At 37.5% G+C, this 72,089-nt stretch overlaps 5 protein-coding genes and 1 long non-coding RNA gene across 9 annotated transcripts in view; 4 read left to right on the plus strand and 2 right to left on the minus strand.

Annotated features, from left to right (window-relative positions):
• Positions 1-1,370: 1,370 nt before the first annotated feature.
• On the plus strand, positions 1,371-6,320 carry LOC127654258 (tubulin beta chain-like). The gene is made up of 4 exons (XM_052141374.1): positions 1,371-1,476; positions 2,799-2,907; positions 3,814-3,924; positions 4,395-6,320. Exons 1-4 carry the CDS (start codon positions 1,420-1,422, stop codon positions 5,522-5,524), a joined length of 1,407 nt encoding a protein of 468 aa, XP_051997334.1. The 5' UTR covers positions 1,371-1,419; the 3' UTR covers positions 5,525-6,320.
• Positions 6,321-6,470: 150 nt separating this feature from the next.
• On the minus strand, positions 6,471-7,326 carry LOC127654260 (ATP synthase subunit epsilon, mitochondrial-like). Its single transcript, XM_052141375.1, has 3 exons — positions 7,176-7,326; positions 6,812-6,936; positions 6,471-6,631 (listed from the first exon to the last, which is right to left on the minus strand). Exons 1-2 carry the CDS (start codon positions 7,205-7,207, stop codon positions 6,813-6,815), a joined length of 156 nt encoding a protein of 51 aa, XP_051997335.1. The 5' UTR covers positions 7,208-7,326; the 3' UTR covers positions 6,471-6,631; position 6,812.
• Positions 7,327-8,160: 834 nt separating this feature from the next.
• LOC127654213 (charged multivesicular body protein 4b-like) lies at positions 8,161-20,684 on the plus strand. 4 transcript variants are annotated; one of them, XM_052141304.1, is made up of 6 exons: positions 8,419-8,535; positions 12,616-12,847; positions 16,865-17,042; positions 17,677-17,791; positions 17,871-17,997; positions 18,490-20,684. In XM_052141304.1, the coding sequence occupies exons 2-6, from the start codon at positions 12,703-12,705 to the stop codon at positions 18,552-18,554; spliced, it is 630 nt and encodes a 209-aa protein (XP_051997264.1). In that variant the 5' UTR covers positions 8,419-8,535; positions 12,616-12,702; the 3' UTR covers positions 18,555-20,684. The 4 variants fall into 4 exon arrangements, with proteins under 4 accessions (XP_051997262.1, XP_051997264.1, XP_051997265.1 ...); XM_052141305.1 differs by having other exon boundaries at positions 8,458-8,535; positions 12,697-12,847; XM_052141302.1 differs by lacking the exon at positions 12,616-12,847 and having other exon boundaries at positions 8,161-8,535; positions 18,490-20,683.
• A 1,820-nt stretch (positions 20,685-22,504) lies between these two features.
• Positions 22,505-43,562, plus strand: LOC127654295 (adenosylhomocysteinase B). Its single transcript, XM_052141418.1, has 10 exons — positions 22,505-22,647; positions 24,438-24,628; positions 29,566-29,641; positions 32,251-32,403; positions 36,920-37,032; positions 37,173-37,380; positions 37,547-37,634; positions 41,555-41,672; positions 42,452-42,646; positions 42,922-43,562. Exons 1-10 carry the CDS (start codon positions 22,620-22,622, stop codon positions 43,051-43,053), a joined length of 1,302 nt encoding a protein of 433 aa, XP_051997378.1. The 5' UTR covers positions 22,505-22,619; the 3' UTR covers positions 43,054-43,562.
• An 11,131-nt stretch (positions 43,563-54,693) lies between these two features.
• Positions 54,694-56,634, minus strand: LOC127653510 (uncharacterized). The gene is made up of 3 exons (XR_007971821.1): positions 56,438-56,634; positions 55,237-55,289; positions 54,694-54,779 (listed from the first exon to the last, which is right to left on the minus strand). It is a non-coding gene; the product is annotated as an uncharacterized LOC127653510 (long non-coding RNA).
• Positions 56,635-64,392: 7,758 nt separating this feature from the next.
• LOC127653929 (eukaryotic translation initiation factor 2 subunit 2-like) overlaps positions 64,393-72,089 on the plus strand; it is an 11,662-nt gene continuing 3,965 nt past the window's right edge. Inside the window, exons 1-6 of the mRNA XM_052140794.1 lie at positions 64,393-64,527; positions 69,412-69,586; positions 70,612-70,718; positions 70,934-71,063; positions 71,155-71,255; positions 71,982-72,089. The exon at positions 71,982-72,089 is cut by the window's right edge and continues 41 nt beyond it. Of these exons, the coding sequence (XP_051996754.1) occupies positions 64,513-64,527; positions 69,412-69,586; positions 70,612-70,718; positions 70,934-71,063; positions 71,155-71,255; positions 71,982-72,089 (636 nt within the window). The 5' untranslated portion in view covers positions 64,393-64,512. The remainder of the gene's footprint in view (positions 64,528-69,411; positions 69,587-70,611; positions 70,719-70,933; positions 71,064-71,154; positions 71,256-71,981) is intronic.

Raw genomic sequence — 72,089 nt, forward strand, 5'->3', positions numbered from 1 at the left:
TATATAATTCCTCAAGTCTTATTTTTAAGGTGGTGTTATACTGGGAATCAAAAGGCTTGAAAGAGGTCACAAGGAAGAAGGACTATTGAATGATAGAGAGATTTAATAAAACTTCAATAAATAGACAGAAAGTGACACCCTTGCCCTTTATCTTACTCTCTTTCTGGCTCTTTCTCCATTTGATTCTCCTCAATAAAAGGACCTGATATTATGAAAGACCTCATTGTAACTGCAGATCTGACACAGTCTGTAAAAAAAACAGCACTTTGATAAATATATTACATATCTCCTGTTTCTTGGAAGGTTGAATAACTCGCACAACAGCTTGCCTTCTGTTCTTAATCTGTTCTGTAATAAGCCTCATTGCGTTGACATTATCTACGACAGTTCCACCCCAGTGTCGGCACCACGGTGGGGCACCAGGGGGCAGTGCCCCCTCAGTTACACCACTGTGCCCCCTCTGTCAAAATGTTGTATTTGAACCAGTTTTTACAATTTAGTTATTATCTTTGAAATGTGTTTCACTTATTTGCAAGCCTTAAAATAAATAATGTAAATTTGTATTGAGTAATTTAACATTTCAGGTGGAAGGTGGGGACAGGGTGCTGTCCGGCCAATTGACTGCTCTCTTCTTAACTCATTTTTTTTCTTCTGCCATGTAATTCAGATGCCCAAAGGCTAAAAGAAGGAAATGGATATAAGAAAATGATTTGACCTATGATAAGGCTGAATGAATGATGTAGTTAAAAAATGAAACATAGTGGAGAGAGGATTTCATTGATTTTCAAATCCTTGTCAAACTAAATAAAATACAAATTGTAATCTATATTATTAGTATTGTCCAGCAAGCTAAGTCTTTAGACACCTATGGGCACAACAGTGGGATCTGTCGGTAAAATGTAAAACAGCATAGATCTCGGCCTTCAAATTAAAGTGTATACAGAGGAATGTGTATACTGTATATAATAGTGTATACTGTTGCAGGAAACACTCGCATGCCCAAACAGACAAGGAGTGCATGTACTGTCTGTCTTTCTGATGGTCTGTGTCACTGAAGTGCGACAGATGGGGCCTGTCAGAGCCTTATCATACAAACCAGAGAGACGGTCATACTGATATAGACTTTGAATCCTGCAATGCAAACATTTTTTAAATATATAAACAAGCCTTAATGACTTCATAAATTAAAATAATTTGGCAATTTTTATGGAGTACTATATTTTACATTAAAACACCATTGTTTCAGCATACTGAAATTACTAGTCTGTAGCCTACTACTAAGTTACTCTGACTGGTACGTAATGTGGCATAAGGATTACTCCCTCTTATGATGTCAGCACTGGTATTACACCCACACTGGGCAATTCATATGTATGGTCAAGGTTATTCCTTCTCTTTCTAAGTGCCAACTTTGCCATCATGCGAGAGATTGTTCATCTACAGATCGGACAGTGTGGAAATCAGATCGGCTCAAAGGTGAGAAATTAGTATGCTCAGAATATGGTTTTTTTAATGTGTATTGTTATCTTAAACTCATCTTGGTGTAAGTAACGGAATCTTGATGAAAAACAGCAGTCTTTTTTTTTCTTTATTGTTATGTCAGTTTATTTATTTCATTTTTAAACGAAACCCCAGGATTTATTTGGGGGGACCACAATGGGCCCATAAAGGTTCTGCAGGGGGTCTATGGACAGATATACAGATATATATCTGGATATTTATATACAAATATATGTATCAAAAAATATTTCTAAAAGTGGTACATTCATTATCTGTTAATAATTAGAAGGTTTAAGTTTCTTAATTTGATCTTTACATTGCGGGCCCCTAGTTTAGCAGAGAGTCTGGATTGGGGGTCCCAGGGTCTAGCTATAAAGATGAAAAGCCTTAGTAACGTAAACATATTAATTCAAAAATTATATAAAATATTAATACGCTGAGAATTGTCATTATATTAAATATGTTTTTTTGTATTTATGTATTGTATTTTTGAACAACATCCAGCAAGATAATGCTAAATAGTGAAATGCACTTTTTTTGTTAACAGTGGACAAAAATTACTTTGTTTACTTCTACAATTAAATCAACACTAGTTTTAAATGGGGAAAAAAGCATTTGTAATTATGATACATGTGGTCATAGGGTGTTCCCCTACTGCAGTCTACTGTAAGATAAGAGAGCACAGTGGAGGGTGGCAGGGTGGGTCTTGTTTATCATCAAATGAGCGCAGCGCTCTGTATATTTCAGAGATGCAGCGTATAATAGTAGTAAAAATGGAACGGCATTCAGAGGAACAAGCAAGCTAACAATTTTATGTTTCACAAATGTTTCCCTTAGTGCCCATTAGGTTGTGAAAACTTTATTTGAAAGCTCTGATAATGTTCCAAATGTCCAGTTTTTAAATGCATTTAGAACAGTTTTTCTTGGTAATAGGAATGTTCTGGATAATGTTCGAAGTAATTTTTAAAGAACATTCCACTAACTATGTACAGTATGAATGATGTTTTCATGCTTACATTTTCATAACTTTCTATTAACGTTACTGCTAGAATGTAACTTTGACTGAAAATGATGATTTGCTTGAAAGTAATTGTCTCTGGCTTTTATTCAACACTGCATTTGTTCATATTTGGTGGTGGGAAATACTGTTCAGTAACATATTTGGGTCAAAATTAGGAAAAATACAGTAACTTATTTAGGTACAATTGCAGAGAAATACAGTTACTTTGGTCAAAATGGGGTAAAATAGGATGTCTAATGTTCTTTGAGATCAATTAAAAATATTTGTTTGTTTGCAGTTCTGGGAGGTGATCACTGATGAACATGGCATTAACAAAGTGGGAGCATATGAGGGTGACATGGACCTTCAGTTAGAGAGGGTCAACGTTTACTTCAATGAAGCACATGGTAAATCTGATATACGATAGTCCCCTGCATATTACAATCCAATCACATTAAAGTTTTCTTTTAGTGCTATACAGTGGCTCCAAATGGTATTTGGAATATGTAGTAAACGTAGTCACGTTCATGCATGTATCCTAGCAACTACAGGTATAGTTCATCAATCTAACTATAGACACTTTACTTACACTAAGTTTTACAACCAGAATGTGTCCACTTTTGATCTTCATTTTGAACTGTATAAATATTATATACAATTTTAAACCCTAAATCTGAAGTGTGTCATTTCTGCGTCACCAAACAGAATTGAAAAAATACAGTAAAAATTGTTTCCAAACAGCTTTTTCGAACACACCCAGTCTGTGTTGATCAAACAAAGAGTTCCACCCTAAACCACAAGCCAATGTTGTTGTGTCAGGCTGGAGGTGTTGCTCAAATCAAGCAGTTTTTATAGCACCACAGAGACACAGTGTTTACAGATTTCATGGAAATCAGCTAATGAGTGGCTTACTTGGTTATCTCTGCATAAAAAGCTAGAATAGGCGAAAGTATTTTAACGTTGCACACTTCAACTTTAACAAACTTCTTTTTGCGAAATGTGTTGCTTGAAAAGTGTTTGTGTCATCTCTGTTTAAAATAAATGCTGCTTCAAAATAGTTGTAAGTTCTTCATAGTATCTAATGCAATAAGATACTATAAGTTTGGCTACATTTTTAAGCTTGGCTTAAGTGTCCAAATACATTTTGGGGACACTCTATGTAATATTTAGTCTTGTTTTGGGTTTCATTTTTGACTGTGTATTCATCAAATCTTTGTTATTATTGTAAATTGGGAATTTAATTAGTTATATGTCAATGTCATTAATTCCTGTGACAAATGTTTCTGTGATTGAGATGCTTCTTTACATCTCAGGTGGGAAATATGTTCCAAGAGCCTTGTTAGTGGACCTCGAGCCAGGCACTCTGGACAATGTGAGGGGCAGTCACACAGGACGACTCTTCAGACCAGACAATTTTATACACGGTGAACCAACATTACTATTTTTACTTTGAAACAGCACTCTAGCATGGGCATGTAAAGATGAATTGATGAAAACTAGGCAGTAAGCTTTGAAGCAGGGGCAGCCATTATTTTTTACAACATGGAATCTTGTTATCATGATATCTCAGACATGATGTGAAAACACATCATAAGCCTAACCTAACAAACACTGAAATCTGATTGGTTGATAGGAATTGTGATGCAGAACCAACAAGGATGTTGGTCAAGAAACATGTCGAACTTGGTGAAATTAAACTCATAGGCCATAAACTCATCACTGATGCAAGGCTGTAACCATGTCTTGAACATTGGGGGTACCAAACCATTTTGGGGGGGGGGTCACAGGTGTTGAGGTCACGAATACAAAGCTGTTGTGTGGCCCCAGAAAGCTTGGAATATAGTGCACTTATCACATGGACTATATGTCATATGCTGTCCCTATTAATGTACAGGGAATTCTGGAGCTGGCAATAACTGGGCCAAAGGGCATTATACAGAAGGTGCAGAACTTGTGGAGCAAGTTGTGGATCGCATCCGTAACGAAGTTGAGAGCTGCGACTGCATGCAGGGCTTTCAGTTTGTCCATTCATTGGGTGGTGGCACCGGTTCCGGAATGGGTACTCTCATCATCAACAAGATTCAAGAGGAGTATCCCGACCGCATGATGAATAGTTTTAGCATAATGCCCTCACCAAAGGTCTCAGATACAGTAGTGGAGCCATACAACGCAACACTATCAGTTCACCAACTAATTGAAAATACAGATGAGACGTATTGTATCGATAATGAAGCGCTGTATGACATCTGCTTCCGCACGCTCAAGCTCACAATGCCAACCTATGGAGATCTCAACCACCTGGTATCCTTAACCATGAGCGGGGTCACGACCTCCCTTCGCTTCCCAGGTCAACTGAACGCTGACCTTCGCAAGCTGGCTGTCAATATGGTGCCCTTCCCACGTCTCCATTTCTTCATGCCTGGTTTTGCTCCTCTTACGGCACGTGGGAGCCAGAAATATCGTGCCCTTACAGTGCCCGAACTCACCCAGCAGATGTTTGATGCCCGTAACATGATGACCGCATGTGACCCCCGTCGAGGTCGCTACCTGACCGTGGCGAGCATTTTCCGTGGTCGCATGTCTCCCAAAGAGATTGATGAACAAATGCTTGCAATTCAGCAGAAGAATAGCAACTGCTTCGTGGACTGGATCCCGCAAAACGTCAAAGTGGCTGTTTGCGATATTCCACCACGTGGCCTCAAAATGTCCTCTACTTTTATTGGAAATAACACCACAATCCAGGAGATATTTAAGCGTATAGGGGAGCAGTTCACGTTGATGTTCAGACGCAAGGCCTTCCTGCACTGGTACACGGGGGAGGGAATGGATGAGCTGGAGTTCACGGAGGCAGAGAACAACATGAATGATCTGGTTTCAGAGTACCAGCAATATCAGGATGCCACAGCTGATCTGGATTGGGAAGAAGATGAAGTGGCAGAAGAAGAGGGTCTGTCATCAACAGCAATTAGCACCAGAGTAGAGATAAAGTCTGAGGTGGTCACTGAAACTTCTATCAATGAATGAGGTGCAGGCTTTGCTGAATATGTTAAACTGAGTGGGAATCTTTTACAACGAAAAGTGATATATTTCTTACCTCCAGGAGATAAATCATTAACATTTTATTAATTAAATTCCAAAAATATTTTCAAGCAGATGTATACATGTGTATAGACTTTGTCATATATTCTGCAGTTAACAAAGTGCATGCCAATATCTCTGGAGTACAAAAAAAAAAAAAAGCTACACCTGTTTGTTCTGTAATTATGCAAAATTAAAGAAACAGTCTGAAAAAAATTTGAAACAATTGACATATTCAATAAGATCCCCCCCCCCCCATGTGTGACATAAGTATACAGGCAGTTTTAAACACTTCTGTCATTGTTTTTTTGTTGATGGAAAAGATGAGCTTCACATCTTTGTGTATTGCCTGGTTTTTGTATTATCATTTGATGGACACATAAATTATATTTTAGATTAGCAATTTTCTAACTTCAATGTCAATCATTTAGACCATGTAATAAGTAAACAAAATTAGTCACTAAAAACTATTATTTCAGTGCATTATATTTTTGATGCAAGTGCTTTGTATTAGATTATTCATATTTTTGTTGACTTTCAATTTTATGTTTATATTCTCGAAGAAAATGCATGAAGGGACGTTTTGCATTTTGATATTTAGGGTGGCCGATAGGTTGTCTTTTCATTGGACTGGTAAGAGGGTGTACAAAGGGGGGCTGCTGTATTGCCGAATTTTTAAAGGTAGGTGTAGGGATGGGCTTTAGGGATAGGGGCCAACACGTAGTGGGGAGTCAGAATCTAGCCGGCAGTCAGATTTCGGCATAAAAAACAAACAAATATGATCAGACAACATAGGAGTTTGAGCTTTTAACTACACAAACAGTTGCATATTACTCACTACCTATGGTCTAGAGCGAACTCTCTGGACCAAGAACATAACAAATGGAGGCTGTTTTAGTTTGAGGCTCTTCATAATTTATTATCAACTGAACAGATCTATTTTCATTCATCAGGTCATCAGAATTGCAGATATTATTTCAGCCACAAATGATGAAATCTGTAGTAGGAAAATCTATTTGGAGGAATGGGATCGCAGGGTTTAAATTACAGCTCCTACAAAAAAAAAAAAAAACAGAACAGATAATTTATCATTTTTGACATTATAAAATATATCATAATCTTCGTATAAAAAGCTGTCTAAGTGCTATACGTGTCTGAGCAGTACAGTTCAGATGAGCAGTACAGTTCAGATAAACACCACTTAAAATCTTTAAAAAGGTTTGATGAACTCACATTATGCAGTCTTCATTTTAGTGACCTTTACATTGGATTCTGCGTTTTTAATCGCCTCTACTTTGAACTCTGGCTTCAGGGCTGCCCGCACGACCCTTGCGCAGATAGCCGAGTACCTGATGTAACTGAAAATACACAAATGTTAGTTACTACACAATACACACAAATATGAAACATTGCCTGTGCGAAAACGTCCGAATTCATCCAGAAACCTTACTAAAACGCAGGTAAGAAGTGACTAGCATAGCTTTACAGAACAAGGCCAAAGCAGTGTTGCAACTTCAAAGAAAACCGAGCGTGCTACCAGTTAAATAGAATTGTCAAATCTTTCAATATTTGCTAATGTTAATTGTCATTATTTTACCTCAGCCCTGCTTGTCTCCAGTAAGCAACCATTTTCGAAACAAATGTGTACCTCCGGTCCACCAAGTGCCACAGTACAGTACGTGCAGATCAAGGACGAGGACACGGCCTATTTGTAACCGGAAGATCCGTCACAGATGGCATTGCCGCTCATTGGCGGAACAACATGTCAATCATTTAACGGCCGTATGAAACGTAACCAAAGTCTTGACGTAATCAATTGGCGCACATTAGTAATAAACGCCACAACATAATATTTAATATTGTTACATAATTTAATCAAACCATAATTTATTGTGTAAGCACACTATTTTAATCGTCTGATTATACTTGCATTATTTTTAATTTAATATATTAGATGAATGAGAGAGCTTTATTTTGTAAGAACACATGAGGAATGGTTTATTGATTCTATAATGCATTTCATAAAACCCATATTCTCTCTCTCTCACACACACACACACACACACACACACACACACACACACACACACACACACACACACACACACACACACACGTATACTTTTTATTTGTATTATTATTATTATTTGTCTATGATTCTTTTGCGTGGGACATTTCATATAACCCATATATAGATTTGTTTTTCATGCAGTTTTTTTTATTTTGTAGTTTTTTTGCGAGTACTGAGCGTAGGACATTTTATACAACCCATATTTAGATTTATTTTTCATTAATGTATATTGTGATTCGTCTGTGTGGGACATTGAATATAATCTATATTTATATATTTTCATTTATTTATTTATTTATACACTTGACATAAATAAATTAATATAAACAATTTTTTTTTATTCTGTCATCATTCTCTGACCCCAGCTTAGATGGGATATGTGAAAAAAAATATTTCACTGTATATATGCAAAAATGCAAATAAAATAAAAATGTATGTATGTATAATGTGTGACCAAAAGCAGCTTCTTACCATGACAGAACTCGTCCGCTCGATGAGTCATGCACCGCGTGTTCTTATGACGTCATGAATCCTGGGCTTGTGAAGGGGAAGCCGAGAAAACAACAACAGTCCAGTTGGGCCAATGACAGGCAGAAATTAAACTGACATTAACGAGGATTTATTGTTCAGAGCAAATTTAAACTACTAGCCACAATATCAATATCAATCTCAATCAATCCTTGCTGTCGTCCAGAAGGCAAGATGTCTTTGTTCGGAAAGTTGTTTGGTAGCAGTGGAAAAGGGGGTAAAGCTGCAAGCCCACAAGAGGCGATCCAGCGACTCCGAGAAACTGAGGAGATGTTGACCAAGAAACAGGAATTTCTGGAGAAAAAGATCGACCAGGAGCTTGTAACGGCAAAGAGAAACGGCACAAAGAACAAAAGAGGTGAGAGAATAGGTTTACCTGAGAGCAAGAAGGAATTCACTAGCCTGGGTAGTTAGCTGGTTAACTCAGGTTTGGTTAGCACTGTAAAAATTAAATGTTTATTATTGTTGTCTAGTTTAGCCTGTCAAACTGTTTAATTTTCAACTTAACCTAAACAAGTAGTAGTCAACTTGATTATTTAAAGTATATCTGATCGTGAGTAAGACTACCCTCATCCAAACAATTCATGCACTAACTAACAAGATCTAGACAAAATGTGATATAACACATACAAGATTAAAGGATATCTTTAGAGGCTTTTAAGCTGTAAAAGCTTGAATCTGTAATTCTCTATGAGGATTTTGGGTCAACAACATCTTTTAATTTAACTAATTGATTTAGGATGCTTTGCAGATGTTCCCCTTTTTAAAACTGTGCTGTAAGCTTAACAAGCAATTTAAAACTGGTAGATAATTAAATTCTTGCCTTGTCATGATGTCCTTAAGCTGCACTTTCAAGCAGTGAAAATGTAATTCATGATCATTCATGTCACCAAAACTAACACAGCTTATTTATTTGCGGCTCTTTTTTCTATTTCAAAGCCCTGATATTATTAGAGATGTAAAAGTCCATAATTTATTTGAGAGGCCACTTTGTGACCCCTGTAATAGAACTCCATGAGATTACAGATAATAATTAAAGTCGGCATGAAACAGAAGTTGTGACCGACTTTACTTCCGTATTGTGACGTATTTGCGAGTGAAACAGCTTAAAAAAAAATGTAGGATGGGATTTGAGTTTATCCATTGGTTGTTGATTGGATTGTGAAACTATGGGCACTGCATAGCGGAACGGAGGCTGATCTGAATGTGAGTTTGTAGTGGACACACACACACCCCCTACCACTGTGGTGCTCGAGGCAGCTGATTATCAGTGAAACTGAGCATCGATCTCAACACATTTATGATCAAACTGAAACATAAACGCTCAGTTACATTGTGGTATTTGCTTACAAATAGGCTAAAGCCATTGAAAAGCGAATGAGAAAAAGATAACTTTATTTAATGTTTTGAATCACAATACACTAAATTTAAAGGGGGGGACACTTACTCGTGCTGTGCATCCCAAGATAACTGCATTCAAATATATCAAGTCCAGAGGCATCAGAAGCATTGTATTCATTAGTGATCACCTCAGCAATACAGGTGTGAAATGCAAAGGCTTTATAGCTAGTCAGTTCACTGTCGGCCATATTTGGAACACCCTTGGGAGGCTATTTCCAGTCATGCCAGTGCAGCTCCTGTCTACTTGAATGGAGAAAGACAGATTACGATCAAAGAACATATTTCAAATCAGCAATAAAATCGGACAAAACCGGTATTACTAATTGTGATTCTTAACCTCATATTACGATAAAAAACAAAAAAATTTCCGGCTTGTATAGTAATTGCATGCATGTTCTAGAGTTGATTGACAGGTGACGTCTGTATCTAAAAGGTGATTGGACTTACTTTCTACATCTGTTGAACGCTGGGCAATCAGAGCTCCTTGGTTGGGGGTTCCAGTTTCTCCCATTCATTTTAATTGAAGTGGCGCATGTCTGCTAAATGATCTCTGGTGAATTGTCTACAACACAACTGCGAATTTGCCATTATTCCTCCTCATTCGAAAAGTAAATTCAAGCCAGCTGACCTGTAGCCAAGGAAGTTTGGGTTAAGGAACGATAGTTTTGAAGGAAAATATTTGTAAGCCCGTTTATCGGTCCAATGGCGGTCTCCAATAATACGGGTGAAGGTCTCTGCGCGTTACTGTCTTTCTTGTTACGCAACACAACAATATTAAATGAAATACATTTTCTCTTATGTATATTATCTCGTTATTTCATCTGACTCCATAAATGAAAAGGTTTTTAATGATATCTGAGTATCATTAAAAGTGAGCGAATGTTTGATTATTCCTTTAACTCTTTAATTATACTTTACCCGTTTAGATTAAGAAACTATGTCGCTTTGAGGTCCTCGCTTGTTTTCTCTACACCGCGGGTCTCACGATCACAAGCGGCCAGTATTGGATCATCAAACAGAGGTAATTGCTATATACCTGAGATCGGTTACGTTCACGTATACACAATCAAAGATACTTCAGTATAGCCCCCATGGAATTGCACACACTTGAATGTAACTTAACGTTTTCTTCAGTAGATGTCACGGCCACTATTACAGATGTAAGTTGACCAACATAACTTCTCTTATAATAGCTTTGGATTGGCCATGCGTGGTTTCCCACGTACACTTATCTGGAGAAACATCAAATTAAAACAGAGGTTAGACACCCGAATTTAGATTGGTCAAGCAGCGTTCGCTGTTCTAAACGGAAATTCCCTTTTTGTCTTTGCAAACCAAGTACACTTGAATCGATGCCAAATATTAGTCGTCACTAATCTGACGCAGACTTGCGGTAACATACTGAATCGTTTAATCTGTTTGGGAAACACAATGTCAGAGTCAGTCAGAATAAAATCAAATGTTGACAATTTATTGATCAGGTAACATAATCAATTCATCAATTCCAATTAGACATTGATAAGTCAAAGTTAGACATTTTATCAAAACATAAGAAATTCGAATTGCAATCACCTGAAATAAACTACAAACAGTAAACTGTTTGGGATCGCTCTGATTACAGAGAGCCCTGAGCAATGTGTCGCCTTTCCTTAAATACCCAACCATGGACAAAGGGGATTTTGGGAGTGGTTAGGTTTGGAAGTCCTGGGGACATACTTCATTAACATACAAGCAGGGATGGAGACAGACCTCCAGAATTATAAAGCATTTGGCAAAGACCTTATAACTTTGCTGTCATTAAGTTTACAAACCTGGGAATAAGAGCACTATACCAGACGCACTGAGACATTTTAAATGATTCCAAACATGTTACACTAGTTACATTATTTGTATACATCAGATATAGACTTTTGTTACATACAGATCTTAGGTGATTCTGAGCTGAATGGGGGAGAGAGGAGAGAATGGGACAGATGTGGGAGGGCGACAATGAGGTGTGAATTTGCAGTCTCCGCTCAGTGGGGTGTGGTGCCTCAGGAAGAGATGCTAATTGTGAGAAAGTTAGTTTGGTGATTTTCTCAAAGATCATACATTTGCTCTTTGCCTTTGAATGCAAACACATTGGCACCCTGCCTTACACATTTGACAAAACACCTTGCCATTCTCACCAACATGCGATTGATGCTTCGTACAACTCTATGTAAGGTTGTGTTATTTATAAGAAAGGGGCAGGGTTTAAGCATACTAAATGATTGGAGAAGTCCTGCATATGTCACCAGTCATTTCACAAGAAGATCGTGTTATGACATTTTGATGAAAGTTTACGAGGTAAAAAATAACTAAAAACATATGCATGGATGAATCACAGTTCACAATAAAATCAATAACATGCATTTAGAAAATGGATAGGGTAAATTTTCTTTTCATGCCGATTTTAATATGATAATCTCATGACGCCAGTTTGAACACAGTACAGGGATCTGGCCTGATATAGACCTTATTCATGCTAGCACCATCTTTGAATTTGAATTGGAATGACAACAAGGCTGTGAGGGATAGACCTACCATCTCGTCAATGGTACAACCGTATAAAGCTCCTTGATCACATCTGATTTTCTACAACTCATGTTGTCTAGAGTTCTTTGTATACTGAATGTTCTTGGACAGATATTTTACCAATGTTTTGTCTACGGAACGATCCAAAAACACTTTAAACTGCGGTACAGCCAATTGAAGAGATGGTAAGTCTATCCCTCACAGCGTCATTGTCATTCACATTAAAAATGAAAGATAGCGCTAACGTGAATAAGGTCTATGACCAAGGCGACTGAATGATTGCTAAAGGGTGTGGGATGTTGTCATAGGGGATAATATAAAAAGTGTTTGAAGTGACAGGTCATAGAGCAAATACCTTTCTGTTTGATGATGTCTTTGAAATGCCCCCTTTTGAATGTGCACCTGACATAACATCATTTGTTAAGAGTTTTATTGTACTGTAAAGTAGAGGTCGACCGATATATCGGTTTTCTGATAACAGATTTCTGGAACTATCGTTATTGGCAAAAGTCCACACTGTTAGTTTTTCTCCATTGTGTCCGGTGCTGGTGCGGCTGGGAAGGGTCTGATGTCGTTATACAGTATGAAAGCAGCCTCCAGAGGCGAAATAAAAACTATCACTTCACTGATGGTGTTTGTTTTGACACGTGAGACTACTCTCTGCATGGAGCGGAACACTTCAGATGTGGAATTAAAACCTCAACAACGAAAAGGTATGTATACAGTACACTACAGTACACATTGTCATATCATTATATTAACAAATTATAATTTGTTGACTAGATGTTGCAATAGTAGAGAACAGCAGTATGTTTGATGGCAAGGCTGAGAGGACGCTTACATTAAAGCTAACCTCAAGCGGTTAGAACAATGTGGCAAAAATACAGGCAAGTCCTACCCAAATGATTAAATGTCACGATTGTTACCATCTATTAACATCTATTTGCATTAGTTTATATCCAGCTGGTCATGCTTATGCATTCGTTAGCCAGCTAAGTTGCATATTTAAAGCTAGGGACATGAGAAAGCAAATTACTATCTTCATGCAGACGAGAGAAAATGATAAACAAATCAGAAATGCATCTGATTTCAATTCAGTTTTCAATTCTCACTGTAAAATGATGACTTGAGATCGATCACATCCTTGCACTAAAAAAGGCTAGACACAGTGCAACAAATACAATTTAACAGAAAGCAGTTGTCTCAATATGTTTTTAAAGTTCTTTTTAATTAGACACATCATCTAAAAAAAAGTACTCCTTCATGAGATGCTGAATAAACAAAAACAAAGGGAAACAAAGACATTCGACTAGCATTTACATAGAAAAACAAATGGATGGTTGCAAAAGCGTACTGTGTGAACAGCCACTTTCAGTTGGTGGAGGTTTTTGGCCATTACGTCTTGCTCTCTTATAAGCATTTCTCAGATTAAGCAATGAGTTGTTTAAATGCTTTGTCAGAAAATATGTTCAACTTGGAAATGTGTGTCTCGAGATCCTCGTGTTTGGTTCCAGTCTGTTGTGTTCCGTCTGTTTGAACAGCCCCTTGCCTTTGCTCATAATCTGAGCCACTTCACCACCGAGTTCAGCCGAATACCACTGCTATCTGTGAATATTGCTACTCTACATACAACTGTACAGAATAAAAAACAATGTGGTATTTCGCTGTTGTTATGAAGCTTGAGTCCGGTGTTGTAGGAATCTGTGCAAGTGTAACACAATGTGAAAATGGGACAGAATCAAATTTGTATTTATTTATTTTATGCGCATTAGTTGAAAATGAAATGCTCTTTTTTTTTTTTTTTTTTTTACCAGCCATGATAGGAATGTTCTATGCATTAATAATGGTGCTATATGGTTTATGGATTTATTGCATCCTCTTATGAACCAAGGAAACAATGACAATTTAAAAATCTGCTGTCTTTAAAATGTGAATATTAGTTTATATATATTAATATTTATATTTATTTCATTAAAAAAGTACAATGCATTTTCATAGTTCAGTCAGTACTGTTTATTTTTGTAATAAAGTTCATCACTATTTTTCTTTGAGTGTTATTTTTTTTTCATTCAATATTAGTTTTAAAACATATTGGTTGATATATGGGTTATCGGCAGGTACAGCCCAACTTAGTTATCGGTATAGGTAAAATCCACTATTGGTCGACCTCTACTGTAAAGTCCCCTTTCACGGGCTTATTTTTATAGCACAACATTGTTTTGATATACAGGCAATTTATTTAATGATTGGATGATTGAAATAATAATATTTGTACATAGTATTTGTTGTATTGTTGTAATTTGTATTAAGTTATTTCAGTTTTAATGATAAAAATAAAACCATTCTGTCCAGAGAGGATGATTTACAGTAATGAGAATCTATTGAGACTCGTCATCAATGAAATTTGAAAATTATGAGAATTACAAAAAAGTTCAAATGTGAAACATCCAGATGCATTATAGTAATGAGAATTGGAAGGGGGAAACAAATTGGTTTACAGTGAGGTACTTACAATGGAAGTGAATGGGGCCAATCCGTAAATGTTAAAACACACTGTTTCAAAGTATAGCCATATTGTTGATACAAAATGCATGTAAAGGACATCAAACTACACAATGATGTCCCTTAAGACATCATAGATATTGCAGTTTATCTTCTGTTAATGTCTGATCTTATGTAAAGCTGTTTTGAAACAATGTGTGTTGTGAAAGGCACTATACAAATAAAAATGACTTGACATGTTAACATGATCTTAGTGTGATAAAATCGCTTAACCTTTTCTGTGTAAAGTTTAGCAAATTTTACAACTTTGTTGCCATGATGATGTAACAAATCCTATGAAAGTAAAATTGATGATTTAAACAACTTCAAAAGCTCAAATAATACATGAGTTTTAACAGAAGAATTAGTTTTATAATAAGTGCTAAATTTATAAGCTTTGCATTTCTGCCTTTAAATCCTCCAAAAATTCCAGCCAGGTCTCCTTAGCAAACAAATCACATGGGATAACTTTGTGGTCATTATAATGTGGTTTTCACTCTCGGTTGGGTGCATCGTGAGATGTGCATGGATGCTGCAGAGAATAGTGTGAAGCCTCCACATGCGCTATGTCTCCGAGGTAACGCGCTCAACAAGCCACGTGATAAAATGTGCGGATTGACGGTTTCGGACACGGAGGCAACTGAGATTCGTCCTCTGCCACCCAGAGTCACTACGCCACCACAAGGACTTAGAGCGCATTGGGAATTGGGCATTCCAAATTGGGGAGAAAAAAATAAATACATTAAATTCTCCAAAAAGTGGCACCATTTACTTCCATTGTAGGTGCTTCACTGTAACATCAATTTTGATGGAATTTTGTTATGAAACTGAAATGTGTACATTTAGAAAATTGGCTGAAATATTTTTTTGTGTAAAATGTGTTTTTCTTTTGGGTTTTGGGGTCTAATATGATCCAGACATGTTTTTGTAAGAAAAACAAGTCTGAACTGATTTGCTAGTCATTAATGCATCATTAGGCTGTCAACTACAATCGCCATGGAAAGCAACAGGCTTTGTTTTGTCTTTTTTACAGCTCACTTCCCTGATTAAGTTTAGTGAGTGTGCCTCATTTACCTGCGCATGTGCAGACTGAGTCCCTTCCTCCGCATCACTGCTTCCCCAAGAAAAAACATCTTTATGGTGTTTTAATCTAAACTATTTTGGGGATAAGACAATTCATAATTTGGATTTAGGATTTGGATCATTGTGCAGTGGGGCTTAAACCTTATATTTACTCTGTCATTATTTTCAAACTCTTTCTTACCAAAGCAACCTTTTTAATATAATGCACAGATCACATTACTGAGTAATACCAGGACTGGCAGCAGAGAATACATGATTCTTGCTAAGCTAGGCCTAAATTGCACAGAAGCAACTTCTAACAAGATCAAATTATAATTACATACTGCTCTTAATGCATCGCTTTAAAATCATTTTGAGTTGTATGCTGGGAAATAGAGTACAACCGTGCATGCCCAATTTTCAGCCGTCCTGGTTTCGGAATAATTAATTTTTTCTATAGAGATTTCATAAAATCCTTCATTAAAGAGTTTTAAGCCATGCACCAAACCAACCAGATTTGAAGCAAAGAAGTATTTGAAAATCAGTCAACTGGACAAAGTTACAAGGCTTTACTGTACTACACATTTTTAATGAGGGAAAGAACTGCAATCCCATGAAGCATTGCGAATGACGTAATTGAATTTAAAACAATGGAACTAAATTGATTTAAAGTTATTGATTATAAATATAGGAACAATATATTTAATTATAAACAAACTGTATTTGTAGTTTGAGAGGGAGGCTGACTTGGTTGCGTCATTCACAGTGTGTCATGGGAGTGGGTGGTCGCTGCTGGACTCTTGATGTGCTTTGCTGCAATTCTCTGATTGGTGGATTGTTTCTCTTCAGGATCATGGGTAGTGTAGTTCTTCACCAGAAATTCCATAATTAAACAAAAAATTAAGTTGAAATAACATGGACTGATGGCTTCAGCAGAATCATACTATTGATTAACAACCTCAGGGCTCACGATAGGTCTGTCTTTAAAGGTGTATTAGTTATTGTAAAAAATTAATTTGTCTATGGAAAATGAATGGGATTTTACTTCCGGGACCAGACTGTTCCGTAGTATTGTCTGTTTTTTGTATTTTATTAATGCCAGTTGCCTTTCTTTCTTTTCCAAACAGCTGCATTACAGGCATTGAAGCGTAAGAAGCGCTACGAGAAGCAGTTAGCTCAGATTGACGGCACACTTTCTACCATCGAGTTCCAGAGGGAGGCGCTAGAGAATGCCCACACCAATACAGAGGTTATCAAGAATATGGGCTTTGCTGCCAAGGCCATGAAGGCTGCCCATGACAACATGTGAGGAGTTTCTCATCTGTTATCAGTGTTTTTCTTCTCTCCCACTATCTCACTCTCACAAAGTTCTGGGTGTGAAGCTATGAGAATCTTAATTTTTTCTTTTTTTTTTGCTAGTGGAAGTGGTATTTGGAGATTGGATTTAGCTAAAGTAAATATAAGCATACTAGTAAGGGATAATGTACAGGCAGTGTACTTTTGGGTTCTAATCACCCTGTTGGGGTTTATTTTGCAATAAATGTTCAGCTGTGCTGTACATTATCCCACTTAATACATGACTGCTTAGAAAAAAAGTTAATAAAATGGATGTGAAATATTTAGTTGAGTTGAAATGGTTTTATTATGTGAGAAGAAAGAGACCATGGAGTGATTTGAGGGACATGAAACTAGCATAGCTGTGTAGAATATTGGTTGTGGGACATCTGTAAATTATACACATTGTTGGTCATTGTACACAAATATTTGCCTGCAGAATTCTTCAATTTTCCTATCAGAATCAAGTGTTCCTAAGAGCTGTATAGTAGTATTGTAAAGAAATTCCAAAATCATGTACAATTTTAGAGGTTTAGAACTGTGGAATACTGATTTAAGTTGTCATTAGATTCATTGTTTTTCCCCAACTCTTGTATTTCTTTAGGGACATCGACAAAGTGGACGAACTCATGCAGGACATCACAGAACAGCAGGAGCTGGCACAAGAAATTTCAGATGCGATTTCAAAACCTGGCGGGTTTGGGGAGGAATTTGAGGAGGTAATGATGAAGCTTCACCTGAATGTAGTTTGACAAAAATTTGTTTTGCTTAATGTGTTTTTGTGTTTGGATGTTTTAGGATGAACTGCTAGCTGAACTAGAGGAATTGGAGCAGGAAGAGTTGGATAAGAACCTTCTGGAGATCGGAGGTACAGAGAATGTACAGTTGCCTAATGTGCCCGCTACATCTTTACCTTCCAGACCAGGTAATAAATATGCACACACTTTATCTGTATTTACACACATAGCTCCCCTAGGGCTTGGCGATACAGTTGAAGTCAGAAGTTTACATACACCAATAATTGTTTACAGAGAGATTGTTTCAATTTTTTATGAACTATATCACAATTCCAGTGGATCATAAGTTTACGTACTCCAAGTTAACTGTGCTTTTAAGCAGCTTGGAAAATTTCTGAAAATGATTTCAAGCCTTTAGGCAATTAGCCAATTAGCTACTGATAGGCTAATTGGTTAATTGGAGGTGTACCTGTGGATGTATTTTAAGGTCAACCTTCAAACTCGGTGCCTCTTTGCTTGACATCATGGAGAAAATAAAAAGAAATCAGCCAAGACCTCAGTAAAAACCATTGTGGACCTCCACAAGTCTGGTTCATCCTTGGGAGCAATTTCCAAATGCCTGAAGGTACCACATTCCTCTGTACAAACTGGTTAAATGTGTTCTGCATTTTTGATTGCAGCAAAAAAGAAAGAAGAAGAGGATGAGGATGACATGAAAGATCTGGAGAAATGGGCTGCCAATTAATGCCTGCTCTGCTCCACCAAAACCCATGCACACTATACAAGGCATAAACCTCATTCGGATACCTGTTACTAAAGAAACTGGATGGACAATTACAGTGTGTCAAAGTATGAAGTCTTTGTATCTAAAATAGGTAAATGTATACATATACAAGAGGGAAAAAGAAAAGCATAAATGCAACCGCTCCGAAACAAAATATCTCTGCCAGGCTTTCAGTCAACGCACTCAACACACTCATCCGAGCAAGACCAAGATTTTGCTTTATTTCTCCCATGGCCTCATATTGGGACTCTTGTAAGAAAACAACTTGTTGTAAAGTTCAGTGTTTTTGTATAAAGTCCTACATAACCTGTATTAGTACTCATATATTTTCTTAAACTTCCATGACAAGGTATCCACCACTTGCCTCTTGGTCCGTGAAACCAATAGACATGGAAAACCTTTGCATGCAGGGAATGTGTCTGTTACAAATCGGTCGTGTTTTTGGAGAGAACATGGGTTCAGTTGTTTTCAAGATTTTAAACAAAACCCATTGTTTGTATGCACTTTGATACATTCAACTTCTTTTAAAACCGCACGTTTCGTCCTGCTTATGATCTGTGTGCATTAAGCATTTCATAGTGCAAGAGTGCAGGTTCCTCCCATGTATACTAATCATAAAAAAACTTTAAGAAAGCTCCTTTAGGGACTTTTTAATCTGCACAGTCCTCATGAGTACACTGTTTGGTCCCTGTTTGGCTTTTCAATGCAGTGTGATACACAACAATATCACAATCCTCCTGTTAAACATTGTTCAAGTCTGTGTGGTGTTGAAACTGGGTTTGTAATGTAAATAGGTACCATAACTCCAGAAATGTTTACTGTATTTTAGATATTTATGGAAATACTGTGACTACAAGAATGAGCATTCATCTCCAAGATTTCTTTACACTAGAAATGGGTGTTGTATTAAGGAAAAACTATGACGAGGCTTGTTGTAGAACTCACATCATGCTATTGTTGCGTGCTGTAAATGAGTTTGAATGGATTTGTAATGGATAGACAGTGCAGAATAATATCAAATCATGCTTGTATTTTACAGAGTACACTATTATAACGTGATGGTACAATGGTTTTATTCATTTTCCTCTCCGAAGGGTCTGTAAAATAATTTTGAGGATTGAATATTCAAAGGGTAAAGCGATTAACATGTAACTACGTTATTTATCAGGCTCAGAATATTTAATTGTTTATTGTTTGTTTGTGAAAAGGGCTGTCTTTTTGGCACTCTTGATTTATGTTGTCTATCTCTGCCTTTCAACTCATCCTTTCAACCTGACACTTGCATTAAAATTTTGCAATTTTATCAATTTGTGGGATTTTTTTTTTCTTCATATTTGGTATTAATGTAAGCAATTCAAAGCATCTTCAGATTAAGTTAAATACACTAAAAGAGTCCTTGTATATTATGAAAGAGTGTTTTTGATTCTTTTGTAAAGAGTTTTGTTGGAATGATCTGACCAGTAAGGAAGCAGGATAGAATATGACTTTCCATTTTAAAATATCCTCTGTTTTCACTTCGGGGGCATAAATGGGGGCTTCCAGCAAATACATTACTGGTCCATTACATGCATATGGTCAATAATTTGTCAGAGTGCTCAATAATAATTTGTGATGCTTTTCTGTTGAAGCAACATGCCATCTGTTGAAAGGAAAAGGATTTTATACAGGGTGTAAAAGTCAAAGTTTAAATACCTTTTGTAAGTTTTCATTTCTGGAGTGGTGGTGGTGTAGTGGTCTAAGCACATAACTGGTAATCTGGTAATCAGAAGGACACTGGTTCAAGCCCCACAGCCACCACCATTGTGTCCTTGGGCAAGGCACTTAACTCCAGGTTGCTCCAGGGTGATTGTCCCTGTAATAAGTGCACTGTAAGTCGCTTTGGATAAAAGCGTCTGCCAAATGCATAAATGTAAATGTAATTTATTATTTTTATATCACCATCATTACTATGTCATTATTGTTATTAAAATATTTTGACTGATTTTACAGAGGACCTGTTACATGATGAGATTTTAGCACACGTATATAAAAGGTTGAAGGGATGGTTCACACAGAAATGGAAAATTCTCATAATTTACTCTCCCTCATGATATCCCATGTGTGTATGACATTCTTTCATCATCAGAACACATTTACAAAAAAATCGAAAAATATCTTAAATTCTTAAAATGTAAGTGTATGATGATTTCTCTTTTGAATCTTCAAAAATGATTGACAGTCAGCATAAATGTCATCCATATGACTCTAGTGGTTAAATGAATGCCTTCTAAAGTGATACGATTACTTTTGGTGTTAAAAATATCAATATTTAGGTACTTTTTAACTATATAATTTAACACTTTTGGTAAACGTCACAAGAGGGTGGCTTGCGTCCAAGCGGTCTCTTATGTGACGTATTTGCGTTGCCATGATTCAGACATAATCTCACGTTCTCGACTAGGATAAGCACACAAATGCATGATAAATACAGATCTAAACCAAAACCAACCAAGCTTCAGTACAGCATTCCTCCTCCTCACTTGTAAACAGCGCTGCTCTTCCGGCTGTGACACACGTGCATCAGTTCTTGCGTGTCTCAAGAGTCAATGCGATTACGTCACATGCATGTACTGCTCCTGACCTGAAGCATGTTTTGGAATTTAAAAATTTACTTAAATATTGATGTTTTTTCTCACCAAAAGCGATCGTGATGTTTAAGAAGACATTACTTTAACAGCTGGTGTCGCATGGATGACGTTTATGCTGACTGTCTGTGATTTTTGGAGCTTCAAAAGAGAAATTACCATCTACTTGCATTTTAAGGACCTACTAAGCTAAGATATTTTTCTTGAAATATGTTCTGGTGAAAAAAAGTCAAACACCTGGGATTATCATGAGGGTGAGTAAATAATGAGAGAATATACATTTTTGGATGAACTATCCCTTTAAGTGGATCCATAGTGATAATCTACTTCAATGTTCAAATATGTGTATAAAGTGGCAAGTTTTCCAATTTTGCATGCAACTACTGCATGTGCAATGCAACCGGGCAGCACATTTTACCTGCTATTATTGTACATTACGATTTGCATCCACATTTTAGGTTTTTACATGCCTGTGTTTATGTTGTTCTTTTTGACTTAACTAAATTAAATGGAGAACTGATGGGTTAAAAAGTAAAAGCTTCTCCACTGTTAGTTTAAGTTTTTGTGACTCGCATATGTCAATTTTGATATAGCTTATAATTAAAAACAGCAAAAAGAAAACTTAACGTTAGATTAATCAATTGCACAAGTCTGACTGCATGCTTGTCCAATGTTTAATCTTTAATTATTTATAGTAAATATTTTAAAGGGTTGTCACTGATTAAACTGAGGTGAACTGTCTGTCATATGCATTTAGACAAATATAGTGTTTCAGGCTTAGTTTAATGACACAAAACCATGAACCTGACAATTTTGCAGGGATTGGAATTAACACAGTCAGGGCAGATTAAATGGACTTTATACAGGGAGGCCAAAAATATGTTTATAATGCCTCACTCATTCATCTTAATCATTCCAAGTGTGTAACTCAAACAATAGCTTGTTTGAGAATATAAAGCCAGTGATAATCTAATGAATGTCTAAAGCAGTTTTGAATAGAGACATTTATGTTCCCAAACCTAGTTCCATAGTCACAGATAAATCATATTGCTGTCAAATATTTGTAAAACACCACATTTGTAACAAAAGCCAGTTGAAACTTGTTTTACTTCTACATCAAAATTGCACATTCCAAATTATATCACACACCCTTGAATCCTCGTTGGCTACCATTGGGCCAAATGGACACGCCCACAACATCTTATTTAGAACGATAAGGCGGGGCAACTGTTGTCCAATGAGAAACTAGAAGACAGCTTGTTCTCATGAATATTAACATACCGGGTTGTACACAGTTATATTCAAGTTCACGGTACAATTATCCCCTTTTGCACTCACTCAGGTCCACAACCAGGCTCCAGACAGACCAAAATCAGACTCACCAAACAACAGCAAGTCCAAAATGTCCGAGAAGCTTCCCTTCAAAGTCGGTTAGTACAACTTTATCAGATTCTTGACTTTAAATGAAGCACAATTCTGTTTTGCCCGCCAGTGCTGAATGACCAATGCAACTGTAATGCTTTAAGCGTACTTGCCTCCCGATTAAACGAATCGCGCTTGGGGTATGTATCTGACCGTTATTTTATTATTTTGAAATTGTAGTAGCTACTAGCACATGGCAGTAGAGGCGTCATTGTGAGCACAGCCTTGCAAGAAGAGTCGCTCTGTCTGCAAACCCGCCCCCTTTAAATCGCTATTTGTTTGATTTTTGTCTATTGTATGATTGATCAAACAATTATTTTACACTCTCATGATATTATGTATGAATTTAAATCTAACACCTGCCCAGCCAGCTAACGTGGTTCCATTCGGAAGGCGTGAGGATGAACGTTTGGAAGTTGTAGTTTTTTGTACACGGTGTTGAGGCTCTTTCAAAGCTGTCTTGCTTTCCGACTGAACTACATTTCCTAGAATCCAATCTCGCGCTGCCGCTTCCATTGAATGACGTTCATGAAGCTGAACTAGTGTCTCGTTACGTTGTGAGTGTCTGTTAATCTGCACGTGGTTAACTACGAATTAATGCTGTGCACTAAGACCTTTCACTTCACTCTTTCAAATTTAAAATGCTAATTAAATGTGTTAATATGGTTATTTGTTTTGTCTCGTTTAGTCACACTCAAGCATAAATAAAGCGCCTAGCATTTATCAATCAGACATTTGAAACGTCTGTTGTTTTTCACCAAATGTCCCGACTGGAGATAAGGCACAAGTAATTCAATAGTAGATCAAGTTGGACTTTGCACCATAATCTTGAGTGCAGAGTTTTTCAAATGCGTTGCATTGGGTTACTGAAGTGACAAGGTTCAGCACACTAGCCTTATTAGTAACCCAAAAAGCATCCTAAAACTGATGTTCTGTTGACATACTGTTAAAATCCAACTGAAAGGATAATTCTGAATTGGTTACTTTGTATCTAAATTGTGGACCAATTTAAATGAAGGAAACATTCTCAAATTTGGATTGAATCCAGTCCCTTTTGTAATTCTTGAAATTCATTGTGTAACCAATGATGTAACCAAATATTCAAGAGTTAACATTTACAAAGTGTTAAGAATCTGCTATTGGAAACCCCATATTTATCAACCACTATTATTATTTGCCACTGAATTTTGGAGTGTTATGGCTCTTGAGTGTAACCTAAAATCAGTGCATACTTAATGTTGTGCAGTTCTTAACTGTGTGCACATACACTGCCAGAGGAGATGGTGCCTGGTTTCAAGACATGCTAGGTATGCAGTTTTGGGTGTCATCTGTAGAATTCCACTTCTCATATTCTAGGCTGAATATGACCGGACACTTTAAGCTTTGAGATGGGGATGTTAGTCTCTTAAGACTCTATAGTGTCTTTACCACATCCTAATCAAATCACTTTATTGTCACTTGAAAGTCTTTGGTGCAGTTCCGAGCAACATAGCAGTCATGACAGTGATGAGACATGTACTAATTTACAATAAACATCAGATTTATACAACACAATTTGCATATTTAACATACACATAATTACAACACTATATTCAATGTGCAGTATACAATAAACACAATATAGAAAACGCATACAATATAAAATACACAATAAGGTACACAAGAAGCTGTGCTTTCAAATACATAACATTTACAAAATCAGCTCCACGTTTTGTTGAACAGATTTTATTGGACCAATCAGAGCAGTCATATCCATTTTCTGCCCTCTCCTTTTAACATACTCATTGTCTCCCTTCAGCTGATATCAGCCTGGCTGAGTGGGGCCGAAAAGCCATCGATATAGCCGAGAATGAGATGCCTGGTCTGATGAAGATGAGGGAGCTGTATGGCCAGTCCAAACCCCTGAAAGGCGCACGCATCGCAGGCTGCCTGCATATGACCCTACAGACTGCTGTGCTCATTGAAACCCTTACTGCGCTGGGAGCCGAGGTGAGAACACGCCTACAGTCAGACAATAAAGGAATAGAACACTCTAAAAGTGATTTGTTATTTGCTCGTGTCCATACAACAACCGCCTAGAAAATAACCCCTTAAAAGTTGCTTGTGCACTGGATTCCAAGGCCGTGTTGAGAATGGCATACTTCTTACTATTTCTGCAATAGATAGTGGATATGGTAGTAGTAGGAAGAGTAGTATCTGTAGGGTGCCATTCTGAACTCAGCCCAAGTCTTCTGAAGCCCTGTGATGGCTTTCTATGAGGAGCTAACTAAAACTGTTAGTCATTAGACACTGAACATCATCCCTTCTGCATGCAGCTCGTTCTTCATTCCACATATTTTGAACCTGCACAAAGTATTCAAGTATTCTCATGACCTTGGTTTTTGGACATGGTATCATGTTCTACTGTGGTGTTCCCTAAAGTACCTTGCAGTGGAATGTAAATGCTCGGGGTGTACTGATAACTGAGGTGGTGGAAAAGGCTGATAACTGATTAATTTAATAAAAAAAAAACGTTCTTCGTCTTTCCTGACTATGACCGGTACAGACACAGAGGCAACAAGTGTCCAGAATAAATGAATCCCAGATGCAGTTTATTGTGCCACCAAATCCCAATAATAACCAGAAAAAAAGATTTTGAGTATAATGCGGGACTATAAACAAGCTTGAAAAACGCATACTTTTTTGGGACTCTTATTTTGAAATGACAGAGATTTGTCTCTGATATACTTAATGCTAGATGTGTTTAAGTATTTACCAAATTAAGCTTTTATTGCCTATATAGTCACCAGATTAAGTATTTTGTGTGTATATATGGTGCATTCATTAAATATTATTTTTTTATGTTGAAGCCTTTTGCTAAATATTTTAATTTGTTTTACTATTTTTTTTTTTTTATAATGTGCTTTACAATGTGTTAACCTCACAAATTTATTCAAAAGAAAACACTGAAATCGCATTGCCAAATGTATTCAGACCCTTAAAGGTGCACTCAGTAGTTCTAATCCAATAGACTTCTTGTCAAATTCTGCAAATATGATCTCACATTCTGCTAGCTGTCTGTTCTGTGGGTGGGCTGAAAAAAATGTAGTATTTGTACACAGCCTTGGCTTTGTAAATGGGACAAAAACAAAGTGGATCAGACCGATCCACACAACACTACTCCAGCCAATCCGCAATGGGGTGGTTCTTGCACATACACCAGATGGGGGGGTGGTGCAGAGTTGGAGGGAAATTCATTAGAGTGATTGCAAATCTGGTTGATGTAAGCTTTCTAAACTCCGAGGAGGACAAATGGCTTAACAACAGACCAAGAGAAAAAGGTCAGATGAATATAAACTAAAAAAGGTTTATAAGTCGATGGCTAGGAGTCGGGTCAACATCGGCGAGGCTTTTCAGCAATGGAGAGATATCTGAGAGGTAAAAGGAGATGGATGCAGAAGTTACTCTTTCTTCTCGATAGGTGGGTAACGTAAATTTAGCTATGTTTCACAGAACACATATATGCTGCTGTTGTGATGTTAGATTTATTAGCAAGAGTTTTTCGACCGTGTTTCACAGGAATTGCTGGGTGCACCTTTAACTCAGTACTTAGTTGAAGCACCTTTGGCAGCGATTACAGCCTTCGCATCGTACCCAAAAAGCCTTCTATTTGGGTATGATGCGACAAGCTTTGCACACCTGGATTTGGGGATTTTTTTTTTTTTTTTTTTGCCATTCTTCCCTGCAGATCCTCTCAAACTCTTTCAGGTTGGATGGGGTCTGTTGGTGGACCGCCAGTTTTCAGGTCTCTCCAGAGATGTTCGATTGGGTTCAAGTCCAGGCTCTGGCTGGGCCACTCAAGGACATTCACTGAGTTGTCCCTAAGGCACTCTTGCGTTGTCTTGGCTGTGTGCTCAGGGTCATTGGAAGGTGAACCTTCTGCCCAGTCTGAGGTCCTGAGCGCTTGGAGGACCAGGTTTTCATTAAGGATATCTCTTATTTTGCTACATTCAGCTTTCCTTCAACCTTGACCAGTCCCTGCCGCTGAAAAACACTGTCTGGCCACTCAGATCAGTAGAGTATTGCAGTGATGGTTGTCCTTCTGCAAGTTTCTCCCATCTCCACACATGATAGCTGGAGCTCAACCGAAGTGACCATCAGTTTCTTAGTCACCTCTCTTACCAAGGCCCTTCTCCCCGATTGCTCAGTTTGGCAGGGTGGCCAGCTCTAGGAAGATTCCTGTTTGTTCCAGACTTCTTCAATTAAAGAATTATGGAGGCCACTGCTCTTGGGAACCTTCAATGCCGACATTTCATTTTTTTTTTGGTAGCCTTCCCCAGATCTGTGCCTCAATACAATCCTGTCTCTGAGTTCTGCAGGCAGTTCCTTAGACCTCAGGGCTTGGATTTTGCTCTATGCATTTTCAGCTATGAGACCTTTATATAGACAGGTGTGTGTGCCTTTCCAAATCCTGTCCAATGAATGGAATTTACCACAGGTGGATTCCAATAGTGCAGAAACATCTCAAAGATGATCCAGAGAAATGAGAATGCACCTGAGCTAAATTTCAAGGATCATGGCAAAGGGTCTGAATACTTATACCAGGGGTGCCCAATACATTGATCGCAATCTACCAGTCGATCGCAAAGGCAATGCTGGTAGTTCGCACAAAATTGAAATGTACTTTCGTTAAATTAATAAAAATAAAAATGTCTTTCCTCCTTTTTAGTTTCTGTCTGACTTGCACTTGATACTACTTTTGAGATACTACTGCCCGGATTAAAGCTACAGTTAGGACAGTTTTGCCTAATCGGGGCAGTAGTATCGCAATTTTACGCTCTGTTCTCAGAAGTCCTTGGAAGGCATGTATGCGCAAACCTAGTTGTCATGCCAACTGAATAAACACAACCTTGCCTGGTCAATATTTACTCGTCATCAGAGTAAGGTAAATGCCCTGCTATTGTAATCTATTGTGCCGTAAAACTGAATGATATCAACATTGAACATTAGTCTTCTAATTAATAAAAACATATAATAATTCCATTTATGGATACATGCAGTAGTCCCAACAAGCATTTTCTTATTTTAAATGAAACTGGTTTTTTTTAGTTGGTAGATCTTATTGAGATGGTCATTTAAAAGTAGATCATCACACAAAAAAGTGTGGGCACCCCTGACTTATGTGATATTTGAGTTTTTTTCTTTTTAATAAATGTACATAGTTATCAACAATCTGGTTTTTGGATTGTCATTATGGGGTATGGAGTGTAGATTGATGTGGGGGGGGGGGGGCTATTTAAAGCATTTTAGCATAAGGCTGCAACATAACAAAATGTGAAAAAAATGAAGGGGTCTGAATACTTATGAATTAACTGTATGTATACACTCACCGGCTACTTTATTAGGTACAACTGTAGATCTGCTTATTCATGCAATGATCTAATCAGCCAGTCATGTGGCAGCAGTGTAATGTATAAAATAATGCAGATATGGGCCAGTAGCTTCATTTAATGTTCACATCAACCATCACAATGGGGGGAAAATGTGATCTCGCTGATTTAGACCTTGGCAAGATTGATTGTGCCAGACGGGCTGGTTTGAGTATTTCTGTAACTGCTGATCTCCTGGGATTTTCACAAGCAACAGTCCCTAGACTGTATAGAGAATGGTGTGAAAAACAAAAAAAAACACCATTAATTGAAAGTTCTGTGGACGAAAACTCCTCGTTTATGAGAGAGGTCAGCGGAGAATGGCCAGACTGGTTCGAGCTGACAGAAAGGCTACGGTAACTCTAACCCCTCTGAACTATTTTATAGTGGTCAGAATAGCATCTCCGAATGCACAACATGTTGAACCTTGATGCGGATGGGCTACAACAGCAGAAGAGCACGTTGGGTTCCACTTCTGTCAGCCAAGAACAGAAAACTGAGGCTGCAGTGGGTATTTGTGTACCTCAGTAGAAATCCAGATTTGTCAGACCATGCCATGTTTTTTCCAACCATCTGCTGTCCAGTTTTGGTGAGCCTGTGCCCACTGCAGCCTCAGTTTACTGTTCTAAGCTGACAGTAGTGGTACCCGGAGGGTGTTCTGCTTCTGTAGCCCATCTGCCTCAATGGTCAACATGTTGTAGGTTCAGAAATGGTTTTCTGCATAGAGCTGTTGTATCGTGTGGTTATTTCGGTCACTGTCACGCGCTTCAGTTTAGAACACTTTGATTTTATAATCAAAATAACCAAATTTGCATTGAAGTGAGGATAAAAATATGGATGAATATTGTCAGTCAGTCTTTTTTTCTTCTCTCTCTCTCAACCTGTAGAGGCTGCTGTTATACTGTAGAACCCTCCAGCGCTGGCTACAGTGGAACAGCCAGCTCATAACCGATAGTTCCAAAAAGCAACTATCAGCGCCAATTAAAGGGTAAAACCGATATCTAGTAAATTTTAGTACCATTTTATTCATCAAAGAACCATTTTACCATCTTTTTCTATCACTATACCATGGTACTGCCCATATACTTTTTGTAATGAACAGTACAGGTTCCTCCTTTTCATGCTCATAGAAGCCTAATCTTTGAGTCTGTCTGAAATGTGGGGCATTATTTGTCTCTGTCCCTCTTATCCCCTTATTTCCTCTGTGGAGAAGGAATTTCCCAACCCAAGGCCATATTGCTTTATCCAGAAGGCCATGAAACCAAATGGCTAAACGGGCTAAACCTGGTTGCGGGTAGAGTGAATTTAGTCATAACTAAATTGCTTATCAGTGTCTGCAAGTACAACTTTGAAACCGACAAATGTTTTGTTCTAAATGTTTTTTTTGTGTGACGCTTCAAAACTTAAATGTACGCAACTTGTTTAAATGTTTTTTGTTTGGTCACATGATCTCTTTATTTTATCCCTTGCTCTCCTTCTTGATATATATATATTTTTTTCTTCTCCTTTCTGTTCCAGGTCCAGTGGTCCAGCTGTAACATATTTTCTACTCAGGATCATGCAGCTGCAGCCATTGCTAAAACCGGCATTCCAGGTAACAGGTGTTGGTGTGCTAGTCAGTCAGTCTGTCCCATAAGCACAGCTCTGGTGTAATCCTGGTTGTTTGCTTTAAAGCTGTGTAATCTATTGTTGATAAGAAGAGGGCTGATAAACACATGGTTTAGTGACCGATCCCTGCTTAACCTGCACTGCAGAGTAAAGTTTAGAATCAGCAGAAATGGGTTAATCTTTATTTTTGACTCAATATTTTAGGTGGACTAGGATGCAAGAGCTAAGGTCCACTGATAAAACTGACCCCTTTATTATAAATGCAAAACAACACCGTTGTTGTCGCATTAAGATAATTGTTAGCAGTAGCATGCAGAGTTAATGTTTTTGTAAGGTTTATTTTTGTTGGCTATTCCGTTCCATACGTCATGCCATCATTATTATTATTATTACAACTAACTGAATTTCAGATGACACGGGTCTTTTCCTTTAAATTACAGGTGACTGACTTGGCTTTGAGTAACAGATTATCTCGCCTTAATTTTCTTAATTTGAACCCTTTCAGCTTAGAAAGAAACCCAATCAATAATAAAGGGCTTTCTCAGCTTGTCCTATTGTTGTTGTTGTTGTTGTTGTTGTTTTTAGAGCCATTTAAGTAATGTTCAAATCTTGCATAGAAAAGGATATAATTTAGGCTGAATTATTTTTGAGGGTTAAAAATGACAAATAATGCTACTTTTTCCTGACAGTATTCTCCTCTGATACTACAAAACATTTATCTTAAAACACCATAACAATCGTGTAGATTTTTGTAGTGTCTTGTAAAACTGTTTTTCTTTTTAAGTCCGATATTATTTGGAGGTAGTTAGTAATCGCATGTAGCGTGAACAGGTGCCTCAAACGGATTACCTAAAGGTGAACACACCTCTTATGCAACAACTGAATTTCATTCATGCTGTGTGAAATAAATGCATTATATTTTCTTTGAATCAGTAGTAGAGGTCGACCGATAGAAGATTTTTCAAATATCTATAACTAATATGGTAGAAAAGGATGATAACCAATTAATCAGCCGATGGTTTTAAAAATCGGTTTACAGAATGTAACAATTCTTAATCTTTACACACTATAATGGGCACAGATATAGATGCTACAAGAGCCCAAAAAAATATATAATCCCAGAATCAGTTTGTGTAACCAAAATCCCAATAATAACCAAGATTTGGTGCACCTTTAACAATAACCTACCCCGAAACACTCAATGGACGCTTCATTTGAATTTTATTTTATATTTGTATTATTTACAAGATATGCAGTTGGGAGACCACATGGGGAGAAAAACGCAACTATCGGCATAGATTGTTTCCAATTACGATTGTTCCAAAAAGCAAATTTGGCACAGATGAATCGGTCTACCTCTTGCTGACTAATTGTCTCAAGTTTGCAGAGTTACTGAGTACGTTTCATAGTAGTTCATCAGGAGCTGTTCTGTGGTTTAATTCAGCTCCCTCTAAATACTGGAGGTTGCATTTATTTTGAGGAAGATTTCAGTGTCGTGTACAATTGCACATGCAAGAGGTATTTAGATTCTTAACCATAAATGACTTATTTTGATTGTTTGAAAACATTGGCGATTTCAGATCTCATTACATCACCAAAATGGTAACGCTACAATAAGCTTATATTTGTTAACATTAGTTATCATGAACTAACAATGAACAATACTTATTAAGCATTTCATATTAATGTTAATTAAAACATACGAATACATTTTTTAAATCAAAAGTGGTCTTCGTTAATGTTTGTTAATGCACTATGAACTAGCATTGAACTAATTTATTTTTATTAACTAACATCAGTTTATATTAACACATTTTTTGAAAAATATTAATTGTTTGTTCATGATACCGAATTCATTAACTAATGTTAACAAAAGGAACCTTATTTTAAAGTGTTACCACCAAAACACCGTATTGAATGCCAGTAAAATGGTCTGCACTTATAGTGCTTTTTTTTAAACTTGCCGGTTTTTAAAGAGGTATACACTGACTCATTCACACACCAATGACGGCAGAGCTTCCATGCAAAGTGCTAGCCTGCTATTGGGAGCAACTTGGGGTTCAGTGTCTTGCACAAGGACACTTCGGCATGTGCAGTCATGTGGGCCAGGAATCCAACCGCCAACCCTGCGATTTAGTGGCCAACCTGCTCTACCAACTGAGCCACAGCCGCCGCTCTTTACCAGTAGTGGTAAAGAGCACTAGAAAAATTATGGCGCTGTTTTAGAGGCTTTTTCCGCAATGTTCATTTTTATGTAAACCAACGGCGGATGGTTTAACTGTTTAAACATGTTCATTTAAATTAAACGACAAATACAGGTGGATTGTAACTTGCACCTGTTGTTTATGTACAGCAGTTGCATTTCTTGTTTTATCAGCTTCAAAATTATGCCACAGAACAACTATCAAACATTTAGTGAGCTTGTGATTCTCAACAAGCAAATGACAAATAAGGGCCTCCTATACTTGCTGTAATCATGATATGAAGTCCAATCTGTGAAGGACAATAAATATTTAGATTTTTAGTCTTGCTGATTTCATTGTGATGCTTGTCCAACAGCTTAGTCTCAAATGAATGAGTTTTGTTTTATTGTAGTGTATGCCTGGAAGGGAGAGACCGATGAAGAGTATGTGTGGTGCATTGAGCAGACCATCTACTTCAAGGACGGTCAGCCCCTCAACATGATCCTGGATGATGGAGGAGACCTCACCAATCTGGTGCACCAGAAATACTCCACACTGCTCGCAGGTATGATGAAGTCTGCATTTCAAAGGGTAGATACTTTCATCTACTCGCGAATGGTTGGAAGTCAAGATTTTTATGGTATAATAATTTGAAGATACTGTGAGAATTTCATCGGCTTATTTTTTGTCCTTGGAGATGGATGGCTCAGGTTACTTTTGACTTTCATTGTATGGATTTAGATTGAATATAGATTACATTAAGAGACAAATTTAGGGGATTTCCAATACAAATGAATGTATCAATAAAACTCTGAAGTTTCTTCTTTCTGGGATTTCTAGTGGTAATACAGACCGTATTACTTGCCTACTGACACTTACCAGTTTTGTACTGTTGTATAGTCACCACTAGATGTCAGGCTGATCTATGGTCAAGCTGCTCCCTTGGGTCAGCAATAAAAAGCAATGTTCAATGAGCACAATCACCATCACTGAATCTTAAAAAATGTTTGCCTTCGTATTGGCTAGCAAATATTTCTCCATTGGCACAGACTGGCATCTAATGGAACTCACTTGAGTGTAATTTGTGTTTGAAAAGACTTAAGAAGCCATCAGTCCATTACACGCTTGTCAATGTGGATAATTAAAAGGCATACATTAGAATATATTCCTGGGAAGGTAAAATCATATCGAGTTATAGCAGTCCTATGTTACTGAAAGATTGTGCGCACTTGTTTTCTTGCATTTTAAGGGTGCAAATTTACAAGAATACTTCATTTGATCTCTGCCCTATGATGCGGTTTAAGAATCTGAACTGGTAGCACAAAGGTCAGCTGTCTAATTCTAGGAAAAAGCCATTGATCTTAGAAACTGTCAGTGTAATGTTCTTAAAGAGTTTTTATCAGTCTGCTATAGAAAGATTGTTAATGTAGTTTGTGTAAGCTACTTAAAGTTGCATTGGATATAAAACATTTGCTTAAATCGCATCTATAAAAGTCTGTGGGGAACCTGTCAAAACAAGGTTCCCCACACTGTTATCTATAGCTGCTTTTCCACCATCGAGCGGACCGGTTCTCGTTGCAAAACCTTGCTGTTTCTGGGCCAGTTGCTACGAATATGGTTTCATTTTACCTGTGGTGCTGCAAAATCAGGATTAGAATGGACAAAACTTTCGTCATTTGGTGACGCATGAAAGGTAAACATTGGAGTGAGTGCACTATGGATTCCAGATTTTAGGACTGCTTTTTTTCCCCCCTGGTTTTTACTAGGGCTGCCCCCTGATAGTCGACTTGCCATTAGTCGATGAGAAGAGTCTTGGTCGACCAAGTTTTGATTGGTCGGTTGGTCGAGGGGTGGGGGGAGAAACTCCACAGGTAATCAACGGACACCAGTATTACCACTGGTTGGACGCTAGGTGGTACAATGGAGTAATTTTCGTTAAGCAGGTTTTGGGTTAAAGCAAGACACCTTGATTTCAAACTTTTATCTTTTTATTTTATATATTTTAACAAAGTTCAAATGAAACTGGATAACTGCATTTAAATTTAAATGTGTTGTTCAAATTGAAAGATGGCTTTAGAACAGTTGTCAACATCTCTCTGGCAAAGAAGCTTCATTTGTGCATTCTCTACCTGTCGGGTATTTATCCAGGAAAATATATAATATATGTGAAATAAATTCATTTTGTTCCCTCCTTCACTCTAATATATATATATATATATATATATATATATATACACACACACACACACACACCCACATCGCAATATCCAATAACAGGGATTAGTGAATATTCTTGCTTTGTGATTTTTTTTTTTTTAATTTTTTTTTTTTTTTTGCATTGACAATTAAATAATTTATTTAAAAAACTTAAATCAAATACATATCTAAATTCCAATTGCACTCCAAACGAAAAAGCAAATAAATAAATGAAGTGATAAAATAATAATATTAGGGCTATCAATCGATTACATTTTATTGAATTAATTGATGTCCCGATTAATTAATCGCATATACAAATATTTGCTGAGAAAGCCCCTCATATAACAATAATTCAATATAATGATGAATTACATGGTTATCTTTTAAAAATAAAAAAAATTCTATATATTCTGATAATTAAAATGCATTACATTCTTGTGGCAGAAGTTAATCATTAATAAGACAATACAAAAAGCTGCTTTAGAATACAATGTATTGTTTACTACCATATTATTGAACATAAGTCAATCATTGGCATACAGTTCACAGCAATCCATTTCACAAGTGAATTTGTCAATCAGTTCGAGATTTATTTTGAGGGCTTGTTTAAGGACCCGTCAATTTCAACAAGCATCAGACATACTTGTGTAGCATCTTGGGTGCTTTACGTCATAAACATAAAATGTTTAGGTCACTGTATCAAGTTAAATATAGTTTAATACTTTGAACACATCTTGAGATCCCCAATTTCGAATTTGCGCAATTTCGAAATATTTTGAACGTAACGAATGTCTGTTTTGTGCTGGCTGGTTGTTTTCTTCACTGTATAAACTGCGTGTTGCCACACGGCTGAAATTTCAATTACTGCCCTCTGGAGTAAACAGGTGGTACTACAAGCTTGTATTTCTCAGGATTCTTATTACAATCCGGGGGCATTGCGTTTTTTTATTTATTTATTTTTTTTTTTAAATGCATAATTTTTTATTATTTTTTTTATTCATTTTATCGCACCGAATTAACGTGTTAAATTGTGCGTGCGTACGCACATGCATACACCTAACCACCTTTTCATTTACCGTCAGGCAAGTATCAGTCTAAACATGCAGGTGGAAAATTACTTGCACAAATGACGACATAAACAATTATAAATGTTAAAATAATTATTATAATGATGATAGTCACTGAAATCTAAATCATGGTTTGAGGTGAACATGTTTGTATTTTGTATTTTACAGGCTGCAGAGTTGCGTTCACAATTAACTGTTCTATGGAAATAAAGCGAATTGAACTCTAAGCGCTTCCTAAGATGAGATGTCTGAGGTTATTTGCAGCACTCATAGACTGTTCTTGCTAAATAAAATAAAAATATCAGAAGAATGAAACAAAGAAAGAGTAAGAACCGTTCACATGTGCGTGTTCCTCGAGACTGCACGCCTCCGTTTCAGCACGTCATACATGCGTATAGATGCTTTTTCTCTCTATCTGTACGTAGTATAAGAGTGTTTCTTCAGGTGTGTGTCTGTGTCTAATGGGCAAATGATTTGTAATATAAATTTAATTTGATAATAATAATAATAATAATAATAATAATAATAATAATAATTTAATAGGTTAATGGGAAAACGAGCCAAATGTCGTCTTGACATCGTCAATGGCATCAGCTATTGGTGATCACTCCGACCATCGTCGATACCAGAGATCATCGTCTGTTTGCTCAACCCAAATGTGCATTTCTCTATAAATTAACAAAATGTTCAGACTCTTGCTGTTTTTTTGTTTTTTTTGACACATTCAGAATCATTACTGCTTTTGCCAGTGTTGCTGCGACTTTGTACGACGCACTTTGTACGTGCGCTTTTAAAATGTTTATTTTAAAGGATCATTATAATGGTTTAGTATTACTCTGTAATGTAGAACAGTGTTAGCAATGTTACTCATAACATTCTTTCTCAGCCCTGGAACTCAAACTATTTTCTGATGCCCCCCAAAATATAAGCAATTAATATCATAAAGGTGCAACGACTAGTCGACTAATGGCTTAAATTAACGACTAGTCGACTAGGAAAACCTTTGGTTGGGGCAGCCCTAGTTTTTATTCTGCTAAAGCACAAAGACACGGCCATGTCTGAAAAGGAAAGCAAAGAGAAAAATGGTTTGTGTATGCCACCGAACATGAACACAAGATAATAGTTCTCAGACTAGCTGAGAAGGCATTTTTTTTTGTCAGTCCTAAACTGAAACATTAAGGAGCCAAATGGCTGTTTTTAGTCACCAAATAACCGAATTGCTCGACAACACCACTTGCCACAAATAGCTAGACCTGTTGATATTTTGCTGCCATTTAAATTTTGATGGCTTAAAGCCAGGAACGTGCCACCATATAGAGGTGCAACTCTTGCAACTTCTAATTTTTATTTTACAAGTTTTCACATCGGTGCTCACTTACTGTGAGCGTAAATTTCAACTTAAAAGAGTACAAATATTTATTGTAAAAGTTCTCAAATCCAAATATGCAAGCTCTAGTTTTGCTACTTGATTTATCTTCATAGATGATACTTTTAGCGTCTGACATGGTCAATTGTCCAAATGCTTGTCTTTATTTTGAACAATGTCTATTGTTTGATATTGTTATCTGATGGAATGCATTTAAGTGTGGCTGAAAGGGACACTGCACATATCGATTTTTCCATTGGTATTGAAACCATACATTTGTTGCAATTCCTAAAGTTAACCGCCAACTAGTAAGCTAATTTTTACTGGCATTTGGAGAAACCCTGATTCAGACTCTGTGTTTGCTTCAAACTGATTCGCAGTGCATGTTTTTGTAGATCTATTTTACAAGATGTATCCGAAGATAATGCCCTTTTCTGTGTATTTCTCAGGAATCAAAGGTGTCTCTGAGGAAACCACGACTGGTGTGCACAACCTCTACAAGATGTTAAAGAAGGGAGATCTCAAAGTTCCTGCCATCAATGTCAACGACTCCGTTACCAAGGTAACATTATTTCGCAACACAACGAGATGTCTTTATTCCTTTTTGCAAATTTCACATTCTGTTTTAGTTCACATGTATACATTTTGTGGAAATCATAAGTATTTGTAAAACGTTTGAGGATATTTTCCCCCATTCCTTAGAGTAAGTTTGACAATCTGTATGGGTGCCGCGAGTCTTTGATTGATGGCATCAAGCGCGCCACAGACGTGATGATTGCCGGTAAGGTGGCAGTGGTTGCTGGGTACGGTGATGTCGGAAAGGGCTGCGTTCAGGCTCTGCGGGGGTTTGGCGCAAGAGTCATTGTCACCGAGATCGATCCCATCAATGCTCTGCAGGCGGCTATGGAGGGTATGCTTTTTGTAACCTGTTCGCTGAACTTATTAAACTTACTATATTTTCAAGAGAGTTGTATTTCACAAGTTGTTCTAACTGAATGCTAGGCTAGTTTAGTTGATCTGTTTTGTGTTTTAACCAGCCACCCGATTGTCTCATGACCCGCACTCTTATTCCACAGGCTATGAGGTGACCACCATGGATGAGGCCTGCAAGGAGGGAAACATCTTTGTGACCACCACTGGCTGTGAGGACATTCTGCTTGGCAGGTCTGTAAACGCATTAAATCGTAAGAAATGTAACAATTCTTGTTCAGATTCCACTTAAAGGTTCCGGTTAATATAATCGTTAAGGAACAATTCTTTTTGACAATTCTTGCAACAAACAAACAAACAAAAAAAGTTTCATTACCCAGTGTCATTTATTGCTTCTATTGGGGCCCTTCACAAGAATGTGTTAACCCAGGATTTAGTTGGTCTGTGAGCTATGCCAAGCATGTGGAAGTTTTTTTTTTTTTTTTTAAATGTATATTTTAAATTATTTGTAATATTCAACATTCTCAGATAACTATTTTTTTCTTCTGCAGTATAGCTGCTAATTGTTTTTTTTTAAAGAGTTTTACATATTTATATTTGAAAACAAGCCAAAACGAATCAAACATATTTTGTTGCTGTGTATAATTGGGCGACGATTACCCTCTCTCACCTTTGTTCACTTCAATCCATTTTTAACGCACAAAAAAACAAACTCGTGTTAATAAAACTGCGTATTGCTGTGAATTTTATTCACGATAAGACATGCACAGAGACGTGTATTATGATTCAATAAGTCGCGAGGCGATACATAATCTAGCTGCAGCAAGCGTGCGTGCTCTGGGCGAGAGTCCCTGCGCTGGAGTGTGCATCAGAAATTATAATCGCTGACAGAAGTATTTGAACTTTACTGAAGCTATAACGCATTAAAACTGCATTTTAAGATGTAACACCGGGGTGTTTCCTTAAGAGGCTCGACACAAGTTTTGCTTCAGCGGAGCGGCAGCTCCAGCTCCACTTAATCCACAACGAGAGAGCTTCTGTATTTACTTATTTTGTATTTTTGCATTATAATTCCCTCATAATTTGCAATCTGCATCACCTGAAGCTGTTTGGAAAGTTTGGAGTGCATCTGGACTGTTAGCTGTGTAATTCTTCCTCTCCTCATTCAGGCGCGAGCTGCAGTGCTGCTTAGAGGTAGTTTAACGTGATGTCATGTTATGCTAAATGAGATAAAACGACATATTTGACAATGAATTTTTGTCTGCTAATCGTTTCAGCCCTAGTGAACAACATTTGGTGCTATGCCTCTGTTTTGTTGAATTGCAGTGTCTCTCATTCGCCAAGTGTTATTAAATATTTTGGCTAATTTTGCTATGCTTTCATCTATAAGTAAGATTATAGTATTCTTAGCTCAGTTTAACACATTATTTAATGTGACTGATTTTCCCTCAATGTTCTCAGTAAGCATGAGAGTGCTTGTGACATGGAATTTTCATTTACACAGAATCAAAACAGCTTCTGAAATTAGTGTGAGAGGTGAATAAATCATATTTTAGATCCATTCGAGAACCGTTAATGGAACCGAAAACAAGCCTTTTTGGTTCCTACAGTACATTTCAAATAATAATAAAAGGGACCGGTTTTCTTTTCACAACCATAGTTGCTTGATTTGGGATACAGAAATTATTCTTGGCATCTTTAAATTTATCAAGCTGTTTTTCGCTTTTGGCGAAAGCTTTTTGCTAAGCAAAAATTTTTGTTTTCCAAAGCAAAATCTGCAAGTATGTAGATCTTGCATGTCCCTGCACGCAAACAAAGCCTGACTTCCTGGACATCTTGAGAAAACCATAAAATGAATTCACACTTTAATCCAGATGTATATAAAGATATCAACCTGAATAGAGTTGAAAGTCAACAATGAATCCTTTCAACAGTGTAAAGGGGGAGCACTGGGCTCCTGCGAGCAACAGACAAGGAGATTCATGTGCAGTGGAAGGACCCCTGGGCCTGTGATCAAACGCACACTGTGTGAGATCTGGCTTAAGCTGCTACTGTCTGCAGTGTGTGCATTAGATTCAGTATATTGCGAGCAAGAGTGCTTATCTGGTGTTTAAATGTTGAGGTGAGCAGGGAAGCACAGCAGCTCTTTGGGTTCGGGCTCTGTGATAAATAGTTGGTATGAGGATACACAAAGGCCAGTGAAGCACAACTGCTGTTTGGTATTATCTACAGATGTGAGAACTGTCTTAGATTCCTCAGGAAGTTTTCAGAGCTGATGGCACTCATTTTAAGCAGGCAATCTGTGAATGTCGATCTGGCACTGGTTAAAATGAAAGCAATCCAAAAATTGGTCAAATTGGAATCATTTAAGGATTTAGTCCTCTTGGTATCACAGGGTTGACAATTTTAGCAGGGTTCCTACTGTGGTCCTGGAAAAACTAGATATATCAGGAAATTTTGACATTGTGACTTTCAGGACTGGAGAAGTCATGGAAATCTAAAACATTGAAAGTGAGCGTATGTATATCTGTGCCACTACTGTCGCCAAACGGTATTGCAAAGATTACCGTTTTCAAGCCGGCTCACTTTCAACATCTCACTTTCCACTAGTTAAAATGACAATTCTTACAGTTTTTTTCGATTGCTAAACGACAGTGAGCACAACTGGAGCTACATGTGCAAAACTCTAACTACAGTCTGCACTACCTACAGTCACCTGAGCTAAACAGTTCACATCACCTGCAAAACTCATTCCAAGCAACACAACTCTTAACACATGGCTCAAAACAGGCTCAGTGCAGCCGAACACTATGCACAACCCTCACTGAGATAACACACACTGTCACTCGGAACACACAGAGTAAAAACACTAGCATCAAACACCAATACAGAAAATACAAACTTTTCATCTTTACAGTTTGACCAATTTCAGTGACTTCATACAAAGTAATATTTTCTTCAAAGAAAAGAGTGACATTCGTTCACATGATTTATTTAAATTTTTAGAACATTATTCTTTAAGGTAAATGAAAATTAGCAGTTTGCTTCAATAGTCTGTAGTAATTTACAGAATTACAGTAATGAGAAAAAGGTAGAAACAAAGTACATTTAGCATTCCAAATTGAGGGGGGGGAAAGGGGAGAAAATCTACAACTAGTGAAAATGCAAATTTTTGATACTCTTCCCTCCATCTTTCATCTGTCAAAAAGAGTCTTGCCCTACTTCCTGTAACAGTGTAGTACCCCCCAAAAAACACTGTAAAATTTAAACGAGAGAGAGAGAAAATTAACTTGCCAGTTCTCCGATACGCCGCAGCTTGTTCCTCGGCCACTCCTCCACCCTCTAACGGACGACAGCCGTGCCTCTCCGGGCGGATCGGAGGCAGACCTCCAGCCCCTGGCGGACTGTACGCCCCGCTGCGTTCTCTGGGAACAGAAGGGGTCTCCCCCGCCCCTGGAAGCGGTTCTCCTGCTCCAGGCGGTCGGCAGCGAACCCCTACCCACGTTTCAGCGGCCCGTAGGGGACTCCTCCGCCCCTGGCAGTAGCCCTGACCGCTCCAGGCGGTCGGTTAGGAGCCCCTTCTCCCCTCGCGGTTGGCGGCTGTTCCTATGCTTCCAGGCAGCTGCTCCGTTGGGGTGGATGGTAGTGGCGAGAACTCTACTACGGCGTATCCCTGCTCCTTCCCGGATTTCAGCACCAGTGTAAATTTTGTTAAATGGAAAGGAGGCGGCGAGAACTGGCCTGGCGGTATAAACAATATTTTAATGATTAATTAAACAAAAGACACACACACACACACACACACACACGATGGACATGTGCGTAAATTATCTCTCGTCGCACCTCCATCCGCAATCGGCCTTTATCCCTCTCGGAGGCTTAATTAGCCTGATAAGGGACCAGGTGGGTATAATCACAACCCGGCCCTGCCCTTCGCCCTGTCACATTGTCTCTGCATTTTAGACATTTTTCTTGTTATGCTCATTTTGCAAGAATTTGCTCTGTGACAGAAATGGCTCTTATCTAAAAAAAAAAATTTGTCCTTGCTCAGTTAACACATTGCAACTAGAAACGACTATAATCAGTTAGTGTTAACCATGCTGAGTACAACGTCATGTGACCAGGTGTTCATATCTGTTTTTTTTTTCCCACAGACACTTTGAGCACATGAAAGATGATTCCATCGTCTGCAACATTGGCCACTTCGACTGTGAGATTGACATGAAATGGCTCAATGACCATGCAGCTGAGAAAATCAACATCAAAGCTCAGGTATGAGATGACTTGTCACTGACTGAAGAGCAGTAATGTGTTGCTTTAAAGTCAACACAAAACCATTCATGGACATTTTGTTTTATACATGATTTCTTCAGTGCATGTTATTCTAAAGGAAAAAAAAAGCTTGTCTTTTGAGATCTTTAATTCAAATATAATAAATGACTGTGCGCCAAACTTTTCGGCTGACGACAGCAAGCCATTCTATTTTTCGAACCTTCTCTTTAAACCTACATGCTACATTCTGGTATGGAACGTTCACTTTTCACAATCCAGTGAATTCCGTTCTACTCTCTCATTGCAGTGATAATCTATTTTATGCTATTGTTTCAGGAGCTCAGGTTTTCACATCAAAGGTTGTTTTTAGTTGTATCATTAATATTTTGAATAGGTTTTTAAATAATATATATTATAGTTTGGTGTCTTTACAGTTTTGCACATTAGCAACTAAAATGTTATTTTGGTTGACTAAAATTAATGAATATGACAGGATGAAACATTGAAATTTAAAGGACATTTTTCTTCAAAAGACAAAAAAAACTCAATGTAAATGATGTCATTCAATTTAGCATTTACATTACAATCTCGTAAACTTTCAACCACCTGTGCTTTGGAAGCACACGTACTTACTGGTTCAAATTTAGTTCTGCAAATTTTAGGGAAAATGTCATGTTATATGTTGGTTGAATGCTATTCATAAGACTTGTTTAAATGCAATTTATCATGGACACATGATGGTCAACTGACTTTGTCTAACCCTCCCCTCTGTCATATAGGTCGACCGTTACCGCATGAAAAATGGTCGTCACATCATTGTTTTGGCTGAGGGGCGTCTGGTGAATCTGGGCTGTGCCATGGGCCATCCGAGTTTTGTGATGAGCAACTCATTCACCAACCAGGTTCTTGCCCAGATTGAGCTGTGGACTAACACCAGCAAATACCCACTGGGTGTCTACTTCCTGCCCAAGAAGGTACAGTATCTTCAGTTTGAATTGCCTCTTTATTGTAACCATCGTGTAAAGTACAATCACACTTGTCCAAAAGTTATAACTATGCCCAGACATTTAATGCATTTTCTACAATGATGTTGGAGGGAAATTCAGTGGAATGGATTTGAAGTGGTCAAATTTATTAAACTAGTTGGTGAGCAGTTTGCTGTTATTGGTAACCGAAAGCATTACATGTCAGACAAAATATTTTTAATGCTGCTTTTTCCCTATCCTAACCATTCCTTTCACATTTGTAGTTGGACGAGCAAGTTGCTGCCGCCCACTTGGACAAGCTCGGCGTCAAACTGACCAAACTGACAGAGAAACAAGCCAAATACTTGGGTCTGCCCAGCGAAGGTCCGTTCAAACCAGACCACTACCGCTACTGAGAAGCTTTGACCAATCGCAGCTTCAGCCGTGGCCGATGAAGGGACTGCACGATTGGTTTTGTACAAACGTACCAGTGTAGCTATAATAGTGCTTTTATCATGTCTCACGCTCTCACCACGAGTCTGCAAGCCCCTTTTTCTCATTGCTATCAAGTGCAAAGCTGCCCTGTGAACACACAATCACTGTAATGTCTGCATTCCCTGTTTTATTAAGCGGTTCTGTTAAGAAAACTAAATCCTGCCAATAGGCATGCGACTTGGAAGGATTTGGTTCCTCCATGCCTTATTCACAATTGATTCCAGTTTGTCAAATCTTTGAATTGAAAGAGGCTTGCCATTTTGGTCATGCATACTTTTTGTAAAACCAATTAAGGTATTATAATGCTGAAAATTATTTCTCAGATATATGTTATCAACATGTATGTCAATGTGATGTATGTCAGTGTTAGCGGGCTGTGTGATTCCATCTGGGATAAGAAAAGATTAAATAAATGTGATGGTTCACTTTACAGTGGCTTATTTTATTTATTTACTGGTAGTTGTCGGTCAATCATTAATTCAAAATCATTCCATCTCAACACTGTATTTGTGTTCAGAAATTGTTGACTTACACCAGTGGTTCTCAACAGGTAGGTTAAGACTTAAAAAAACTGATGGGTCTGTTCTGATAGGGTCCCTGACCCTAAACTTTAGGAAATTACATATACCTCTTTTTTTTTGTTGTTGTTGCAAATAGGTGTGCTATTACTTTTCTGAGTGATCAAACGTAAAATCTTCCCCTGGTGAACAAAAACCGACAAAACAAATCTAGTCTTTATTGAAGGAGGGACTTGAGATGTATCCAGGGACCTGAATAAGGAAATGTAAAAATCTAGTTTTATTACCAAATGTTTTCAATCTCAGCCAATGCAATTAAATTCAAGGATTTCTGTTACTGAATTCATAACTTAAAAAGATTGAATATGCTCTTGAAACTTCAAATGAATCAGCACATTTACATGGACGTTCTTACATTATGCTTATGTCGACAACATGTGAAGTCATCATGAAAACGCCTTGAATGGCTTTCCTTTATTTGTGTAAGGTTATAAATGGCGTTTAAATTTGCATCGCATGCAAACACCTTTAACTGTTTTATACCGAACAGCCACAACATTAAAACCACCTGAAGAAAAAAAAAATAATAATTATATTCTTCGCAACACAATTGTACAGAGCTGTTATACGAGTTACCGTAGACCGTCACCAGTCTGGCCGTTCTCTGTTGACTTCTCTCAAGGCATTTACATCAACAACTGCCCCTCACTGCATGCTTTTTTTTTTTTGTATTGGGCACCATTCGGAGTAAATTCTAAAGACAGTTGTGCGTGAAAATCCCAGAAGATCCGCAGTTACAGAAATGCTCAAACCAGCCCATCTGGCACAAACAATCATGCCACGGTCCAAATCACTGAGATCACATTTTTCCCCATTCTGTTGGTTGACGTGAACATTAACTGAAGGTCCTGACTCTTATCTGATTGATTTTATATGCTGCACTGCTGCCACACAATTGGCTGATTGGCTTAGATAATCGCATGGCTGAATGTTGATGCCAGACGAGCTGGTTTGAGTATTTCTGTAACCGCTGATCTCCTGGGATTTTCACACACAACAGTCTCTAGAATTTATTCTGAATGCTACCAAAAACAAAAAAAACACCCAGAGAGTGGCAGTTCTATGGACTGAAATGCCTTGTTGATGAGAGAGGTCGACGTAGAATGGCCAGACCATAATGCTATTCAGAGATGCGGTTGGCACTGTTTTGGTGGCATGAGGGGGACCTACACTATATTAGGCAGGGTTTTTTAACGTTGTAGCTGATTAGTGTATTCCCACCTTATCCAATGTGCGCATGACTGTTTGTTTGCACACCAAAAGCAGAGAATAACCTGATGAACCCATGAAGTCTCATGTAAGCACAGTTGTTATTGTAACGGTTGCTTGGCAATGACAGGCAGATGAAGACGATGAAGTGAGAACCCAAGTCCAGTTTATTTACAACATGAAATATATTCCAGAATGTGAAACCAAAACATGAACTTGACCAACATTACACAACACAATTCTTGACAACTGACAATGGCAAACATGAGGGCTTCAATACATGGACAATTGTAACATTACAACCAATGAAACTACTGCTAACAAGATATTTAATGAAAATAAGACACATGAACAGGTGAAACACATGACAGAATCACATGACAAGATCACATGAGGGAACAGGAAATCACATGACTAAAAAACAGGAACTAAACTATTAACATAAGACATGAAATCAAAATGTCAACAAAAACGCATTTAAATGTGACACATCCCCCCCACTAGGGTTCGGCTCCCAATGCCACAGAACATCAGTTCCATCAGGGAGCTGGGTGAGGAGGGGAATCTTGGAAAACATAGGGGACCAGACGAGGCTGGAGACCATGGTCGGACCGGCGGCAGAGGATCTGGAGACCGACGTGGCTCAGAAAAGCAGGGAGGCGCTGGTGGCGGGTCTGGTGAGGCAGCGATCCAGGGGGTACAGAGGCGGTGTCTTGACGTGGCAGGTGGAGCCATGAGAGGCTTGAGGGGCAGAGCCATGGAAGGTGGAGGCTCGAGGGGAGAACTTGAAGCCCAGAGAGTATTTTAAATGGTTCAAAATGCAGCCGCCAGACTCATGAACGTATTACTCTGGTATTAGCCTCACTGCATTGGCTGCCTATTCACTTTAGGATTAATAATGATCTTCTGATACTTATAAGACAAGCCCTATCTATTTCAATTTTGAAATCAATGTTGAAAACACACTATCTCTCTCCAGCTTTTAATGCTGTTTAAACTGTACGTTTAAATTGTGTTTTTGTTTTGCGTTTTGTGTGTTTTAGAGATGCTCCTCTGTTGTAAAGCCCATTGGTCAACCTTGTGTTGTGTTTAATTGTGCTATATAAATAAAAAGAAGAAGAGTAGCCGAAGGGCCAGGGTGGAGCCGGAGGCTCGGAGGACCAAGGCAGCACTGGAGGTTCGCAGCACCGTGGCGGAGCAGGGGGGATCGGAAGACCGAGCCGGAGTTAATGTTGCTGAGGACTGAGGCAGAGCCGTAGGGATGGATGTCCCTGGCAGAGCCGGAGAATCGTAGAGCCAAGGCGGAGCTAAGTGATCGACAGACCAAGGAGGAGCTGGATGGATGGAGAACCCCGGTGAAGCCGATAGGCTGGAGGACCACGGTGGAGCCGAGGGAACATTGAGCCGAGGTGATCGGAGGGTCTAGGCTGAGTCAGAGGGTCGGAAGTTCCCCTTGTCTGGGATGTCATTGGGGGTGATAATAGAGCCGTTGACTTGGGGGGAACCAGCTGATCAGGAGGAGGAGGAATACTCCAGGTCTACTAGCTCAGTGAGAGCTGGCTCTGGGATGGACGAGGCTTGCAACGCTGGCTCTGGGACGGAGGAGGCTTGCAACGCTGATTCACTAGCCATGGCAGGCGTGGGCGGTGGCTTGTTGGCTATGGTGGGTGTTGGCCGTTGCGGGTGTGGGCATTGGCAGGCGTGGGCTTGTGGACATGGCATGGAGCAGACTCAGGCATAGCTGAGACATGGCATGGAGCAGACTGAAGCTTGGCTGTGACATGGCATGGAGCAGACTCAGGCGTGGCTGTGACATGGCATGGAGCAGACTGAGGCGTGGCTGTGACATTGCATGGAGCAGACTCAGGCGTAGTTGTGACATGGCATGGAGCAGACTCAGGCATAGCTGAGACATGGCATGGAGCAGACTGAAGCTTGGCTGTGACATGGCATGGAGCAGACTGAGGCGTGGCTGTGACATGGCATGGAGCAGACTGAGGCGTGGCTGTGACATTGCATGGAGCAGACTGAGACGTGGCTGTGACATGCAGGTGGAATTGCTGTGACTACAGACTTAGGATCCAGAGCAGAAGGTGGCGCAAGCTCTGCGGCCATGACGTGGGACCTTGGCTCGGCCACCATGACCTGGGACCATGGTTCAGCGGCCTCTCTAGGAATGCATAGTTCCTCAGCCTCTCCTAAAGTGAAAGATGGACCACTTAGCTGCAAAGTTAAGGTATTGAGCCAGAGTCCATGGAGTCTTGCCTCCAGGCATCATGGAGCAGACTGGTTCATTTAAGCCCACCCGGAACAAGTCTTTTTTAGGGCCATCTCATTGAAATCCACCTCAATGGCCATAGCGCAGAAGTCCTCTACATATTCCTCCATGGGCCGATATAATAAACTGCTGGGTTTATGTTGCGGTCATTTATTCTGTAACTTGTAGGCAGGCAGAAGACACAGGAGCAGACGATGAAGATGATGATGTGAATCAACCGAGTGCAGTTTATTTACAAGATGAGTGATATTTCCAAACAATATGAAATCCAAACATGACTTGATTTGACTTGACTTAAAAAACATTAAACAAAACACAATACTTGACCCCTGCGATGGACTGGCGACCTGTCCAGGGTGTCCCCCGCCTTTCGCCCAATGTTAGCTGGGATAGGCTCCAGCCCCCCGCGACCCTGTACACAGGATAAGCGGTTGATGATGGATGGATGGATGGATGGACAATACTTGACAAATGACAATGGCAAACATGAGGGCTTAAATACATGGTCGAGGGTAACATGGCAACCAATGAACAGACAGAACTATGAACAAGATAAAAAGACTAATAAAATTAGGCCAATGACAAGACTGCTAACAAGATACTTAAACAATGAACCAATGAAAACAAGACATGAACAGGGGAAACATATGACAGGATCACATGACAAGATCACATGAGGGAACAGATAAATCAGATTACTATAAAACAGGAACTAAACTATTAACAATCATGAAAAGTCATGAAATCAAAACATGAACAAAAAACACATTGTGTTTGAATGTGACATTCTGTTAATTCAGCTTAACTTGTATTGAACCCGGAACATTCCTTTAATAAACAGTGTAAGAATGTGCATGTACACAGTGTGCAGTGTTTTTCTGGCCGTCTTCTTTGCGATCTAAATTGATTCTTGTGACAATTTAGCAAATATCTGTCAACACTTCAAGATGAAAAGCTTACTTGAGGTCAACCATCTCACATACTTAAGTTAAACAGAATAGGAATGGAATAGGCCATAATTTCAAGAATCTCCACTAATTTGCTTGATTGTGACATTTCCCATAAATAATACAAATAACCAATAATCAAAACCATTCCTCTTGTGACCTACAACAAGTCCTTGATATAAACATCTTGTTTAGGCATTCACTGAGACAGTTGTGGCACTGACAGTCCTCCACAGAGAAATGAGGGTTTGGCACAAAGTATAAACTTGAAGAGGAGCCATGAAATAGAACAGAACCACTCAAAACTGGGCTCAAATCCATAAACTCAGTGAGACTGACATGTGAGCAAAAGCACAGAGTCGCTAACAAACCTGAACTGTTCTTTTAATTGTTTATTTTGTAGAGCAGAATTGCCAAGCTGCCATGTGGACACATGGCTTCAATCAGATTTGGCCCTTATTAGCTGGAAACTGTACATTCACATAATGCTGCTCGTAGGGTAAAACATTTGTCTGTAGGCTATTATATGTTCTGGACCCCTAAAATGGAAGAAATTTGTCCCCTGAGAGACATAACATGGGCCTATCTTTTGAATTCGTATTTTTCCTCTTCTCTCTCACCCTTTCCTTGCTTTCAATGTGAACCAGCTGTGGCATCTGGAGCCTTTAGTGTTACCCTGTTTGTATGTGTGCGTGTGTTGGACCAACCTGTTTACATGCCACAAAATATCTGACGTGTTCAGAACTGGTGTCCTTGTGCTTTGCATGGTAGAGTGTTTTGGAAACCTGTTTGAAAATTTTTGCTGTTCCATTTGGCTACACTAGTGGGGCACACATTACATAATTTAGCTTTAAAGCAAGACCCCCCCATAATGAATTATAGTAGACTCTATAGTAGAAGAATTAAAGTCATACAGGTTTGGAAAGTGTTGAGAGTGAGTAAATACTGTTAGGTTTTATCTTCAGGGTGGTTAATGTTTTTTCCATACAATGAAAGTGAATGGTGACTGATAAACATTCTGTGTTCCAGAAGTCATATGGGTTTAGAACAACATGAGGGTGAGTAATTGATGTCATTATTTCAAGTTTGGGTTCACTAACCCTTAAATATGTAATATGAAAGTCTTTCTACAGCATGGGGCTTATCTGACTTTTTCCTTCAAAGAAAACTGTTTACAACAGTTAGCCTTAATCCTACTGCTACATACCATATGCAGCTGAATCACTGACTAATCTTAGAAAGAGACCGCCTCTTTCATGGAGAAGAAAAAGCTCTCAGAACAGTGATGTTTGTCCTGCTTTTTCTCTTTTGGTCCGATTGAGCTATGGTCACTCTGACAGAGCTCCAGCGTTTCTCTGTGAAGAGAGGAGAACCTTCCAGAAGAACAACCATCTCTGCAGCACTCCACCAATCAGGCCTGTATGGTAGAGTGGCCAGACAGAAGCCACTCCTCAGTAAAAGGCACATGACAGCCCACCTGGAGTTTGCCAAAAGGCACCTGAAGGACTCTCAGACCATGAGAAACAAAATTCTCTGGTCTGATGAAACAAAGATTGAACTCTTTGGCCTGAATGGCAAGCGTCATGTCTGGAGGAAACCAGACACACCGCTCATCACCTGGCCAATATCATCCCTACAGTGAAGCATGGTGGTGGCAGCATCATGCTGTGGGGATGTTTTTCAGCAGCAGGAACTGGGAGACTAGTCAGGATCGAGCGAAAGATGAATGCAGAAATGTACAGAGACATCCTTGATGAAAACCTGCTCGAGAGCTCTCCGGACCTCAGACTGGGGTGAAGGTTCATCTTACAACAGGACAACGACCCTAAGCACACAGCCAAGATAACAAAGGAGTGGCTACGGGACAACTCTGTGAATGTTCTTGAGTGGCCCAGCCAGAGCCCAGACTTGAGCCCAATTGAACATCTCTGGAGAGATCTGAAAATGGCTGTGCACCGACGCTCCCCATACAACCTGATGGAGCTTGAGAGGTCCTGCAAAGAAGAATGGGAGAAACTGCCCAAAAATAGGTGTGCCAAGCTTGTAACATCATACTCAAAAAGACTTGAGGCTGTAATTGGTGCCAAAGGTGCTTCAACAAAGTATTGAACAAAGGCTGTGAATACTTATGTACATGGGATTTATTTTTTTTTTTTTAAATAAATTTGCAAAGATTTCAAACAAACTTTCACGTTGTCATTATGGGGTATTGTTTGTAGAATTTTGAGGAAAATAATGAATTTAATCAATTTTGGAATAAGGCTGTAACATAACAAAATGTGGAAAAATGAAGCATTGTATCTTATTCAGGTTTGTAGGCCTCTTTGCTCACACACGCTTTTTCAGTTTTGCCCATAAATTTTCTATCAGATTGAGTTCAGGGCTTTGTGATGGCCACTCCAATACCTTGACTTTGTTGTCCTTAAGCCATTTTGCCACAAATTTGAAGGAATGCTTGGTGTCATTGTCCATTTGAAAGACCCATTTGCAACCAAACTTTAACTTCCTGACTGATGTCTTGAGATGTTGCTTCAATAATATCCACATAATTTTCCTTCCTCGTGATGCCATCTATTTTGTGAAGTGCACCAGTCCCTCCTGCAGCAAAGTACTCCCACAACATGATGCTGCCACCCCAATGCTTCGTGGTTGGGACGGTGTTCTTCGGCTTGCAAGCCTCACCCTTTTTCCTCCAAACATAATGATGGTCATTATGGCCAAACAGTAAAAAAAAAAATTTATCAGACCAGAGGACATTTCTTGAAAAAGTCTTTGTCCCATATGCACTTGCAAACTGTAGTCTGGAGCATTGGCTTCTTCCTTGCTGAGCAGCCTTTCAGGTTATGTTGATATAGGACTCATTTTACTGTGGATATAGATACTTGTCTACCTGTTTCCTCCAGCATCTTCACAAGGTCTTTTGCTGTTGTTCTGGGATTGATTTGCACTTTTCATACCAAACTATGTTCATCTCTAGGAGACAGAATGTGTCTCCTTCCTGAGCAGTATGATGACTGCACAGTCCCATTGTGTTTATACTTGCGTACTATTGTTTGTACAGATGAACGTGGTACCTTCAGGCATTTGAAAATTCCTCCCAAGGATAAACTAGACTTGTGAAGGTCCACAATTGTTTTTTCTGAGGTCTTGGCTGATTTCTTTTGATTTTACCATTTCAAGCAATGAGGCAATGAGTTTGAAGGTAGGCCTTAAAATACATCCACAGGTACACCTCCAATTGACTCCAATTAGCCTATCAGAAGATAAATGTCTAATTGCCTAAAGGCTTGGCATAATTTTCTGGACTTTTCCAAGATGCTTAAAAGCACAGTTAACTTTGTGTATGTAAACTTCTGACCCACTGGAATTGTGATATAGTCAATTCAAAATTAAACAATCTGTCTGTCAACAACTCTTGGAAAAATGACTTGTGTCATGCACAAAGTAAATAACTTGCTAAACTATATATTTTTTCTTTCTAAGATTACTTTTTAATGTATTCCACTACAGATTACAGAATACATGCTGTAGAATGTAATTTGTAATGTATTTCGTTAGATTACTCAAGGTCAGTAATGTATTCTAAATACTTTGGATTACTTCTTCAGCACTGGTAGATTTTTTCACTTGTTTTGACTATAAAAACTAATTGCCAGTACAGCAAGACAAAATACACATGTTAAAATATATTCTCTGAAAAACCTAAATATCTTATGCAGTGTTGTTTCTAAAACAAGATAAATCAAATTGATCTTGTTTTAAGGATTTTTAGATATTTTACAGGAAAACAATACAAAAATTATTATCAAGAACACGATTTTTGCCCTAATATTAAAGGTCAAAATAGAAAAAAAGAAATTATGATCCAATGTACAATTTCTTGATAAAAAAATATGGCTACAAATAGCATTTTAGCTTAGCGTAAAGTTTACAATTTACACAAGGATTATTTCTATATCTTCTGCTCCAAACTTACTTCAAGCTTACTTCTCTGTCTGCCTGTATGAATGTAACACATCATTAAGAAATTGTTTCGCCGCTGTTTAGTCAAATGCACTTTGAATCACATCATTTATATGGATAAATGTTTTCCATCTGAAAGGACTTTTGTTTAATTAAATTAAACAAATGACAAAAAAATGCAAAGTAATCTCTTCAGTAATCAAAATACTTTTTGAATATAACTGTATTCTAATTACCAATGATTTAAATTGTAACTATTGTGGAATACAGTTAGGCTACTTATATTTTGTATTTTAAATATGTAATCCCGTTACATGTATTCCATTACTCCCCAACCCTGCACAATGCATTGCTCACACAGGAAACAGAAATTATTAGTTCACCTCTCAGGTCTTCTTGTCCAAGTCATTAGTTATTTTATCATGTGACAGCCGTTTGTCACGTGACAAAAGAACAAACGACCTGGACAAGAAGATTCCAGAGGTGAACTAATCTTTCTGTTTCTCATAGTCTGTCCTAGGCTGCATTATCATTTTTTCCTTATTGGGATTATAATCAAAGTTTGCCTAAGTAGACGTGTTTTAATTTAATTCTGCTCAAATGAACGAAATAACGACTTGAATAAGGATTCGTTCATTTTGCTGAACGAGACTCAAAGATCCAGTAAAATTATCCGATCTTCCCATCACTAAAATTAATCATTTTGTGAATTTTATTTTCCAAACTAAAATTACAATATCGTCATATTTTGCTAGTTGCTCTTGGTGAACAATTGAACACAATAAAAACATTAATGCATACATATTAACCCTGGGTCAACCTTATTATAAAGATAGATTCTAACTGCAAGTTTGATCTATGTTTTCAGCACGAGGGTATAAAAAGTCGGGGCAAGTTGTCACATTTGTATTGGAGCAAATCATCATATGTATTATTCATTTTATTAATTACATTATTGTTGGCCAAACTTTGGTTTAACATTTTTCCTGTTACCTTTTATTAATTGTTTAGTGTTTCATATTTTTTTTTCTCCTGTTTACATTTAGTTGAATATCCATTAAATTATTTACGGTTTTAAATGACAGGTTCCTATTGTGACAACTTACCCCATAGAGTGTGAAAGCACACAAGTTATAAATTAACTTTTTCCTGGTCAACAACGGTGGAAATAATCAATAATTTTAAGGTATGTATCTATGCAGAAATAAAAATGTATACATTTAATTTTAAACTAAATTCACTCTTCAAGACTTTAATACACTTAAATATTTTAAGATGTATGCATTTTAATTTCGTATAATTCTATTGAACTGGATTGAGTAAACTTTAACTAAATTAAATACAAAAAATAATATTCTAAGTTTTATAATTTTAGTAAAATAATATTCAATTTGATGGAATTTAGTTATAAAATTTGAAGATTTCTTAAAAATCTTAAAAATAGGCTAAAATATTTTTGCGTGCACTGGAGTAAACATAATCAAATGTAGTTTCACCAAAATTCGATGAAAAAAAAAATAAAATAGGCCTAAACGTTTAATTATTTCATTCTTTATCATTATAATTTATATTGATTATACAGCCTGTTAACAACAAAAAGCGCAACATTTCGTTACTTTTTTCCGTCAACTGAAATGGGATATTGTTTTAGATTCCTCCACAACTTTATTAATAAAAATGATATTGATGACATTAGCCAAGATAGTTTATAATCTAAATACACAAATAATTATTACCATTTTTAAAGTCCACACAACAGACTAATTGTCTCTGTTCACGTTTTATCAAAATATTTTCCCGCCTTAAAACATCCCATGCTAACCACAGGCCTATCCGCTAAAATAGATATAGGCCTAGTTAGGCTACTAACTCTTGCAAACACACTTTAAGATTATCTTTTTTTTTCTCCATTCATTAATTTTCATGATAAAATAAATAAAAAAAAATATATATATAATTATTTTTATTTTTATTAGTAGTATTATTATTGTTATTATGATTTTAACAACGTAGCCTACTATTTGTCGGAAACTGGTCGCCATGGTAGCTGAACGATGCTCTCTTTTAAGAATTAGTTTTAGCAGCTCACACAGAGTACAGGACAGCGTTACCATGTCTTTATAAAGTGCTTATAATACAGAAAAGTGTTCAAACAAATATTAATACTTACATTGACATGATTTCCGCTACTTTTGTCTCTCAAGACCGTCGACAGTGTCAACTGATTAATTAAAAAATTGTTAGAAAAATTTTACTCAAATTTAAAAATGCTTAAAATATATTTAAAAGCAGTTTAAGACATTTATAAGGTTATAGGTTATCACCAAGGTCGCTCATCGTGATCTCAAATCGCTTCTGACGAGCTGTCATAATCTCTGGGCAGTAAAATTGGCAATCCGAATAATCGGACCGTATTGTTTATATGATGCATGAATAATCCCATGGGTTTAAGATTGGGGTCTCCAAACTATCCTTCGTGAGACTGATTGCTCCTCCCAGAGTGTTCAGCATTTCGGGTAACCCATGCGACAGTAACAGACGGTCTTAAACAGGCGGCAGTGGCAGAAGGCGCACGGCTCACAGCACACCGCGTTCGGCGTCTTGCAGCTGCCACACAACGGCACACAGTTAGGCGGCGGCGGAGGTCTCTTAACCCGGGTGCTGAATTTGTTCTGAAATGCATAAAATTTGAGTAAACATGTTTTGAAATGTATATAAAAATACAATGCATGTAACATTTTTCAGACTGACTAAATTAGTATTAAAAGGTTATTGCTACTGTATAAAATAGGCCTATGACAAAAAAAATACGATTCACATTTAAAATATTTTTTTCTTTGTAAATTAATAATAAAATATATATATATGTAGATGTATATGTGTGTGTATATATATATATATATATATATATATATATATATATATATATATATATATATATATATATATATATATATATATATATAAATATATGTAGACGTATATGTGTGTGTGTATATATAGGCCTATACATATGCTGCATATTAGTTGTAAACATTTCAAATCACCATAAACGTCCCATTGGAAAATTAACATGCACTTTTTTTTTTAACTTTTGTATTACAAACTAAAACGTTTAGCTTTACAAACCTTTTTTGGCTTCTTTTCCAATTTATTGCTCTTCTTGGGTGTTTTTGACAGGCCTTTAAAAAAAATAGTGGAAAAACCAAGACAAGTGACTGTGTAAAACACACTTTTTTAAGCATTTGCATTTAATGTGTTTCTTAGTAGCATGAAAGAATAAAAACTTAAGGAATAACACATTCAAACTCATTCAAATTATTTCTAATAACTAGGTGTTGACCAAAGAAATGTATTTACTGTCAAACCCTTACTTGAGACTTTTTTAAACAAGAATAGATGAAGAATTAGGATTTGAAATTGTAAAAATTTGATGTGTATGAAAAAGAAGGAGCTCTAACCGACTATGAGGACTGGAGGCGCAACTGTTTGGTTTAATACATGGAAGCTGATGGATGTTTGGTTGGACTTGTGTTGTTCCTCCATTAGCATGTGTGTGTGTACTGTGACGCAGCAGGCTAAACAGAGCACCAAGCCACACAGCAACAATGAAGGATTCATATTACGATTTTACCCTGCATAAAACCATAATTCAAAACATAATAAATAAAAAGCTCAACAAAAAGATTGACTTTTTACACAGAGAATTAACCACAGGAGTCTATGGATACCTTTTTTTTTTAAGAGAACTTTCATGTCCTCAAATAATGTTTTTCTTAAAAAAACAAGCAAAACAAAACAACAAGAATCTAGTCTTCATTCATTTACATAAAAACACATGCTTTAAGAAGACGTCAAATTTGACAAATCTTAAATAAAAGAGTTTATCTGGACTGCTGATCTCATCGAACCCCAATTAACTTAAAACAAACATTAAAAATTCCTTTAACGTTTTTGTTTCTAAACAAATATCATCATATTCAAATTGACACATTCAAAAATTATGACATCTAAACATCTAGCCTGTTTAACTAGCATCAGTGGGCTGTTTAATGCTAGATAAAGGTGTAATTTCAAGATTTTGCACAATATATATATATTTTTAATAAAGGCTGAATACCAAATAACATATAACTATAAAAAGGACTGTTGCATTAATTTCACCAGTATTAAAATCTTAAAAAACAGTCTGCACGGCAAACACCCCACACTAATACACCAGTACAATATATTATAAATGTGCATGTAAAAGTTCAGTTCCAAATCCTATTTCTAGTAGCATTTCTAGTAGCACTTGATCACAATTTATCACTTTCAGACAATTGCTCACCATTTTCAACCTTTCTTTATATCCTCTGTCATGGAGCATTCAAAACCGAAACTACCCATGGTAATCTTCAGGAGTCAGTGTTGGTAATGAACTGACCTGTCCTGGTGAGTAATGGGGCCCCCTGTTTTCTCTTTGTGTAGCTGGCTTGAGATTTTCCCTGCTCCCCTGCTGAGACTGAGAGAGAAATATCAGGCAGACTTTTTGTAGTCAGGAAATTCAAAAAGGGGTGAAAATTAAGTAGGGGCGGACCTACACAGCCAGAGAGAAAAGAGGGAGAGAGAAGGGGGGGGGCGTCTCACCCCAAGGGTCTAACTTTAACTTTTCACTTCGAATTAAAAAACAGTATTGTTTACCCTACAGATCTTAATGTGCTGTGTTCACAAATTCCATATTAATATATAGACATAAAAACTTATTAACTAATATCATAAAATAAACTCACAGATATATATCTGCCCCCATCTCCCCCTACTTGTTGTCAAATGTTAATGTAGCTGAACTGTGGTTACTCGGTACACTCTGGAATGTGTGAACTTGAAAGGAACTGACGTCATACATCCACTAAAAATCAGAAGGTTAAAGTATTGCAGGTCAAGTTGGACCCAGTAAACTCTATCTCAGTTCACCATGTGCATGTACAACTGAAGTCAACCTGGTCTTATAGAATGAAGTCACGTATATACATTTTTGCAAACTGACTTTATGTAAAAACACTTTAACGCTTGATTTGAAAAACAAAACTTTTTAACACTTGCATTACAGACCGACCTACGGTACATATAACCTACATGCTCCTTCTTATATCATTAGCTTGCTTGGTAGCTCTCCTGATAGGGCATTGGACTATGAGCTCAACAGCCGTGGTTCAAGTCAAAGATGCACGAAAATGAAAGTGGCTTAGAAGCTAAACAAATGGCATGTTTGTTTCTGTTTTCTTTTTTTATTTTGAATTTGCATTTTAAAATACTATCGGTTAGGGTTAGGTGTTGGTTAAGGGTAAGGATGTCTGTTTTGTTAAACTCTCATTTATGTTTTCGGACACTATTGGTTAGGCTTAGTGTAAAGTTTAGGTTAGGGAGGTACGTTTTACTCATTAACACCACCATCTAAAATTGACCTCTATTTTGCTTGGTTTTGGCGCCACCCACTGGACATTTCACTTGAAAACTGCAGGAAAACGTGTAATGAAGAAGGGTGCTGATTTGTGGAATGAAAAGCCTGTAATTACCGTTGTGAATAGAACAATGTTTTCCTGTTTACCTCGTCACTGTAGTTTAATATGACGGGCAGTTTAATGTTGTTTCAACTAGCTTCAGCACAGAGCCTTTCAGTGTCTCATATCAGATGGGTTTATAACAGAATTCTGTGTCAAATTCAAATGTTTCGCACGTGACTCGCACTCGCAATCCTCGGGACAGCACGCCGCATGCGCAGAAGAGATTCGTGAGATAAGTGATACCAGCCCGCTTTTACTCTGCTCTGCCCGGCAAAATGCGGTACGCAGCTTCAGGTAGCGCCATTTCGCCACACTCTTGTAGTATTTGCGGACACTAAAGAATCCAGCCAACTGTCTAAACTTAATTATACATGCATGCTGACACTCAAAGGTGTTATCAGCCGCTAATTTATTTTTAAATCAGTTGTCATGGCATCAAAATTTATTTTTGAATATGAAAAAATTAACGAGTTCCAGAACTTGGTGACCTCATAGCTGGTTACGGTCATGTTTATAGATACTACTGCAGCCTTTAATGCAGGTTAGTATTAATGTAATAAAGGTCATAGCAATAATATATCGTTTTTAAATGAATCGTTGGTACTGGGATGTGCCGAAATGCACATTGATTTGACACCTCCTGGTCAAAAAGTCTCCTTAAAAGTGGGTGCCACAATCCAATCTATCCATTCAGTCTTGCTCCTTTCTTGTATGGAACGCCTACTTTTCACAACCCAATAATTTCCCAATGGGTAAAATCAAGTCCCGCCTTTTTCCTCATGAATATGTTTCACTGTGAACCATGTCACATTTCTGAAGTAAAATGAGTTACGAATGCTGCTTCAGGTTGACTTGAAAATTACAAATTGAGTCAGTAAATGTTAATTAAAGAGATACAAGCACTTCAAATTACAACTGCAGTCGTGTTATATTGTTTTCTTGGCATTGCATTCAGATATCTGATCCACAACAAATCACAAGAACATTAGGTAACCAGAATGTACATTTCCTGGAGAAAATGTGAGTGGTGCTTGCCGTGGCAAAACTCGTCAAATAGCATTTTATAACTGCTGAGATATGTTTTTTTTACTCGGTTGCTAGGGTACCCCCATCTGGTTGCTAGGCAGTTACCATAGTGATATTTATCAAGTCTCCTTGCTATCCTGAGTAAAATCAGTCAACCAGGAAGTCTCTACGATGTTCTGATCCAGAGATATGTGATTTGTTACTCGGTTGCTAGGGTAACCCCATCTAGTTGCTAGGCAGTTACCATAGTGATACTAATCAAGTGTCCTTGCCATCCTGAGTGAAATAAATCAACCCGGAAGTCTGTACTATTTTCTGGTGCAGAGATATGTGATTTGTTACTCAGTTGCTAGGGTAACCCCATCTGGTTGCTAGGCAGTTACCATAGTGATACTAATCAAGTCTCCTTGCCATCCTGATTGAAATAAGTCAACCCGGAAGTCTCTACGTTTTTCTGATGCAGAGATATGTGATTTGTTACTCTGTTGCTAGGGTAACCCCATGTGGTTGCTAGGCAGTTACTATAGTGATACTTATCAAGTCTCCTTGCCATCCTGATTGAAATAAATCAACCCAGAAGTCTCTCTGATTTTCTGGTGCAGAGATATAGTTGTTGCTAAACGGTTGCTAGGGTACTCTGTTTAGTTAGGGAGTGGCTTGGCAGCTGCCAATCATGAAACTCCAAAGGCTGCTTGTCAGTATGAATGATATAAACCAACTCCCATGCCTCTGTGACATTCAGAATGGAAGATATCCCTCTGTGGATTTTGGTTGCTAAGGTGCTCGACAATGGTTGCTAGGGAGGGGCTAGGAAGTGTTGAGGTGATTCATGATTGGCTGTTTGCTGCCCCGAGTGAAACGAGACCACCCTTGTGTTTCTATGACACTTATATCCGGAGATATCCCTTTGATGTTTTTCATTAGAAGTCTATGGGAGTTGTTGCTAAGGTGCTCTAAATTGTTGCTAGGGCGTGGCTTGATAGCTTCTCAATGATCCCGAGAGACTGATTGGTCATCTGAGTAAAATGAGCCCAGCCCCTTGTCTCTACGACACTGTGATCCAGAGCTATGTTCAATACAAAATCCCTATTTCATGGTCCGTCCTACACCATTGTAAGTCAATGGGGGCAACTTTGGGCTGCTCCTGCCCCCTAGGGGTGCAACTTTTACCCCATATTGAGGCATGCTCTTACAGAGCCTGCCAGCCTCTTCAAATGTAGCAAATCACACGTTTCTGCGAAATCCTCGCTCGGAGCTGTGATGCGTCAAAGTTTGTCGCAATGTTAAGTCTATGGGATTTTTCGGCCGCTTTTTTGCCCCTGGGGCAAATACCGTACCCCCGATCGCTTATAAAAGTCATAGCACACGTGTCCTCAATAGGCCGTTCGATTTGATACCTCATTCGTGGGTCTACGCCAAGCGGTCGCGGGACGAGTTAGGTGCCGAAGTTTTGTTAAGAGAGATAAAATAAAAATAAAAATAAAAATAAAAAATAATAAGTATGTGAGATTACAATAGTGATGCTTTGCAAGCACCACTAATAATAATAAGTATGGCGAATAACAATAGTGATGCCTTGCCTTTGGCAAGCACCACTAATAAGTATGGCGAACAACAATAGTGATGCCTTGCCTTTGGCAAGCACCACTAATTATGTGTAATTTCCTCATCTCTGCCTTTGCCAGGGACTTTTCTAAAATGAAAGCCATGGAACAGCAAATGGGTATAGTGGTGAACATTGCTCTCAAGGGATTCTGGAAAACTTTGAATCAAGCAGAATAAATAGATGCAGTAAAATAGTTATGTGGTGTTGAAAGGGGCTGGAAAAGCCATGAAAGCATGTGTTTCTCAAACACTTTTCAATTATTAACACTGGCTTGCACTTGTGTGCTGTCATTCAATTGTGGGACTCGCTACCGTTTGAGGGACTCTAATAAATAGACATACATAAACATACAGTATACTGTATATTATATATATATATATATATATATATATATATATATATATATGGCCATATGTATACATATTCAAATTTCACTATGATTTGTGAAAATATGTTTCAGATATGAAAATTGAAGTTTTATTTAGTATTTTGAAATATACAACATGTCATATCTAATGTGACTTTTTTATATATATTTTTTATATTTTTATATCAGTTATACCTTTATGTCTTTAATTCATTCTGAATTTTGCACAGCATCTCCTAAATGTTTTATAAGTGGTCTTGTCAGGTTTGCTGCTTTTAAGCATCTCTGTTCCATAGAATAACAGTTTATAGTGAACAGGAGCTGTCAAGCTTCAAAAAGAGCAAAGACTATAAAACACTAGTAAAGGTTCAGTTAAGGACATCATATCATATGAGATGACCTCAAGGTCCACGTGACAAGTGCACTATATTACAAGCTTTCTAGGGCCACACAACAGCTTTGTGTTGTATGAACTACTTTTATGGTATTTTTATAATTATTTTTTTCTCTCTCTTTTGACCTTGACAGCGGTGGTAAATATGAACAGTTTTTGTAAGGAAAATAGCAGTGTTAGTATTCTTGAAGAAAATACAATACATAAAAAACAATGAGGGACAAAATAATTTTGTTATTATTATACAATTTTGGGCCTTTATCGCTTTTCAAGCCATTATTCAGAAAAATATTGCATTCAGCACCATTACTATATTAAAGGACCAAAGAGGACCATTATATTTGTGACCTCAACACCCGTGACACCCCACCCCCAAAATGGTTTGGTCCCCTCCAATGTTCAAGACATGGTTACGGCCTTGGTGAAAACCGTGCATACAGTGCAATATATCAGATGTCACACATTAAAAAGCTCGCCAAACTGCAATTTCAAAGTATTTTCCCAACACTGTTTTTTTTTAATGATTAATTTGCAAACTTGATAAACTGGCTCTATTCAATTTGATTTAGTTGGTAAAGGAAACCCAAATGATGCTATACAATAAACAACAATTGTGAAGTTATTATTTTCATCCTCCCAATAGAGCCATTTTGCCCAATATTTTAGAGTATTATGTTACAATTTCAACATATTCAAGGAACTTCCACATATAATAACATTTGTATCCCACATATAGCTTAAATAAACTTTATAAAAAAAAAAAATTGTTTTCATGTTTAGTTTTAAGTTGATATTCTTTTGTGAAAACATAGTCAAGAGAGTAAGACAGAAAATGAAACAGAACTATCCATGTACACAAAAAAACAGGTTGTTTTTATTATATAATAGCAGGAACTGACACAAAATATACCATGATGATACATGTGTTTCCATTTTCTGCAGATAGTTGAAGCCATTATGTAGTTTGGTAATAACATGTGAGGAGAAACCTTTGATTTCAACATCTTAGATTTTGTTTCAAAGCCATATTGCTATCCCGTTTCAAAAATGGCACAGCAATTTATGTATAACAGATCAATGAAAACTGTCCACAGATTATAAATAACAGCACTGATCAAAATCTGTCAATCCTATGTAAGTTTTTGCAGACGTCTTGCATCTCTCCCAAACTGGAAAAGGCCTAAAATGATAAGTCTTGTAAGAGCTCTAGTGTTTTGATTGTAATGCTTATATGATCATTTTCTGGTTTAAGTCTCAAAACAAGGTTCAGGCTCTATGAGAACTAAAGTCACAAAAATGCATTTGTATTTGTACAATACTGAACAGAAATAATTTGAAATTTGCAGAAAGATTAGATGAATTTATAGATGATTTGTTGGTTTTTAAAATTTCCTAAAGAAAAGAATAAGAGAGAGAGAGCGAGTGAGTGAGCGAGAGAGAGAGAGAGAGAGAGAGAGAGAGAGAGAGAGAGAGAGAGAGAGAGAGAGAGAGAGAGAGAGAGATTATAGAAGAGTTCTAGAAAGAAAGGACTTTTATTACCTTCTTCTGCATATTGGAATTTCTTGTCTGGAATTCTATATTCTCTTTCATGCTCAAAAAGCATAAACAATTGATTTCCTAAGCAGTTTTTTTTACATTAATTTCTTGTCTTTCACTACACTTCATGGCTTTTAGTATGTTACCAGTTATAAAGAGGGAAAATTATGTTGAGCTGCAGTGTCTTTCAGTATGGTGAATGTCATCCATGTTCTCCCACTATACAGTAATACAAACCCTGAAAACCACCACTGATCCACTGTTAACTGCTTTACTGATCTAGTAGCTTACATACTGTCTGTGATATATTACATATAATATACAGTACACATAGCAACATATATTATAGTAGCGTCGTTTTCTTGCATAGTACACCATATATTACTACTTAAATAATTAGTATGTAATGCAGAATATTTTACCCACTTTTTAAAGAACTTTACATGTCAAACATATGAAGGTGGGAAAGTAAAAAATAACTATGCTGTATGAATAATTTTTTCTTATTTATTTATTTTATTTTTTGCGACAGACTTAACAAGATGAGTTTAAAGAAATGTATTCCAAGTAATCACCATTTAAAATGAATATTTGTCTTGCTTTGTTATGGCAGGTATATAGCCTGTCTGACATGCCGATAGCATTTACTCTTATTCATAATTCAACCTCTTTTACTGTGTCATTGTCCATTTTATTCCCCAGCAATGCTGAACTTGAATATATCCAGAGTGGTTTTAAGTATATAAAATACAATTTGGATAGTGGTAGCTTCTTCCAGAATCTCTACATTATGTATAACAAAACACAGGCTAACTTTGAATTAAAAACAGGATAATTTTGAGAATTCAACAAGAAGATAATAGAAAATCTGATGCTTAGTAAGATTTTGATGCACTGTAAAAGTTTATGTTACATTGAAATTAAATTATATTGAATTCTATCTATTTTAGCTGTCTTTGCCAGGAAACCCACTGCAATTTTAAACATATTAGTGGAATAAAAATGTGTGCAAAATCATTATAAAATTACATCATTTGAAGGGTACCCCAATATCTGGTTTACCTGTCTGTGGATATTGTAGCCTGGATTGCTGGAATGGGGCAGTCACTTAAATCTCCTTTAGGCAGGTTTACAACTCCGAAAGCCCTGCCGTTTGGAAACCAATTCGAACATTATTTTCTATGGTTTTTTGTATCACATAAAAGTATTTGGGTTGGGTTGATACAACTAGTAATCTGTCACAACAGAACATTCATGCTTTAATAAAAGATTCTTAATACATGACAAAGGACACCTCGGATTACCTTTTTATATTTTTTATTTTTTAAATTAACCTTACAGGCAACACCAAACTACATCAGTCCTGACAGATCTCCTTAAGCCAGTAATAAACTAATAATACATTGATGACACTTTATACATCCATTTGCCATTAGCAAACATATAACTGTAGGTAGGCTTAATTCTTAATAGATTAGTAGCTAGTTCATCTCTCAAATAAATTAACCATGACATTCATAACTACATTAATGCATTTTTGGTTTTAATTGTCCCTAAGCGTTGTGTAATGCAATAATGCTTAATGGGTTATTCAAGATATACAATTTTAACATATTTTAAACGACATAAACTACCACAAATAAGCAATTCTGCGTCTGTAAATGCTGTTTTTTTATGTATTGTTTTTCTATGAAAATATGCGCCAGACCAGTGGCCGAGCCCAAAAAATCAGAAAACTACATCAATATGATAATACACACGAAACTACAACTTCCATGATGCATTGCGCAGTCACCTATCGCGCATGTGTCCGGAACTCTGTCCTCACGGCCTCTCGAGAGCAACGCGCTGAGCTAGGAAGTGTGCATCGCAAACATTTTAACGCTTAATTTCCGTTCTAGCGTCTTCAAAATCTCAACCGACCGCAAAAATGTCAGGAGACGAGGTAAGTAATTAAACGGTGTGAAACATGATTATAATTTTAATAACGGTTTTATTTAAACAGTCAAAAGGGAAGTACAATTGGGCCTGGCCTGCTAGTAAAGGCTTGTGAGCAAAGACATGTGCACTAGCTCGTCTCTTCTAGGTCGTTTTGGCCACTGTCAGCTGATGAGATAATACACATCTTACGTTTTTCTAGCTATCAGGTAATACGTACTGCCATGATTTTTTAACATCTGCAGTTGTAATACCATTTGATGACTGAACAAGATGCTATGATAATACCATGTTTTTGGTGACAAGTACCATGGTAACACCATGATTGCCCATTAGACATTGTACAATTTTGCTGCCATGTTTTGGGACATGGTCCAAGGGTAGTACAATGATTTTGTGGACATACCATGGTAGTACCTTTGTTTTGTACTGTGGTAAACCATGAATTTGTGGACATTGCATCATAGTAATACCATTTTTTGTTGGGACATGGAACTATCGTGGTGTTTTGGACACTTACCCTGGAAATACCATGTTTTTGGAAATGATACCAGGGAAAGACCATTTGAAATACCAGTAATGGTGCTGCCATGTTTCTGGGACATGGTACAATGATAATATTATGGTTCTGTAGACATACCATGATAGTACCTCAGTTTTGAACTATGGGATAACAGGATTTTGTGGACATGGTGCCATGATGATAATTTCTTTTTCTTCATGTTACCTTGAGAATGAGTGTTTCCACCAAGGATTTTTTGTGAGTGCTTCCACGAGCCTGCAAGGCCGGACCCACATTAACAAATGTTGTTTGAGTAATAACTTAAAATGACCGTAGAATCATTATAGATGGGTCATTCATGTTCACCTTGTCATGCATGTTTATTTTTTACTGGGAGCTTTTGACACTTGAAAATCACTTTTACTATTTATATTAAACATAAACACTAATAATGGGGCTCTGGGAGCTCAGCAAGTAAAGACGTTGACTACCACCCCTGGAGTCACGAGGTCGAATCCAAGGTACGCTGAGTGACTCCAGCCAGGTCTCCTAAGCAACCAAATTGACCCAGTTGCTAGGGAGGGTACAGTCACATGAGGTAACCACCTCATGGTCGCTATAATGTGGTTCTCGCTCACGGTGGATCACATATATAGTGTGAAATAGCGTGAAGCCTCCACACGTGCAGATAAGATGTGTGGATTGACTGTCTCAGGCAACTGAGATTCGTCCTCCGCCACCTGGATTGAGGCAAGTCACTACGCCACCACAAGGACTTAGAGTGCATTGGGAATTGGGTATTCCGAATTGGAGAGAAAGGGGAGAAAAAACAAACCAAAATAAAACAAACACCAAACCAATAAAAATATAAACCTATGTGAACATAACATGTCACCACATGGCTCCAGACTAACATATGAGAGCAGTGGACTGATGCCACCAAGTTCTACAGATGGTGGCACCAGCACCTGATTTTGCTGCAACAGTGGAAAAATAAATATTGTTTTGTCCTTTTATATATTAAAAAATTTGAAGAATAATGATAAAAACTAATAAAAATAGTGACGCAGGGTTTCCCATTGTTTTCCCATTCTCATTGTTAGCCACAATTTCATAATGATCCGAAAATATTTTTACACTTCTCATAATAACATAAGAGATCTATAATGTTGTGCTTTTGTGCCTTTGGTTCAGCAAAGCATCTCTCACTCTCAGTCAGTCAGCCCTAGACAGTGTGTAATTTTAAACTGTAAACATCAGTACTGTTTAGTATCAGTCAAATGCGTACCATTAAAATAAAAATTAAATAAATAGCTAAATAAATAAACCTCAGTAGTACTCTTTAGTTTCATTTAAATGCTGGCTATGTTAATACTGCCAGTCAATTATTGGTAGGTTGTGAAACAAGAAGCCTTTACACCTGTCGAGATGAGAGAAAAACAGCGGCAGGGGTGTTACACCGTATTCTGCTATACAAGTCCAGGGGAAAATTTCAACGGTGGAAAACCAGACTTTTAAATACGACTGGAATTGTTCGGTTGAAGGGGGTACCAAACTGTGAATCCAGAACCTGTTTGGTGAATACATGTTTACACATTAGCTTCCACTCAGCTGACAAGCCATGAAAGTATGTGGTAGGGCTGCCCCCTGATAGTCGACTAACCAATAGTCGATGAGAAGAGTCTTGGTCGACCCAAGTTTTGATTGGCTGGTTGGTCGAGAGAAAAAAAACTCTGCAGGGTATCGACGAACACCGGTATTAACGCTGGTTGGACACTAGGTAGTACTATAGGGTAAATTTCGTTAATGAGGGTTAGGGTTATGAATACACAATAAAGCAAGACACCTTGATTTCAAACTTTGAACTTTTTTATTTATTTGAACTAAAATTCAAATGAAACTGGAAAATAATAAGTGCATTTAAAATGTGTGATCAACTTTTTGAAAGATGGCTTTACAACAGTTGCCAACATCTCTCTGGCAACCTTCTTCATCTGTGCATTCTCTACCCATCAGGTATTTATCCAGGAAAATAAAAACAGTCATTGTCTTTCGGAGTTTGTGATTTGTGAAAATGTTAAATCTACCAATACCAGCTGCGTGGCAAATTGGTCTTATTAGAGCAGACGCAATAATAATGACGGTGATTCCAGAAATATGCCATATTCTTTATGTTGGTTACACCTCCAAAACACTCTTGGAACAGTTAAGCTGAATTATTTTATTGCTATTTTGTACAAATCAAATTCACATTGGCCTACTTATTAACATGACAAAACAAATTGTAATAAATTGTACTCAGAAATCGAGCAATGCGACAAACTCTCCCATTACAATGACTGCTGTCACTCACTCCAGATTTACACTGCTTGAGATCTGCGTTTTGACGCAAGCTAAATGACGCTCTGCATAATGTTCTGCACTCTCACGAATGCTCTCATTAAGAACAAAGCTGTCTAATCAGCATAACTCAATTATTTACAGAGTCTGTGCCTTGATTAGAACAGGATCATTTTAGTTTTGTCGTGTTGATAATTTTCAGTGTATTTAACATCTACATTCAAAGCGAGCGGTGCAATATGCAATGAATCCAAAATAATTACAAAGTCCTTTTCTCTCTTGTTCTACAGCTTCTTTTCAAGTGTCAGATGATTTCCGTGTGCTGTGCGAAAAGTGCAAGAACATAAAGCAAGGATCTGGGCATTCAGACGGTTTAAAACTTGCGCATTAGGATCAGTTGTCATTACAGATAGGACGGAGGACCAATGTAAGCGGCTCTGATTGGCCATTGCCGTTTCATTGCTCAACGGAGATGTTAGTGATTGGTTAGATTACTCAACCGCTGCAAAAACACGTAAATGGAAACCATTGACGCAACCGGAGCAGAATTAATTTTAATGCTGTAATCGTCAATGTTCATGATTACATAATCGTGGCAGCCGTCATCGTGATTTTAGTTTTTCGATTAATTGTGCAGCCCTATTATGTACAATGGTAGGACCACGGTATTCTTTTTAAGTACCTAGTAGTAATGTAAAAAAAATACTAAGGTACATGGTATATCAAAGTACCATGGTAATACAAAGTTTTTCTTGACGTTACCTTGATAATACCATGGTACATTTGTTGTTATAATACATGGTACTACCATGATTGTTTGGATATTGTACAATGATGCTGCCATGCTTTTCGGACATGGGACTATATTAGGACCAAGTTTTTGTGGACATACCATGGTAGTACCATTTTTTTGTTCTGTGGAAAATCATTAATTTGTGGCTATTGTACCATAATAATACTCTTTTTGTTGGGACATGGCACTATCATGGGGTTTTGGAGATTTACACTATAAATACCATGTTTTTGGACATGTTACAATGGAAACACCATTGTATTTTATTATGTACATGCAATGGCAGGAACATGGTATTCTTTGACGTACCTAGGAGTATAGTGAAAATACTATGGCACATGGTATAAAAGTACTGTGCTTTCTGGACGTTACCTTGGTAATAACATGTTATCCTTGTGGTCGTGTGGTCCATGGTCCTGCCATAGTTGTTTGGACATGGTACCATGGTAATACAGTGGTTCTGTGGGCATGTACCATAATAGTACCATAGTTTTTTTGCCTATGTACTATGGTAATACCATGATTTTGTGGGCATGGAACCATAGAAATACCATGGTGATTTGGACAACTTCCATGGTGATACCACTGTAGTTTGAACATAGTATTACCATGGTGTTTTTTGGACATAGTACCATCGTGATACCATGTTATTTTGGATGTTTACCAGTATCGTCTACTGAGGTAGGACTGCAATATTCTGTTTGAAGTACCTGGATAACTGTAAATACAATGGCACATGGTATATATATCAAAGTTACATGGTATTACTATCTGATTTCATCTCTGCACCATGGTACTATAGTAATACCATGATTTTGTGGACATGGTAATATTATGGTATTTTTTATATCATTTACCTTGGTAATCTTTGAAGTACTTCAGAGTGCTGTTTAAATGCTATGTTGCATAAATACGGTAATCATCAAGTACCATATTACAATTACCATCTGATACTCCCCCATGTTACCGTCACTCTAAATGGAAATTGAGCAAATCTCTCAAATAATTAATATATTGTGCAAAGAAAAAATGAGGGCCACAAACACCAATATTCCACATTTCTGAAACTAATCACAGTTGACATCATTGTTTGATTTGCAGGCGTCTATGTGATTAGTGTAGTTAGATTGTGATTGCTTGTCAGCATCGTTTTGAGCTTTTTGATGGTGTAGAGTTTCCTATGAATTTCTGCATCAGATAATGTTGGTTGACTGTCATTTTGTTGCATCACACCATTAAATGCATCTTCCTTGCAGATGATATTTGACCCCAACATGACCAAAAAGAAGAAGAAAAAGAAGAAGCCTTTCATGCTGGAGGAAGATGGAGGAGAGGGTGATGAAGGCCAGCAACTGGAGATGAAAGAGACAGAGGCTGATGTAGGGGAGGAGAAAGAGATAGAGTTTGATGAAGATGAGGGGAGGAAGAAAGGTAAAGAGCACCCCATTCTTTCTTGCATCAATGTATTTTTTTTCTTTTGTTCACTAAAGTTATATTTCACATCAAAATGAAATTTCTGTCATCATTTACTCAGTGTAATGTTGTTCCATGTCAGTATTTTTGCAATTCTGTTTGTTGCCACTATTGGTGCAGAAATGACAAACTTTAATAAGACTGGGAGAATATCGATTTTCTGGTGCATTGCAATCTTCATTAGAACAGTATTGATCCTTAAATCCCAAGAACGATCTCTTACTCTATACATAACTCTATACATTGCAAGTAAATCACTCAAATAAGAGACCAAATTTTGTGCTATGTTACTAAAAATGTCTTTGATAGCTACTGGCTTGTTAATGTTCAGATTTCACCCACCATTGATTGACTAGTATAGTGAAGTTATAAGCTGTGAGATCCTTTCACTGCCTGTTGATCGTAAGTTTGTTTTGACTCGTTCTACGTAATGTGTGTCCAAAGACAAGATAGATGCTATCCATTTGCCATTGAGTAATGTCTGTTTTGTACCCTTTCTTTACAGTCAATTGTTGATCAAAAACAACAAAACATAAACATTTAACTTTAATCACGAATAGCATGTAGGTAAAGAAGCCATTCGATGACTCTCGTTAATATTTTCTCATTTACAGACACTACTTAACTGCCAGTTTTCTTAAAGAGACAGAACCTATGTATAGCACCTGTTCTACAATATTCTTGTAAATAGATTTTTTTATTGCATTCAAATATTGCAAAAATATGAAAAATATCATATTGATGGAATACATTTATTTGTAATTTTTTTAAAGCTAAAGTCTGAATAAAATGGTGAAAAACAAATAAAATATTATTTGTAAAATTCTAATTTCATAAATTGTTAACCTGGTGTTTCTCACACATGTAGAACATGATCAAAAATTGACCAAGGAAAAAATGAAATGTAAAAATTCTGGCTTGTTTGACTGAAAATTAATACCTTTTATTTGTTCTCTTTTGGTGATGTTCCCATTGTGATTCAGAACCATCAGATGACCTGGACGACCTGAACTTCTTCAACCAGAAGAAAAAGAAAAAGAAATCGAAAAAAGACAAGATTTTTGATGCTGAGCTTGAAGAAGGAATCAAGGTCAGTGAAATGTTTGCACATACTGTTGCATGCCTTTTGTTGAATTTACCGGCATAATTGTTTTTCTTTGAAATATGTTTTGACCATGAAGCAGTGTTATGCTTCAGTGGCCTTGGCATCTCAACATACACAAGACATTTTCTTGGCTTTTGTAGCTCTGTTTAACAAACCTTTTACATGCGTTTTCTTAAAGTAAATAAATTGAATATTTCTAGGAGCTGAAGATTGAAACGGAGCCTTCAGAGACATTTGAGGATGATGACTTAATGCTGCCCGCAAAGAAAAAGAAAACAAGAAAAGTCAAAGATTTCCAAGATGACACAGACAGTCAGATCAAAGATGATGGTAAGTACAGTACATGATCTTAGTTTTGATGTTCTGTTCAACACCTCCAATGTTATGTTTGCAATCAGAGACTCTGCTGTTTGTTTGAAAGGTGTTGAAGATGACGACAGTAAAAACACAGATGACATCACATTCAGCACACAGATGGGTCCTGCCTGGGCGGGTTCAGAGAGAGACTACACATATGATGAGGTAAACAAGGCATCTGCGTGTTACAGAACATTTTCAATTTAATAAAGGCTGCCGCCATCTTTTAGATTTGTTGGCAAGAAACCAGATCGTCGAACCTGATTCACATTCTCTTGGTCTTATTTTGCACGATTCATCATATTCATCAAAAAAAATAAAAAAACTTCCTCATTATCATTCTTCTAGAAACTCTGCTCAAAAGGAACGTAATTTCAGAGGCAATTACCTAGACCACATCGGCAGGGAAAATAATGTAATCCAATAGAGAGGGCGCTATTTAGGTACCGTTTAAGGCTGTTCTTTTGTAGGCAGCCTTTTTTTATTTTTTTTAATCTTGAAAATAGTTTAAGCAATACTTCATAAATGAAAATTCTCTCATTTACTCAACCTCATACCATCCCAGATGTGTATGACTTTCTATCTTCTGCAGGACAAAAATTATGTTTCTCAGAAGAATATTTCAGCTCTATAGGTCCATACTATGCAAGTGAATTGTGGCCAAATTTTTGAATCTCCAAAAAAAAACACACATAAAGGCAGCATAAAAGTCATCCTTACAATACCAGTGATTTAATCCATGTCTTCAGAAGAGATATGGAACCCATCTGGATATTTTCACATTTTGTAAAGGATTATGTGTAACTCCAATATACTTGAACCCCTCTATTAGTTTTAGTTTTGGTCCATCAATATTCCCTAGATAATGACTGATATCACATTGTTTCTCAGCTTTTGAACAGAGTCTTTAACATCATGCGGGAAAAGAATCCAGACATGGTTGCAGGAGAGAAGAGGAAGTTTGTGATGAAGCCTCCTCAGGTTGTCAGAGTTGGCACA

Source organism: Xyrauchen texanus, chromosome 13 (genome assembly GCF_025860055.1).
Source record: "Xyrauchen texanus isolate HMW12.3.18 chromosome 13, RBS_HiC_50CHRs, whole genome shotgun sequence".
NCBI lineage: Eukaryota > Metazoa > Chordata > Actinopteri > Cypriniformes > Catostomidae > Xyrauchen > Xyrauchen texanus.

Bases quoted from the DNA above. Each gene is read 5' to 3' on its own strand.
- LOC127654258 (XM_052141374.1), top strand. From the start codon at position 1,420: ATGCGAGAGATTGTTCATCTACAGATCGGACAGTGTGGAAATCAGATC. The intron at 1,477-2,798 runs GTGAGAAATTAG...GTTTGTTTGCAG, and splicing joins GAAATCAGATCGGCTCAAAG to TTCTGGGAGGTGATCACTGA. The intron at 2,908-3,813 runs GTAAATCTGATA...TTTACATCTCAG, and splicing joins TTACTTCAATGAAGCACATG to GTGGGAAATATGTTCCAAGA.
- LOC127654260 (XM_052141375.1), bottom strand. From the start codon at position 7,207: ATGGTTGCTTACTGGAGACAAGCAGGGCTGAG. The intron at 6,937-7,175 runs GTAAAATAATGA...GTGTATTTTCAG, and splicing joins TGGAGACAAGCAGGGCTGAG to TTACATCAGGTACTCGGCTA.
- LOC127654213 (XM_052141302.1), top strand. From the start codon at position 8,352: ATGTCTTTGTTCGGAAAGTTGTTTGGTAGCAGTGGAAAAGGGGGTAAA. The intron at 17,792-17,870 runs GTAATGATGAAG...TGGATGTTTTAG, and splicing joins TTGGGGAGGAATTTGAGGAG to GATGAACTGCTAGCTGAACT. The intron at 17,998-18,489 runs GTAATAAATATG...TTTTGATTGCAG, and splicing joins ATCTTTACCTTCCAGACCAG to CAAAAAAGAAAGAAGAAGAG.
- LOC127654295 (XM_052141418.1), top strand. From the start codon at position 22,620: ATGTCCGAGAAGCTTCCCTTCAAAGTCG. The intron at 37,381-37,546 runs GTATGCTTTTTG...CTTATTCCACAG, and splicing joins TCTGCAGGCGGCTATGGAGG to GCTATGAGGTGACCACCATG. The intron at 41,673-42,451 runs GTATGAGATGAC...TCTGTCATATAG, and splicing joins AAATCAACATCAAAGCTCAG to GTCGACCGTTACCGCATGAA.